This window comes from Numenius arquata, chromosome 27, assembly GCF_964106895.1.
Source record: "Numenius arquata chromosome 27, bNumArq3.hap1.1, whole genome shotgun sequence".
Classification (NCBI taxonomy): Eukaryota; Metazoa; Chordata; class Aves; order Charadriiformes; family Scolopacidae; genus Numenius; species Numenius arquata.
Window position 1 is genome coordinate 229,931 of NC_133602.1, and position 66,108 is coordinate 296,038.

The 66,108-nt window shown below is 56.3% G+C and overlaps 6 protein-coding genes across 8 annotated transcripts in view; all 6 read left to right on the top strand.

Moving 5' to 3' along the window:
• The first annotated feature begins 5,292 nt into the window (after positions 1-5,292).
• LOC141475830 (methanethiol oxidase-like) lies at positions 5,293-17,161 on the top strand. The gene is made up of 12 exons (XM_074164374.1): positions 5,293-5,557; positions 10,429-10,482; positions 11,147-11,259; positions 12,420-12,605; positions 12,898-13,018; positions 13,374-13,556; positions 13,652-13,830; positions 14,537-14,615; positions 15,112-15,233; positions 15,405-15,497; positions 15,666-15,784; positions 16,409-17,161. Exons 1-12 carry the CDS (start codon positions 5,554-5,556, stop codon positions 16,569-16,571), a joined length of 1,416 nt encoding a protein of 471 aa, XP_074020475.1. The 5' UTR covers positions 5,293-5,553; the 3' UTR covers positions 16,572-17,161.
• A 5,448-nt stretch (positions 17,162-22,609) lies between these two features.
• On the top strand, positions 22,610-26,748 carry LOC141475836 (methanethiol oxidase-like). Its single transcript, XM_074164379.1, has 12 exons — positions 22,610-22,613; positions 23,025-23,078; positions 23,398-23,510; positions 24,035-24,223; positions 24,721-24,841; positions 24,930-25,112; positions 25,260-25,438; positions 25,526-25,604; positions 25,726-25,847; positions 25,948-26,040; positions 26,168-26,286; positions 26,586-26,748. The coding sequence occupies exons 1-12, from the start codon at positions 22,610-22,612 to the stop codon at positions 26,746-26,748; spliced, it is 1,419 nt and encodes a 472-aa protein (XP_074020480.1).
• Positions 26,749-29,369: 2,621 nt separating this feature from the next.
• LOC141475837 (methanethiol oxidase-like) lies at positions 29,370-37,488 on the top strand. Its single transcript, XM_074164380.1, has 13 exons — positions 29,370-29,378; positions 31,603-31,684; positions 33,678-33,731; positions 34,138-34,250; positions 34,775-34,963; positions 35,461-35,581; positions 35,670-35,852; positions 36,000-36,178; positions 36,266-36,344; positions 36,466-36,587; positions 36,688-36,780; positions 36,908-37,026; positions 37,326-37,488. Exons 1-13 carry the CDS (start codon positions 29,370-29,372, stop codon positions 37,486-37,488), a joined length of 1,506 nt encoding a protein of 501 aa, XP_074020481.1.
• Positions 37,489-41,392: 3,904 nt separating this feature from the next.
• On the top strand, positions 41,393-47,318 carry LOC141475890 (methanethiol oxidase-like). The gene is made up of 11 exons (XM_074164443.1): positions 41,393-41,438; positions 43,339-43,451; positions 43,789-43,974; positions 44,374-44,494; positions 44,701-44,883; positions 45,448-45,626; positions 46,190-46,268; positions 46,370-46,491; positions 46,603-46,695; positions 46,862-46,980; positions 47,156-47,318. The coding sequence occupies exons 1-11, from the start codon at positions 41,432-41,434 to the stop codon at positions 47,316-47,318; spliced, it is 1,365 nt and encodes a 454-aa protein (XP_074020544.1). The 5' UTR covers positions 41,393-41,431.
• Positions 47,319-49,790: 2,472 nt separating this feature from the next.
• On the top strand, positions 49,791-53,883 carry RFX5 (regulatory factor X5). Its single transcript, XM_074164609.1, has 9 exons — positions 49,791-49,909; positions 50,376-50,409; positions 50,776-50,858; positions 51,002-51,154; positions 51,644-51,760; positions 52,101-52,182; positions 52,402-52,603; positions 52,717-52,811; positions 52,927-53,883. Exons 1-9 carry the CDS (start codon positions 49,791-49,793, stop codon positions 53,881-53,883), a joined length of 1,842 nt encoding a protein of 613 aa, XP_074020710.1.
• Positions 53,884-58,339: 4,456 nt separating this feature from the next.
• PI4KB (phosphatidylinositol 4-kinase beta) overlaps positions 58,340-66,108 on the top strand; it is an 18,572-nt gene continuing 10,803 nt past the window's right edge. The window contains exons 1-2 of one of the 3 annotated variants that reach the window (XM_074164481.1): positions 58,340-58,362; positions 60,733-61,690. In XM_074164481.1, coding sequence (XP_074020582.1) covers positions 58,340-58,362; positions 60,733-61,690 — 981 coding nt within the window. Of the gene's footprint in view, positions 58,363-60,732; positions 61,691-66,108 lie in introns of those variants that run through there. The other 2 variants (XM_074164483.1, XM_074164482.1) reach the window with 2 other exon arrangements.

The following is a 66,108-nucleotide window of genomic DNA, read 5'->3' on the forward strand; positions in this document are numbered from 1 at the left end:
CCTCCCTCCCTCCCTCCCTCCCTCTCTCTCCCTCCTCCCGCCGCCGCCGCCGCCGCTTTGTGTACGCCGCTCTCCGGCCCGGCCGCCCCCCCTCCCCCCCGAGACCCCCCCCTCCACACACACACACACCTTTCCCTTCTCCCTCAGACCCGGGCGGTTCGAGCCGGTTCCAACGGTCACCCTCCCCCCCACATAACGGGCCCGCGCCGCCTCACCTGCCGCCGCTCCGCTCTCCCGCCGCCTCAGCCGCGGCCGCTCGCTCTTAAAGGGCTCTCCCTCCGCCGCTCCCCGGGCGAGGCGACCGGCGCGGGGGGGCAGGTGGCATCGGCCCCCGGGACCCCCGAGCGAGGCGCGGAGGAGGAGGAGGAGGAGGAGGAGGAGGAATTCTCTCTGTTTCTGCTCGCCTCCCTGCGCTCCCGCGGGGGGCGGCGCCGGCTGTGTCTCCCCACGCCCCGGCCCCCCTCCCCCCTCCCGGCTGAAGCGAGGGAAGGAAAAAAAGCGCGCCCGGCGGGCTGATACACGCGCGGCGCCCGCAGACACACACACACACATACACACACTCACACACATACACACACACACACACACAAAAAGGGGACCTGGCCGGCGGAGGGATACGGTGACGTCATTTCCTTCAGGGCCGCGGGACGGCGGGGTGATTGGCGGGCGGCCCGGTGACGTCACCGGGAGGCGGGCGCAGCTGCTTTTCTCCCCCCTCCTTCCACCGGCCCTGCCGGAGCCCGGGCCGAGGCGCAGACGGTGCCGGGCGGAACGGAGGCGGCCGCCCCTTCGTTCCCCCCGCGGCGGGGCTCCGGCACCGAGGGGAGCCCGTGGGTAGCTCCTTGCCGCCGCCGGTGGTGGGGGGGGGGGGACCCGGGCACCGCACGAGGCCTAGCGCGGCCTGCAGGCCGGCGGCCGCCTCAGGCGGGCGCTGAGGGGGCGCGCGCCCCCCCCTCAGGGCCGGGGCCGCCCGGGAGGGAACCGGACCCCAGCGCCGCCGCCGGGCCCCGGGGGCGGTTGGCCTCGGGGGAGGCGGGCTCCGGGCACGGCCGCCCGCCCGCCTGTGTCAGGCCTCGGCCTCACCCCCGTCTCTGGGATTCGCCGCCGGCGGTAGCGTCCGTAGCCTCTGGGAGCCACCGGGCTCCACCGTCCTCTGGTGACAGCCGCCAGGGCGGCTCTACGGCCAGGTTCAATGCTGCCGTTCCAGGTGTAGGGATAATTAGGTTATGGGCATTGTAATTGGCTCCTGATGTCTTCACAGCAGGGTTATTTCGGTGGCTAGCAGGGCTGGCGAGAGTCAAGCCTGTGCCCAGGAGCCTTTGGTTTTCTTGGGGAAGGTGAGGAGAACTGATGGGGGATGGGGCTGAACCCATCATCCATAAAAAGTGACACGTCTGATAACCAGTGACATTCCTGCAGTTCATACACACTTGGTCGGCTCTGTCTCCAATCAGAAGGTACATTTAGTGAGGAAAGAGGCTTCTGAGGTCCAAAAATTGTTGGAGGCCTTTTGGATGAAGCTGTTCCTTTGCACCATGTTTTATATCCCTTCCATGAGACTCAACGGGTCCATCCCTCGGGGGAGAGCATGGGGATTAAATTGCCTTAAACCTCTCCACAGGTTCTGGGGAGGTTTCCTGGAAGCCGAGGGGACACGGCACCACGTCGGGAGCCGTTCACCCCATTGTGAGGGCTTTGCTTCAGCAGATACTTAAGCCTATATCTAACTTTATGTATTTAAACCATCTTTTAAGTGTGTATGGTACAGACCGAATGCTGAAGATAGAATAGTTAAAACAGATAACATTTAACAAAAATATAAATACACATCTTATAACTCTGTTAACGTATCTACAGCATACTTTGAAGTGTTACTTACTTTATTTATCTTAAAACGCTCTTATGAATTAGATAAGTAGTGTGCTTCCCAAACGGACCCCCTCGCTGCGGTACCCATGTGTTGCTAGAATGTGATTTATTATTCTGCGCTTCGTTAAACAAGCACATTAATTTTCTTCTGATGGTCTTCACGAGTTGCCAGTCGTTCTTCCTAGTTTCCACAATGCACCAGGCTCCTTTGCCTCGTGCTGGAGGGAAGTGTTTTCATTTCACTGTCTGTCACCTATAAATCATACGCGTTTGCCATACAAAGGGCCGCGTTCTCTTCTGCGGTTATGCCACTGATAATAATAACAAACATCATTATCACTACTTATGCGTTTGTGTTCCTGATTGCGCTTCACAGCCTCTGCCTTAGATGAAGCTTTATTTAATTATTTGATATAATAATAGCAATTTTCATTTGCTTTTTCAAAAAAAAATAAAAAAATCTAGAAGCAGAAGCTCTGAATAAAAAGTGATTTTTTCCTTAAACGAAGGGGAAAAGAGGCAGCCGCGCTGGCAGTGCTACCGATGGGAAAAATCAAGTTTGTAAATGGGATTCAGATGTCGATAGCGGCAAGGATTTGCCGATGAAGTTCTGTGTTACTGACTGATGACTAATGATTGTGTTTACCGCTGAAAGAATTATCATCTGCTAATCCCAAACTTGATTTCTTCCTTCCTTGCAAATGCAATGTTTCTTAGACTTAAGGTAAAAAGCAAAGTTTAAAAAAAAAAGAAGCCATAAAAATTCACCGGGGTGGTTTTGTCTTTATCCAGTGCCTGTTCTGCAGACACCGAGTTCAAGTGCAGTTAATGCCAGTGAGGATGCAGCTGCTGTAAATCACAACACCGTTGGTGAGTTATTCTTCATTTTTGCCGTGTGGAGGATTTTTTTCAGTGTATTACATTCATTTGTGGCTTTAAGTACAGGACATGCCCCTGTTTCCTTTTGATTACAGAACTGTCTCTCCGTTTCATTTATCCCACTGCATTAATACTTCAGTTTATATTGTTTGTGATAAATTTAACTCAAACTGGTATTTTTTAGATCGTAATAAAACATCCCTGTGTTCTATATTTTAACTCACGTATGAAGTTTTGAACTTTGTTTTTAATTTTTCAAATGAGCATTGAAATAAATGTCTCTAGCTCTTCCTAAAATGCTTTTCCCAACCTACTCATGAAGCAGAAATCAAACGTGTTGTTTCACCTCAAAAGCCTGGATTTGGGGAATCCTCCATTAAATGTTTTTCCTTAATGCTTTGCACAAATGGGTCACTGTGATGCCTGAGGATGCTTATTAATTGGTTCCATGCTCAATTTAATTCTCAAATACGTTGTAACTCATTTACATTTACAAGGTGTAACATAGAATTTTCATTATTTCATAGCTATAAATTACTCCATTCTCTCCAAAATTTCTCGGTGATAACTGTGTAGGAATTCTTTCCCCCTGTCCACCTTAGTGGGTAGTGCAGGGACAGGAGCAGGGGACCAGGAGTTACTGAAGCTGTTCCAAACCACTTGGCTACCAAACGCGCATGCCTCAGTCACCGCTTGTGTCTTTGAAAAGATTGCTAAAAATCATTAAAATCCCCCTACATTTCTATTTTCAGGGTAAAATCCTGCCGAGCTGTTGTAATACGTTGCAGAGAGGTAAGGAGCACGTTTTTGTTGTTGTTGTTTGGTCTCTAAGGAACCTTTTAAGTCTTTTGGTTTTTTAAACTTTTTTGCTTAAATGAGCTTTTCCAGTCTGAGGCCCCAGGGGCTGTGAGGAGCTGTTGGAGCCACACACTTGGAGTTACATCGATAAAGATACTCCCGTTTGGAAAGAAACCACCCCCTGAACAAAGGCTGTCCCTGGAGCTCCCACTGAAGTTTTGCACCCCTTTGGCTAATTACCTGGGCAAATAACCGACCACTGCACAAGACACCTAAGGGAAGTCTTAATAAAAATAGAGTTCGAGGCCTCTAGCCTGCAGGAGTGGGGGATTTGGCCCAGGATCAAGGTATTTCTCTGCAGGAAGCTGTTGTGGCTGCAAAAATGTCTGTCGTTTTAATCATTGGTTTTGTTTGTCTTGTCAAGTCCCAGCTGAGATTTCCCTTTGCAGTTTCTCTAAACATCTGGTTGTTGTCATCTCATTATTGTCAACCTCGAAGTAAAAAGATTGGGCTCTCCAAGATTACGCAAGTTCTTTAAGCATTATGAAATTATTAAAAATAATAAATGTGAGGGATCTCGTACTTGTTTCAGTTTCAAGCTGCGAGCTCTCCGTAAAGATGAGGCTTAGTGTGTTGCCTCTTAAAAGAGAAACTGTGATTCCTTCGGAGATAGCGGGACTGCGGGATTTAGCAGAAATCTCCCTTGTAAGACTTGAGATAAAATTCGAAAGTCGTCAACAGCATCATTTATTATTAGGTGTGTGGAGATCCAACCCTGGTTGCCAGTGGAATTGCCGTGTAGGTGGGGTATTTCGTGTCACAGTTAAAGAACAATAACGTGGTTTGGGGCTATCGGTGAAGTTGGGAGAAGGCTGTCGGCGTTTGTGGTGCAGATGATCACTTGGCCAACTTGACAGCAGTTAACGCCTGGAGACCTCCTCCTGCGCTGCTTTAAGACAAATTCCCACTAGTGCTTTCCAGCCTGCCTCTGATTGCACAAAAGGCTGGGAACAAATATCCGGATAAATAAACTGAGAAAGGAATTCTGAAAACTTTGTCTGAAATGCATTAGGCACTTCTGGCTTCCAGGCTAATTCTGATAGCGATGGTGTTATTTCAGGAAAAACACCCCCCCCACTTCCAAATTTCTCCGTTTTTTGGTAATCCCTTCTCTTTCATAATCCGATAATCCATAACACTTCATACTCCTGCTTTGCTATTGTTTGGATTGTTTTTCTCTAAAAGAAATTCTAGTGTCTTCATTGACTCCAAAATTGCGGATGAGCTGCTTAAACAACAGATTGGGCCAGTAATTGGGTGGTCCCTCGAAAAATAACGGGAAATAATAGACTCATTCTTATTAGGGGCAGTTTAGCAGCATCCCAGACAGCATAAAGAGTGAAATCTGGTTTTCCAACATTCCGGGACAGCTCTCAATCTTGAAAGAATCTTCTTTAAGAGGCAATTCCATGATGTTTTCTGCAGGCAGGTTGTCTGTCCGTGGCTGCCTTGTTTAAGGGGCTGAAGGGCCATGAGAGGTTAAACCCATTGCTCCTGCCAAGGCAGACACAACGGAGAGCCCCCGCTCCTGGAGAATTTGAGGCATTGCCCAAAATCTAGAGCTTTAAAGCAGAACTGTTTCCCCCTTCGCTGGTGGAAAGCACGCGGGCTGTGTCTGTGGGAGGGCGGTTACTTGGGTACAAATACCCAGATAAAGGTATGTGGAGTATGAAGAGGAGCAGGTGGGGAGCGCAGCGGCGGCAGAGGATGGGGCTCAAGCAGCGGCCTGAAAAGCTCCTCCGCTCCCCCGGGACGCAGAGGCGGAATTTCTGTCCCCGTCCTCTGGCGCTGGATCCTCCCCTTGGCAGCGCCTCTCCCCAGCCCTGCCCGCCCCTTCGCTCCTGGATATATCACCCTCCACCAGCAGCTTTTGCTTCGCAAAAATCCAGCCCCGGCAGCTGAACTTCCTCTTGCTCGCCACCGGCAGCCCCGAGCGTCGGATCCAACATGGGTAAGAGATCCAGCCCCGGGATCCGGCCGGGATCCACTGCCCTTGGCTACCGTTCTGCGCTGGGGGGCGTGTAAGCGGGGGGCCACTGGGTTCGTTAGTGGGTGACTGGTGAGGAGAGACGGGGCTGAAGTTCAGCATTTCGTCCGGCTGTTGAAAGGTTTACGTTTTGAAGCTACTGGACCCCCCTGTGGTTTTAAATCAGCAGCTTTAACGCTGTCAGTCAATGCCTTTTACGCTCCCATTAAACGTCTCTCTCGGAACCTCAGCGTTTAGGAACTGGAATAAGCGTTTGGACTTGCTGCTCTGGTTCATTGTGAGGGTGAATGGCGCTGAGGGAGAGTGTCGGGAAACCGAGGAACAGAATTTAACTTTTGGCTTATATTTTTGTGATAGACCATCTAATTTTCATGGACTTTCGTTTTTGGATACATGGACAGGAAACGGAGGCGGGGGACTAGAAGAGATAGAAGGTTTTTTGCATGTTAATGTATTGTTGTGTAATTTGCGAGGTGGACACTGTTACACTGATTTCACAAACCCTGTTAAATTGTAGACCTTAGTAAAAAAAAAGCCCTTATTACACAGAGAAAAATACCAATTCTGACTCAGCAAAAGCGAGTCTGGTTTATCTGCCTGGGGTGAATGTTTATCTCTTTGTGCTTTTCTAAGTACAAAGTAAGCTATGTTTGTTTTGCTTTGCTTTCTGACAGGCTGTAAGTTTCGGTTTGTAGCCCGGGTTAATGAGAGTTTTGTCTCCGAGGTGGTGCGGTCTGTGAGGAGTCGCCAGGCAGTGCATAAAGAGTGAATTAAATACTGCACCTTAAAACTTCAAGCAGCGTGATGGTAAATGATCGGCCACGGGGTTTGGAAAAGTGTGCTCTTGGCAGCGCCGGAGAGCGAGTCTTGGACTGCTCTTCAGAAATGTAACAGATCATTAAAATCCGCTTGCATAATCTGTGACTTGGGAAAAGAGTTGTGTTCCAGAGAGGAGGTGCTGCCTTTGGCTGCGTTGCTGTGTGAGGCCCGTGTCTTCTTGTGTCTATAGCCCAGGGGATACTCCCGTTTCCCTTTCCCCGTGGTGTGGTTACTGCAGCACTTCAGCACAATCCTACCAGAAACCGGACTCGCCCACCTTCGTTTTTAATGTCAGTGTTTAACCCGTGCACACACCGTGACTTTCTCTTCACTCGGGCTCTGCAGAAAACCCCGTTTGGCCCAGATTTATTCCACCTAGCTTCAAGCTCTCAACAGAGGTGCCCGATTTATTGCCGCGTTTCTCCTAAGCTCCCTCTACAGAGTGAAGAGTCTGAGGCACCTCCCCAGGTTGTCTTGCGTGAGCTGAAGAACTCTGCTGTAAAATAGTGCATAGAAAGAGACAAAGCCTTTCCTCCTCCTTTCCTTTGTTTCACGCTGTTAAACCCAAACCATCAAAGGATACCTCTGTGTGTGAATAGGTACTGAATTTACTGTGAGACTGCGCTTTATCAGGTGGGGTGTTTTTTTACAGTGCTATTACCCCTTGTTGTAAATCTATAAACCTCATTATCCAGACTACTGCCGGCTCCGGGTTCAGCTGAGTAGGGTTTGCTCGTGCTGTGGCTTCCTCAGCGGCTTTCCATATCGCTTCACAAGTTTTAACACACTGATTAGGTAAATATAAATGGATTGGCCTTTTATTTAAAAAAAAAACCCAAGCAGCTACGTTCAGAAGTTTTTCATAAAACAATCTTTTAAATCTTGTTTAGTGGTATTCCTTGCCCTTTGGGAGTATCTGTATTTCCCAATATTTCTCTGCCCTGAGGAGCTCAGCATTTCTGAAGCCTTTCCAGCCCTGGAGAAGGCAGAGAGAGGCAGAGCACCCCGGGGGCTCAGCTCCCCCAGGGTCGGATGAACCCAGAGGTGTCTGGGCGCTTCGACAGCTCCAGTCCCCAGTCTGTGACCTCTGGGGAATTTACCTGGCACCGTGGGACAAGTCGGTGCCCCAAAAAAATGAGAGAAATGACAAGTTTTATTCTTCACTGCCACCCAAAAGAGCGCGGTGTCTCGGCCACCATCAGAGAAGCTCTTTTAACATTCATGCCATCGGGAACTGCCTCCTTTTTGTCAAAAACTTCCTGAGTGGATGGAAAGCTGCAGGGAGTCCCTCGTTAAGCTTTATGTGGGGAATCGTGGCCTGTGTATTCTCAGCTGTTGTAAGCGCAGAAAAATAGCCCCAAACCTTGTTGTTGGCTTGCATGGAGTTGCCCAGAGTGGCCCATGGATCACGGCTGGTGGCTCACGAAGGAATGGACAGTTGCCTTGGGTTTACTGTCCCTCCCATTTTGCAAAAACAGGAACAGAACAGGTGGAAAGACATGAAAAAATAGGGAGCAAAATGAAGCTAGACTGGATTCCTCAGTTCCCTTTGCTCTCCCCAAGAGAGTTGCTGCAGACAACGGTAGCAAAAGGAAGAGTGATATTTTTATCAGCTCTTGATGTATATACATAAATAACTGCATAGAATTAAGGAGGAATCGGGCTTATTGTAACTTCATTTGTGAAAAAAAGAGAAAATAGTACAACGAAGCAGTTAAAGCAAAATGCAGATGTTCTTCCTGTTGAATTCACACCTGAGCCAGTGGTGGCAGAGAAACATTCTTTGATTTAGAAAACCAAGGAAGGTGGACTTTGTGGATGGGAACCTACCCACAAGAGAATTTTCAGTCTATCTTACACCTTTATAGGAAAAAAAAACCCATCCTTTTTGTCCTCGCTGGAGTTTGCCAACCCCATGGATGTGATACGGGGTCCCGCTTCCCGGAACCCACCACTTGGGCAGCTGCCAGATCAGTGGGGATCTGGGACGTAACAAGCCATATTTACGTGTTTAGCCCTGGATTGTTAAAGTAGCAATGTAAATATTATTGTTAACGTGTTGCTACAAGATGGTGCACATCGTGGTTTCATGACAAAAACCTTATTTTGTATTCACAAATGAGCTTGGCATCGTGTACCAGGGCAAGGCTTGCGCCATCCGCCGGTACCTTCAGGCGCTGAGATACAATGGCTCAGAATAAAGGAGTTCTTGAACGAGATCAGAGGGAAAGGAGAAAAAATCTGTGGGAGAAGGAGGAAGAGAAAGCGCTCATCATCCTGCTGTATGTTTTCTCTGGAAAACAATTTGGCACAAATACCCTTTTTCTCAAAGTAATCTGCAGAAAACTGCATTTGCAATGCTAATTGCGCTGTGGTCTAATGCGTACTGAGCTCCTGCTAATTTAGGTGATTGAGAAAATTGGAATAAAGTTTAAATTATGGCTTAGACATAAATGGAACAAAGAAAACTTTATAGTTTGTGTTTCCAGATAAAAATATTTCACAAAGAATGTGAAATTAAACCTAAAGTACTAAATTACTCTTTCTGAGAAGATCCAGTTTTTAAGTTATGAGCCTCTGCCAGCAAAGAATGAATTGCTGGGAGCGTTTTGCCTTCAAAGAAAGGCTCATAATGAAATGGGCACCGGAGCTGTCACTGCCTCTGGATTTGAAATCTTAGATCTGGGGCATTCTGAAAGAAACTGTTGCTATAAACTCTTATTAAATATCCAAGAATGGCAAATAATGAGCTGGTTTCCTTATTTTTCTTACAGATACTTGAGGTACAGAGGGAGGCAACTATTCTCTGTTTTTGCTTCATGCCGTATTGAAAAAATACACTGCCATCCTGCTGCACAGTACTTCTGTATTCTGTATCTTCGTGTTTTAAACAGCTGGGTACATACTGGTTCCATTTAGGAACAGAGCAGAAGCTTCTGCATCGTGGCCTGGGTTGAGCAGCTCCCGCAGCTCCTTGACTCTAGAAAAGTGAAGATTTATCTGTGTCAGTTAAGCCCATAAACTTGCAATGTGTTGTAACCGCCCCTTAAAGCAATATTTCAGGGTAATATTGCCTTAATTCTAGCCAACGATTTATTGATGTGATCCTGAGTGTGTAGGTTCTGTTGACTGTTGGTGTAGAAATTGCTGTGTGTGAAGCTGTTTTAATACAGTTTTGAGGGCTTGTGCGTTGAGACACCCAGAGACATCGGTTGGGTTTGACCCTCGGTGCTTCTCCACCTTCTGCCACCACAACAGGACATGTTCCTCCTGACACAGAGCCCAGCCTTGGACCAGAGATGGTCCCTCTGCTTTGGTGGGCTTCCCTTCTCCAGGGGACACTCGGGTTCCCTTTAGCTTTCTAGAAAGTACAATGTCCCCACTAAGTTGCCCGATTCCTGATGTAGTTGCAGAGCTGGGGGGGGAGAACGAGGGTTTGTGGTGGCTGGAAGGGTGGGAGCAGAGGTGGCGACCTGAGTCTGTAATGGAGAGAAGGTGGAATGGTTCGTAATTCTCCTTCCTCTTGTCCTTTCCAGTCACCTGCAGTATCACCTCTTGATCAGGCTGCAAGTCCTTAAAAATAACCATTTATACGCAGAGCAAGACTGGAGGTTTTCCAGTAGTAATAAAATGGGTTGTTCACATTAGGCAATCTGTCTCCTTACTCATCTGGCAGGGATTCAGCAGCTCTCTCTAAAACATTTAACACAGTTTTCTTAAATCCCAGACCCTTGTCATATATGAATGTGCTTTAAAATTGTGTGGCTGAACTCCTTGAAGTGAAGGTCCAAATTTCCCATTATTTATGAGCAAGAAGTATCACATTCTGTATATTTTCAGAACCTCAAGTAACTTCAGCGCTGACTGGAGTCAGTGAGACTTACAGGTGTCTGGCAACGTAAAAAATGGATCTAAGATTTGTCACTCTCTGAATGCAAAGAGATATCCTTGTAGAGATACGCTTTGAAATAATTTGGACATTACAACAACTTTTTTTTTTTTTTTTCTCCAACTAGCAAAATGCGGAGCATGTGGTCCAGGATATGCAACTCCTCTGGATGCCATGAAAGGCAAGTTCCGTTACATCTTTCCTTAAATCCCAGCCATCAGTAAAGGAGCTGTGGGATATTCAGGGTGACATAGTTTAACACAAGCTTCTCGTCCACTGCTGGCTCTACAGAAGTCATGTTCTGGTCTTCTGGCTGATTCCTGAACCTCGCTAATGCCCTTGAGGTGTTTTACTGTAACTTTTAATAGTGTCAGAACTTCACCTTGAGTCCTTTGATATACTTTAACAGCCTCGATTTTATAGACTGTAATAAGTAGGCTGTTGGCACAGGCAGACTGAGACCTGGGCGCTGGCAGCAGGGAGTCACTCTGTGTAGCTGGGGAGAGCGGAGCCTTGGCACAGCCTGGCAGGCAGGAAGGTGGTCTCCAGCACCGACCTTTTGCAGGGAAATAATTGCATCCCCAGAGTCCCTTCCATGAGGAGGGCGAGGGAGCGGAAAGGCCCCACAGCTGAGTGAGCATTTGCTCCTGGTGATTTCTGGCTGCTCAAACTATACACTACCAGGGTTTCTCCATAAAATGGAGATGTTGAGGTCCAGCTTCCTAGGAAGAATCACAATTTACAGACGGAGAGATTAAATCCAGAGAAGGTTCTCTTCAAGTTAACCACAGCTTTTTGTAAAAAGCGTTTCTTTTGATGCATTAAACAAGACTTGTGCCCAAAAGGTCCCCGGGAGGAGATTGTGTACCTGCCCTGCATCTACAGGAACACGGGGATAGAGAAGCCCGACTACCTGGCCACTGTGGACGTCGACCCCAAATCTCCTCACTATTGTCAGGTACCGTTTTCAAGGCTGGTGTATGTTTGGGTTCACATTCGTCATTTCGAGCCTTACTTCCCATCTGGGTCATGACCCTTCCTTCCCTGCTCTGGCTTTGACTTCATCTTTCTTTTTCTTTTCTCATAATCATTTTCAGGCAGATATTTGTGTTGAGAACTAATCAAATCCTCTGCTGCTTTTCTTACGAGGCTACTCAAAGCTAGCATTTATCTTGTTAACGTCTCCAGACACTTTCGGAATGTTTTTGTGCTTAGTATTTTGATTGTTCTTTTCGTAACACTAGTGCTGATTTACACTGAGCAAGAGTATTAAGCTCTAGAAGCTGGTATTTCCTCGGGGTATGTCAGTGGTATAGACAGAGTTTATAACGGAGGAGGTCTGATACCCTGGGAAGTTCTACACGTTAGGCTTTATAAATCTAATCCATTTACTTTATAACTGGAGAGCTGTAGGTAGTTACTACCAATGGACCAGCTCCAAACTGTCAGTAAGACTGTCCTTAGCTCAGTTTGTTACTGCAGGTTGTGTTCCCTAAACTATGTTGAAACGTGCAGCGCTTATCTGACTCGCGTTGCTGAGGTACTTTGGACTGAAGCAGGGAATCTGGTTTGACATCAAAGATTTTCATAATTTGTTCTTCTTTTTAAATAGCTACTGCTCAGGGTTTTATTGTGGAGGAGTGGAGGAAACAAATCTCCTAAAACTTTGACAAACTTTGCTCTAATCTTTCAACTTCCCCTGGTTACGCAGAGGAAGGGTAATCAGAAGCGAGAGTACAATTAACATGTCAGTTTGCCACAGCCAGCCCCAGCTGCAATCGGGTAAATCCTGTAAAGCAGAGACTTGCAGCACATGGACAAGTGATGCTTTTTTCTGTTGGTCTTTCCTGTATCATTATTCCATGTCTCCTTAATTAGATAGAGCCTTTTAAAGATTTGGGTTAATTTAACAAATGCTGTGGAATCACCATGTCCAACTTCCTTCTCCCACTTCACAGCTTCAGCTCTGCAGATCTCAGGCTGAATCTGCTTCCTGAATAACAAATAGCAGTTTCCTTCTGCTCTTTATTAATTTATGCTTTGACATAAAGACCCGTTTCTTTGCCTGGGGGAAAAACTATACCAGCCTGAATCTTAACTCTGTCTCTGGCTTTGCAGGTGATCCACCGCCTGCCCATGCCGAATCTTAAGGACGAGCTCCATCACTCGGGGTGGAATGCCTGCAGCAGCTGCTTTGGGGATGCCACAAAGAGGAGGAATCGTCTGATTCTACCAAGTCTGATCTCTTCTCGCATTTACGTGGTGGATGTGGGCACAGACTCGCGAGCTCCCAGAATCCATAAGGTATATTTAGGTGACTTTAGGTTGGGGTTTTATTTTTTACATTTTGATCAAGAGACAGTGATTTTATGGGTTCCAACTTCGAATTACAATAGGAGAGTTGGAACAGTTACGGAAACTTTTGTCAGGTATTAGAAACTTGTGGGAGTTTTGAAGCTCATACAACTTATTGATAAACTACACACAAAAATCTTGCACTGAAATACGGGTAAATATATTCCTCCCTCGTAGGGGTGGGACTGGGACTGTGTGGTGCTCTCAGAGGTGGCTGAGACTATGTGTGTACTCATTTCAGGTTGTGGAGCCAGTGGAGTTGTTCTGGAAGGGTAACGTGGCGAATCCTCACACCTCGCACTGTCTGGGCACTGGTGAAATCTTAATCAGCTGCTTGGGAGACCCTTCTGGCAATGGAAAAGGTATTCGTCCCCTGCGTTACTCTAGGAAGGTATTTGTGGTACGGTACAGGCTGGAAGCATTGTTCGGAGCTTTCAGTTCTTTGTGCACGTCACCCTTCCAGCAGTTGTTTAAGTTGCTACAGAGTAAATATTTCATTCGTTACGATGTGATGAAGTTCTTTAAAAATCCAGCTTTCATTTGCTTTAATCCACAGAAGCGATGCTAATGGAATCGTAAAATTTTCCTTAAGCACAGGGTTGCATTTTACAGTGTTTAGAAAAAAAACACATTTAAAGATGAATGTATTATTTATCTTATTTAAAGCTGTGAATCTGTGTGAATGTCTTCAGACATTGTTTTCTGTGTTTATATCAGGTGGCTTCATTTTGCTGGATGGAGAGACCTTCGAAGTGAAAGGAAACTGGGAGAATGGGGAGAAGGTACCGCCCCTGGGCTATGACTTCTGGTACCAGCCACGACACAATGTCCTGATGAGCACTGAGTGGGGAGCCCCCAAAGTCTTGGCAGATGGGTTTAACCCAGCCGATGTGGCGAGAGGTGAGGGAGCGTTTGTTCATACTCTCAGAAGTGAAAGTGATTCTTCGTTACAATAATACCTTCTGTGCTTATTCTTGTCCAACCTGATCCGTTAGGGCACTACGGCCGCCGCATTAACGTGTGGGACTGGAGCACCCACACCTACCTTCAGGCAATTGACTTAGGGCAGGGCTCCATTCCTTTGGAAATCCGATTCCTCCACAATCCCAATGCTTCGGAAGGGTTTGTCGGATGTGCCCTCAGCGGCGCCGTTCATCGCTTCTACAAGACGGAGGTGAGCAACAAAAGCCACGGCAAACAGGAAGCTCAAACCGAGGTGTTTCAGAAATCTGCTGATCACTTAGGAAATAGTCACATTCAGATTGTTGATCGGTTTAATCACAGTTAATGAACTGTGAAAGTCTCGGAGGGGGGAAGGTCTTGCCAATGATGGGAACATTAGTGACCACTTGAACATGCTGCAGCGTTAGTCCACGGCCTGCTCTCTGGCCTGCAGGCTGCTCGCCAAACGGGTATCGGCTGGGCAGCTAATCAGAAGGTGTGGAACTTGTCAGCAGTGTCAGTGTGTGCTCCCGCTGCTCAGCTGGTGTTGGGAAGGCCAGGGAAGACCTGAAGGGAGAGGAGGGAGGGAGGGAAAGTGATGGGGTCATGGACGGGGGCATGGGGCTGTTGCCGTTTAGAGGGCGAGCCGCAGACAGAGAGGACACCGAGCTGTAGGAGAGCAGCAGTCTTTAGTTCTGCTGCTGCTACAACAATCTGAGATGTTGTTGCACAGTGTAATCATTAACATCCTCACTGGCAGTGTGGTTACCATCCTCACCCCTTGGTAACACTTATTTGCAGTATCCATATCCCCTCTGTACAGGAGCTGTTAAATAAATAGCACTATTTGCTGCTCCTCCCTCTGTCACGCAGAGCTGAGCCCTCTTGGCTAGCACCGAGCAATGGTAATGCTGTGTTCCCTCCTGTGCCTTCTGCAGAAAGGAGACTGGGCCGCGGAGAAGGTGATTGAAGTGCCCAGCAAGAAGGTGCAAGGATGGCTCCTCCCTGACATGCCTGGTCAGTGTGAGCTTGGTTGGAAAAGAAATGGGGCCTTATCCTCTTCAGTTCCTTGGTACAGTGCAGCTTTTTGCAAAATCCTATCCTTGAGTGCCAGCCACTTCCCTTGTAAAATACTAAATCTCTGTCTGGGTTCTGTGTGTAACACTTCTGCTGTAACCAAATTAGCCTTGCTTATGAGCCACCAAGTAGGAGGTTGTCAGACCGCTGCTCCCACGCTGCTCAGCGCCTGAGCTCAGTTCCTCTAGAAAAATACTTGGAGTTTGGGTCTTTGAGCCTGAGCTCACGGTATTCAGGAATGGAGTGAGTGCTGGGAGAGCCCGAACCTCCTTTAAGTAGGCACTGCCTTTCCAAGGATGATTGATTGTCCAACCCATATCTTAACATAATTTCTGAGGCTGCTACGACTAGAATTTTGAAAGGCAATAGGCTTGTGGTCTTTTTTGTTGCTGGTCCTGTCCGTTTCCTGACTTTGCTACTGAATATTTTCTCGAAGGTCTTATCACCGACATCCTCATCTCGCTGGATGACCGGTTCCTGTACTTCAGCAACTGGCTGCACGGAGACATCCGCCAGTACGACATCTCCAACACGCGCCAGCCCAAGCTGGTGGGGCAGGTGGGGCAGCGTCAGAAAAGCTGTCACGTACCCGGGCAGTACAGGCGTCTTATTTCCTTCTTTTTTAAGAGGAGACAATGACAATTTACTTTTGCTTGAGAATTGTCACGATACTGCTTTCGTGTCCCTTCGATGGCCGACGCCTGCTCTCACACGTCCTCTTGGTTGCAGGTGTTTCTGGGGGGCAGCATCGCTAAAGGTGGGCCTGTGACTGTAGTGGAAGACAAGGAGTTGCAGTGTCAGCCGGAGCCGTTTGTGATCAAAGTAAGTTGTGCCAACGTGCACGGGGGGTTGGTGCTCTCCTATCAAGCATCTGAGAGTGCTGGATGGTCCCTCCGAGTAGCGGAACTGTTTCTCCTGGCTGTTGCATTTCTTTTGCTCAACCTCCGTGGCAGCTGGTCTTGAGCACCTTGTTCTGTGTTATAACTTCAGGGGAAGAGGGTGCCAGGCGGACCTCAGATGATCCAGCTTAGCTTGGATGGGAAGCGACTGTACGTCACCAGCTCTCTCTACAGTGGATGGGACAAGCAGTTCTACCCAGATCTTGTCAAGTAAGAAAACTTTGGTAAACAAACTGTCCGAGCTCATGTTCAAGATTTCTCTCTTAACTAGTGATAGGCACATTCCAGCTGGTGCAGGGAGCAGAGTTCCCACGCAGGGAGACCGAATCCAGTAACATTTATACACAGTCCCCCAGCCTGGGTGTTCCCCCAGAGCACACCCCTCTCAGCAAGCACACACAGACTGGAGTCTGCACACACTCTTTGTTGAAATCGTGGTCTCTTTGGAAGTAGATGAGAACGGGCAGAAAGCGGTGAATGTGACATGGAGTCCGTAGTACCCCCAAGGTGCCTTTGAGTGCATCAGCGGGACTTCGTGGTGTTTGGAATGGAAGGAGGAAGATGATCTCCCAGATGGCCACAGGAGGGCACAGCGCAGCTTGCCTGGTCCTTTCTAAGTAACGACACCTGCTAATTTTCCCTCCTTCATTGCTAACTTGAGGTTGCAGGTTTCACTGAGGTGATGGAACTCGCTTTTGAGACCTGCTGAGCCCCAGTTTCAATCTGGGGCTCTTCCCATTTTATATTGAACGACAGCAAATCCTGCCCAAACGTGGAAAAGAGCGACAAATAGGAATCCTTTTCCCAACATCTGTTTTCTTGTCCCTTTTTCAGGGAAGGCTCTGTTATGCTGCAGATTGATGTGGATACTGAAAGAGGTGGACTGAAAGTGAATAAAAACTTCCTAGTGGATTTTGGGAAGGAACCTGATGGGCCTGTCCTAGCTCATGAGATCCGTTACCCTGGCGGAGACTGTACCTCTGATATCTGGATGTAATCGTTGTATGCAGCTGGTTTCTTGTTTTTCTCTTTCTCCCTCTCTTTCCTCCCTGCCCTCCACTTCTCTTTCACGTGGGTGAATCGGTTCAGCTGGAGCTTCATCTGGCACCAAAATGTAGAATTCCGTTCAGGCGAGCCGCCGAGGCTCCACTTTCTGCTCATTCTGAGGCAGCCAAGCGCATCTCTCTGAAACTCGATAGACATCTCCTTTGCTCTACTCCTCCCTCTCTCACAAGGGCCTGTGTAATCACTAGTGACTGCAGGCGTCAAGGCCGAGGTCACCAGTCTTTTCAGGACTATTTGCCTTGTTTGGTGCCAGTTTGCCCTGCCACTGTTCTGTGGGGGAGAAGCTGTTCCTAGATAACTCTATAAGAGGGGTACATTCCCTGGGCTTGCCCCGGGGCAGGTGTGTCCTGTCCCTGCAGAGCTTGATTTGCTCATAAAATACTCAGTGCTTTACAGCAGACATAAAAATCATGCGTATCTAATCTGAAGCCACATGTTTCCGGAGCTGGGTTATATTTTAACATTTGTGCACCGATGTTATAAAAAAAAATCAACAATAAAATTGTTCTTCAAGTCAGGTGGAACTTCACTTTTTTTTTTTTCTTCTTTTCAGCATTTCACTGTTTCAAGTGAAAGAAAGAACATAGTTCTTTCATAGTTCTTTCTATTTTAAAGAACATAAAACGCAAGATCATTTCAGAAAGTTAACAATGTCATTGGTCTAAAAATTCTTTGGGGAGGAATTTATTTTCGCTGAAACCACCTTTGTTCCCACTATTGCAAGCAAAGATTCTCTTCTGTTTTCTTTCCGCAAAAACCTTTTCTGCAGACTGTGCCGAGCCGGGTGACATTGGCAGCGAGTGTCCTACAGGTGTCTTACGGGTGTCTCTCAGCTGTCCTGCAACTTCTGGAGCAGAGGAGCACTCACAGGTCCACCCTTTCTCCTCTCGCTGGTTCCTCATGCGCTTTCCCCAGGCTGGTTCTTGGCTCTGACTCTCTTTTCTGCCTCCCTCGAGGTGTTGCTTTCCATCTGTGTCCATCGCCAGGCTCTGCTGCGTCCTGCCGAGCTTCAGCATTGCTGGTTCCAGCGCTGGAATCCCGGCAGCGGCGTGTTAATGGGACTTCCCGCTGGAGCCTTTTGAGAGGGCTTTTTTCTGACTTTTACTGTGCTTCCACAGCAAAATCCCCATCCAGCTGACAGCTCTTGCTTTAGAATCAAGACTTCTGTACATCACTCTTTCCTGTCTTGCCTAAAATATTTGGAACCAGGCTTGGAGAGTTCAATTTTGTATTTTTAACATAAAACATCCGCATGGATGCCGTGCTAAAGATGGTAGGTGATCTTCCAGATGACCACAGGAGGGCATAGTGCCGCTTGCCTATGAATAGTCCTTCATAGGAACTATTTCTTAGTTTTCACTCATTCATGGTTAATTTGAGGTTGCAGATTCATTTCCCAGGTCGTCTCCAAGACAAGCAGTTGTGTTTATGCCAGAGAGAGACTCTATTTGTAGTATTTTCAGCAAGTGCAGGAGGACAGTGAGATATATTCTATCCCAGTTATTAGCTGGGAAGGTTTTAGAATGGAGAAAAGCTTCTGCTTAAGTGAAGGCAGAGCAGTTGTGATGAAAGCTGCCATTAAAAAAAAACCTATTTCTGGTCTGTTCCCTTGAGCTCTCCACTCCTCTGGTGCAGACTGACCCCTACTTAGGGGTCTGGGAGTGTAGGGAAGTGCCTTGTTATCTCCAGAGAAGGGTAAATGAGTCCTTGGAGTGGGACCTGAAATGTTCAGGGAAACTGCTCAGTGCACATATCCCTGGTTGGCATTTCCATCTCCATCAGCGGAAGAAGGGCCACCATTGATTCCATGTGTTTTAAGCATGGAGTCTGATGTGCCATGCTTGTTAGGACTTTTGAGGAGCGCTGCTAATGCCTGACTTGAGGCAGAGGCAGGACGAGGAGAAGCAGCAGGTCCTGCCCGTCCGCCCTCCCCAGCCGCGCGGTGCTGCCGACGGAGCCTGTTGTGGGAGGAGGCGGCTGAAGGAGCTGATCCGTCGAGAAACGGCGCTGCCAAAAAGGTGACTCACGGTCCGTCTCCCTGTGGCTGCCCACAGCAGGGCCTTCGGTGGCGGCCTGAAGTCACTGCTCATTACACGGTGTCTGAAATCGCCACCTGAGGATGTGGGTTCTGGAGGGGTTTGTCCGGTTGTAGCTGTGGGCTGTAGCGGGGAGGGGTGATCCCACTGCTGCCCTGCTGCTGGCCAGACCTGTCTGCCCCCTCCCCTGCGACTCCTGCTCCAGCAGCAAAACTGGTTTGGAGGGGAAGGGGCGGCTGGAAGCGTGGTAGAGGAAAGGCAGAGAGGTGTGTGGGGGCAGAAGAAGTGTGGTTGTGCTGTGCTGGTGTTCCCTCCAGCAAACCCGGTTCCCTGCGCATGGGAATGTTTGTTGAAGTGATGTTTTTTGAAGGGAAGAGCATGTACCTGGTGTGAGCCCAGTAGCCCCGTGACATTGGGTTTGTCTCTGCTCAGTGAAGTGATCAAGAGATCCTGGGTGGTGGATCTTTGCTTTGCACAGAGTTCTGAGCACTCTTTTTCTGTCGCACGTGCCTTTGGTGGACTCTTCTCCTCTGCTGCCTCCTGAGCCATTTGTGTCTTCCTGCTCCCCTGGGGATCCCCAGCTGGCGGGGAGGTTGTCTGCCAGGAATCTCACCATCCTTTGGCCCTTCTGCTCCCCCCTCTGCCCTGGCAGGAGGTGAGCTCAGCTGGTTTAGCGCGGTGTTCACCTGCACCATGAACTTACCAGTTTTCTAGCAAAGCTCTGCTTCACAACATCTTCAAGGGTCTGATGGTGTAGGTTTCCTTCTGCTCCTGAAGCAGGGAATGGACTGGAACAGTGAAACCCCTGGGAGATGTGGAGCCTGGAAAGGTCTAGGACAACCTACCTCTGCTGGTGTATTTTGCCGGAACGCTGGCACTGACCACAGGCTTTCCAAACTCTGCCGGTTCTCAGTGCCTGGTGCTCTGAGTGGGGCAGAAGGCTGTAAAGAGAGTGTGGAGGCCAGGAGAAAGTGTAGGAAAGAGGGATTTAAGAATGCAAGAGGATGAGCAACAGTGAGATCCCCTGGGGCACCTCCAGGGTTAAGTGGGCAGGGTGAGGTGGGATGGGAGAAAACAGCCCCTGGAGCTCTGGGGGAAGGTTGGAGACTGGTCCCACAGTCGGGGACTTCTCGCGTGGGTGCTCAGAGCAGACGTGGTGTCCCTGGTGGAGCAAGGTCTTCTCCTGACACTTTTAGTGCGCTGTGCCAGTCGGCAGCAGGTTGTATCACCTGGTCCTGCCCAGTATCAAAATTACAGCAGGTTCTTCCCTATCAGGGCTGGGAGAGACGGTCGGGAGGAGGGGAGTAGCTGCCACCCCAGCGTGGGCTGTCCATGAAGCCCCTGCTGGTGTCCCCGTGTCACGGCTCCCATGTCTGCCTGCCGTGGGGAGCGTTCCTTGGGCCGAGAGCAGCCGGCGCTGATGGTGTTCTCCACTGCCCATCCCTCCCTGGTGTTGCTGAGCCTGCTCTTATCCTTCCTGCTATCGGTTTTAATTAGAAAACTCTACGCCCCACAGCTTGGTTTTGTGAGGGGTGCCAAAGACGTCACCGAGGAAAGCCAAAGAGGATGACCAGCAAACTTTGCTAATGAGTGGAGGACTAATGAGCATTTTAATTAGCAGGTGTGCAGGTGCAAGAAGATGGTGCAGTGAGACATGCACCTGTGACAGCAGAAGCCTGCAAAGAGGCATCAGCCGAGCTCCTGATGTTGTCTCTGATGCTGGTGCGTCCTTGGGCCTGGCTGTGCCTCCTGCCCGCTGGGGAACCAGGATGGCAGCGCCTCAGGGACAAGGCCTGGACCTCTCTCTTGAGTTTGCTGGGGGAAAGATGGAGAGCTGTGCCCAGCTCCACAGGAGAGCACTGGTGAGTCTGGGCAGTCAAGCAGAGAAGAGGCAGAGGCTATTTTGAGCTGCCAGGAGGAGGACACCCAGCAGCTCTGGAGCTGCTCCTGCACCGAGGGCTTCCTTCTGTTACACAGGGAAATGCCACTCAGGCCCTCGTGTCCCCATCATCCCTGCGGGCCTTTCAGCCTCCAGCCCAGCTCATGCTATGTCCTGCTGGGTTCTGCTCTGCCTTTTGCCTTTCTCAGCTGCTGGACTTGCAGTTCCAATTGCTGGAGCAGAGCTTTGGCTGCATCCTCCCGTCAGGCCCCAGTGTCCCTTGGTGGGCAGCATCCTCTGGTCCCCAGTGCCTGGAGCCACGCGTTTGGGAATCCTGCTAGCTCGGATATTGAAATTTCCACTCTTTGTGGAAGGAGTGAGAACAAGCCTGCGTTAAAAGCCATGTTTGCCTTTCTGCTGCCTGAAACAAAGCACTTGGCGAGCTGGGCCCACCTGCCTCTGGGTGGTGCACTAATTATTTGAGAAATTGCTTAAAGCTGGGCACTGGTGCCCTGTGCCGGGCTGGTCCCGCGTCCGCCTGTCGCATGTTTAAAGTGCTGGACTGGAACCAGAGAGCCATTAATTACAGCCCTGGTGAGTCGGGCTATCTCTTCTGATAGAGATCTCCTGAGGGCTGCTTTAATGGCACTGTCAGATGTTTCTGCATTCCCGCGTGGAGCAATTACTTATCCCGTCTAATTTGCCCACCGATTGAGGAGTTCTTCCACAAGATGTGATACTCGTTCTCCTTCCATTGGGTTTGGTGTTTTCTTCCTGCTTTAGTTTGGGAACTGCTGGCAGCCAGGCTCATGGTCATCTCAGGAGGGGACTCTTCTTCCAAAACGCTTCTCTGTGACACCACAACCCCTTAACGGAGGTCCCTGCTGTTCCCCAGGGTGTTTGGGGCGGTTTAGTCCCATTTCAGCCACAGTAGTGCCAGGCACTTTGAGGTGTTGGTGACTGCCCGGGGGGCCTTCGGTGGGAGCTGTGCCGTGTGGTGATGGGCAAGGTGAGAAGGTTCCCTCAGAGCTGCAGTTTGTCCAAGAAGGTGGACATGGGGACATCTCTGTCATTAGTTTTCCATGGCATCGTTCTGCATCAGTGAGGTGGAGGGAGTAAGTGGCGGCTGCTCAGCCCACTGTTTCACGGTGCTGAGTTGCCCCATATCCTAAAGGCTTCTGTTTCCCACACCTGGACTGACTTTCCCATGCGTTGGGATGTCCTGACCGTGCAGGGGCTGCATCAACAAGGGCACAGACTGTATTTCCTGAGGCCCCCGTTTCTCTCCTGACGTCTTTTCCAGCCGTTTGGGAGATGTCAGGAGTCACTGGAGTCTCTTCTGATGCCAGCGCTGATGGAGCCCCCTCCGTCCCCTGAGCGCTGTGTCCCAGGTCACAGTCCGTAGGGGCTCAGAAGATCTTCTTTATGGGCAGGGACACCTCTGGGCCCGGCTTTCTGAGCTGACGCCAGGGATGCCATGTCTTCAGCTCAGCCCTCAGACAGGGACGTGCCTTCTGTCAGGGTCCAGGTTTCAGAGGTGCCTTTGGTTGCTTCCATACGGTCAAAGCTTGTAATTTCCAGGAGATGCTGGTGGGGCCGATTATCTCGCTGGACTTCCCATCCCTGCTGTGGAATTTGCAGCCGCTGCACATTTGTGTGGCAGGAACCTGGGTAGAGGGGATGGCTTTAATTAGGTGAGCCTCGGCTGGGACACGGAGGCTTCCAGAGTGTGGAGAAGTCCATTGGAAAGCAGCAGAGCCCCGGGATCAGATACGGGTGGTTGTGTCTGAGGAAAAGACCTGCACGGAGCAGCAGATTTCTCCCTAGATTGGTGGTTGGCAAGGCGGAAACCAGCCCCGGCGCTGGTCTGGCACCTCCCAAAGGCTTGGGAGCGATGGCTCCTCCCTTGGTTTCTCCCCCACCCTTGGCCGTGGATATAAGGACCCTGGGAGCAGCCTTGGCCAACACAACCCGCTCCAGCGAGGCAGAGAGCGAGCAGCACCTCCAGATCCAGCACCTCTGCTCTTGAGGAGAGTGACCCAGAAGACCTTCAGCATGGGTAAGAGCCTCTGCAGCCTCCCCGCAGCCCCCGGCAGCCCCCAGCCTTGTACCCCCACCCTGGCCCCAGCTCCAGCAGACACCTGGCCTTGAACCCCAGTCCCATCTGGGGACGGGTGGGTTTGATCCTCTGCTGAGCTGCAGGAAGGAGACATTTGGGATGGAACTTTGGCATTTGGTGCCAGAGGTTTCTTTTGTCTCGCTGTTGATCTGCTTCCAGGGGATCTCTTTGCCTTGAGAAGCAAAGTCTGTGATTCCTCAGTGCCGTAACAAGAGCAGATGCTGGTCACAGGGGTCCCCATTGATAGTTGGGGTGGGAGAAGGTCCATGGGGTGGGACAGAATCTTCTCAACAGGCACCTTTTAAGGACATGGACGTTTCTTATTTTATTCTTCTTTTCTTCCCAAAACAGACAGATGCAGAGTTCAGTGCTACGACTACCCCGCCTGCCCAGACGTTGTGAAAGGCAAGTTCTCTTGAGCGTGTTTGGAATGGGGGTATTTGGGAAAGAGCTCCCTGTTAGTGGAGATGACCAGTAATTAACTGTGTGTGCTGAGTCCCTGCCCCCAAAGGGAGAAAACTGTAACGATGTGGAGACCCACTTGTGTTCTTTTGCCTCTGGGTCAGTAATGGATCATTTGGGTTGGAGAGTTGTCAGGAACAAGGAGGAAGGTTGCAGCATCCAGGAAAATGAGTTCAGTCCTATCTGAGAGTCTGTTGAAGCTTTTCTTTTCCTTTCTGTCTGGTTCATGGCATGTTCTAACACAAGCTTTCCACGTACCCAGCTCCTCGAGAGGAGGTTGCCTACGTGACCTGTACCTACAGGGAAACGTGCATCGACCAGCCTGACTTCCTGGCCACCATCGATCTCAACCCCAGATCTCCATATTATTGCCAGGTACCTGTGTCTTGGCTTTTTACTGGGCTGGTGCCTGGCTGCTGGCTCTGTGTGTTGGATCCATGACATTTCCTCCTTCCCACTCCCCTCTGTACGCCTGGCTCTGGTTGAGTCTTCTCTGTCGCTATGTCCTGGGGACAGGTCGCCTCTGACTCACTTCCCAACTCACTTCCAGAGCATCTTGGTGCTGCTGGTGAGCTTTGGAGCACAGGCTCGGAATCACCCTCTCAGGGATTGCTCCGCAGGAGGTTTAGGGACCCGTGTTTCTGTCGCATTGCGATGTCAGGGATGTTCAGTCGGGCACTGTACAGCTTGTCTGCTGTCACCCGGGATGGGACATCGGCTTTTACCTTTCTCTGAAGGCTGCAAGGAGAGGTTGTCTACACCTACAGTCACGTTTAAGTTTTAACATTTCCCCAGATCTCCCTTGGTGCAGGGAGCGGTGTTATCACCTCCAAGCTGCTGGTTGCATTGGGGTCCCCGTTTCCCCCTGCGCTCCCCCTAACTCTGCCTTGGCTGCCTAGGTGATCCACCGCCTGCCCATGCCCAACCTCAAAGACGAGCTGCATTCCTCGGGGTGGAGCACTGGCTGCACCTGCTTTGACAATGTCAGCACCAAAAGGAACAAGCTGATTCTTCCCTGTTTGATTTCTTCCCGCATTTACGTGGTGGATGTGGGGTCCCAGTGCTGCCGGGCTCCCAAGATCTGTAAGGTAGGCCTGAGGTGATTGCAGGACCAGTTTCTGGGAAGGAGTTGGGAACCGGTGCTTCTGGGATAACCCGTGGGGAAGAAGGGTTCTCTCTTCCTCTTCTCTTCCAGCCTGATTTTAGAGACCTGGGTCAGGTTTCCCTCTCCCCTTTTCAGACCGGAGAAGGCTCCGATCATCATTGTGTCCCTTTCCATGTACCCGCTGCATTCAGAGGGTCAAATGAGTGGAAGTCAGGCAGCACCCCCTACTGCCCTCCCCCTAAATAAGTTGGGTGGACAGAGGAGCTGTTATGGGTTGGGTGTTGCTCAGAGGGGAGCTCAGAGGCTTCTCTTCTCCTGCCCGAGGAGGAGCAGGCCCTGGCCAGTGGGTGTTCCTGGGAAGAGAGCTCCTGGAAGCGTCAGGGATTCTCCGAAGTCTGGGGTGGCCGCAGGCTCTGCCGGGGAGGGTGAGATGTGCTGAGCAGAGGGAGGCTGAAGCGTGTCCGTGTCACCCCTTTGCAGATGATTGAGCCAGTGGACGTCTTCTGGAAGTGCAACAAGGGGTACCTCAACGTGCCTCGCAGCCTGCCCAACGGGGACATTCTGATTGCCAACACGGGAGATCCAGCCGGCAACGCCAAAGGTGCTTTGCCCCTTAGTAACTCCTGAAAGAACCCACTGCCTTGGAAGGGGAGTGTGTGATTTGTCACGAAACCCTTCTTGTGTCCCAGGTGGGTTTATTGTGCTGGACGGAGAGACCTTTGAGCTGAAGGGGAACTGGGAAAACGAGTGTGAGGCCCCCCCAAGCGGGTACGACTTCTGGTTCCAGCCGCGCCACAACGTTCTGATCAGCTCTGCCGGAGTGGTCCCCAAACGCGCGGGACGTGGATTTTGTCCCAGCGACCTGAAGAAAGGTGAGGGAATACGGATGCGGGTGCTGAGCCTGAAGTCGCCGGGGCGATGGGAGGGTGCGAGAGGTCCGTGGCTGTCACGTTTGTGGAGGGATGAGTGTCCAAGGGCAGCCCCCTCCCCTCTTCTGACCTGCTTTTCCTTTTCCTCAGGGGTCTACGGGCGCCGCCTGAACGTGTGGAACTTGTCGTGCCGCTCCCTCACGCAGTGCTTTGACCTGGGGGAGGACTCTCTGCCCCTGAGTGTGAAATTCCTCCACAACCCCGAGGCCGCCGAGGGATACGTCAGCTGTGCCCTGAGTGGCGTCGTCTACCGCTTCTACAAGTGTGAGGCAAGTGTTGTGCCAGCAGCGGGGGGACCCGGCCCTGCCTGCGCCGGCAGGAACGCTGACGGCGCGGTGCCTGTGTTTCTTGTGCAGAGGGAGAACTGGGCAGTAGAAGAGGTGATTCGGATTCCGGCCAAGGACGTGACGGGATGGATTATGCCCAAGATGCCAGGTTCGCGTGCCCTGGGGTGGAGACGCAGAGAGTGGCAGGGGGTGATGAGGGCTAGGGTTGACGTGGGGCAGGTTTCCTGCCGATGCCACCTTCTCTAGAGCTCTCTGTTTCTGTGCCGCAGCCTTCACCGTGGACCTCGTCATCTCCATGGATGACAGGTACCTGTATCTGAGCAACTGGCTGCACGGAGACATCCGCCAGTACGAGCTCTCCAAGAACTGCAAGCCCAGGCTGGTGGGACAGGTGAGGCAGGAGCAGAAGGGCTGGTGCTGTCGGGTTCCTTGGCAGGGTCTGGTGGGGGCTGGATGCCAAGGCCTCACGTCTGCTCCTGCCTCGCTCACAGGTGTTTGTGGGAGGCAGCATCCTCAGGGGCGGCCCCGTGACGGTGTGCAGAGACGAAGAGCTGAAGTGCCAGCCGGATCCCTTGGTGGTCAAGGTGAGTTCTGCGGCCTCTTTGCCCCCCGGGGTCCTTTGGTCCTTCTCGGGGGAGGCAGCCGCTCTGCTCCCCTGCCCCTGCTCGTGCTTCCTGGTGCTAACACGAGTGCCGTCTGTTGTGCCTTCAGTGCAAGAGGGTGTACGGCGGCCCCTGCAAACTGCAGCTCAGCCTGGATGGCAAGAGGCTGTACGTCACCAACTCCTTCTACAGCACATGGGACAAGCAGTTCTACCCCAACATGGTCAGGTGAGCACATTTGGGAGGAAGAGGGGGAGTTTTGATGTAGCAGAGATGGTGTGATTTAGCAAAGCAGCCGATGAGCTCCAGCACAAGGCAAGCTGTGGCCACCCTGTCACTCCGTGGCTTTAGTCCCACGGCTTGAGAGTTCAGGATTGAAATGTGAGCGCTGGTGCCTGTCGCTGCTGGAACCTTCTCCCTGTAGAAGCCAAGCTGTGAAGGAGAGAGGAGCCGGAGGTGAAGGGCAGGATCTCTTGAGCAGGACCCTGGTTTCTTGTCTGTAACGGCTGCGCTCTTGTCCCCTCCAGGGAAGGCTCTGTCATGCTGCAGATTGATGTGGACACTGAGAAAGGAGGCCTGACCGTGAACAAGAACTTCCTGGTGGATTTTGGAAAGGAGCCCAATGGGCCTTGCCTTGCCCACGAAATCCACTTTGCCTGTGGGGATTCCACCTCCGATATCCTGGCCTAGGCGCCCGTGAGAGACTCCCTCCTTCTCTCTCTCCTGTAGTGCAGCCGTTAGAAAAGAGCGTAGGGAAATTGGGTTTGGGGGTGCCCGTTCATTGCTGGAGTCTAGATTTCTGCTAACGAGCTACGGAAGCTGGGCCTCGTGCGAGGGTTTGGTTTGGGCAGAGCAGTGAGCAGAGACACACGGCACGTTGTGAGAGCTGGTGTCAGAGCAAAGCCATCCCTGGGTGCGATTCCCAGGGCAGAGCCCGGGGCGAGTGCGGAGATGTGAGGTGTGCAGGACACACAGTGCTTCTCAGCACATACCTGCACCCCCACCGTGCCTCGGTTTGTTGCCACGGGCCTTTGGGACACCTGCCTGGCCCTCCCAAGCCTGTTGGCTATTGCTCTCTAGTCCCGGGGCCAGCAACAAGGTGTGGAACGCTCGGTTATGATTCAGAGATTGTTCACCCTTGAATACTAAGGCAACAGAAAGTGAATGCCCAGTTCGTCTGCGTTGCTGTTCTCCAGCCAGGTCGTTCCTGGATAGTCTTCCCCTGGCTCCCTGGCACATCCCCGGGTCACTCTGCATCACCGCAGAAGGAATATGAAGCGCTTTGTTCTGGAAAGAGGTGCCTGTTTCCTGCCACTGGTTTGCTCTTGTGTTCTGCTTTAAACACGAATAAAATTGTTCTTCGCATCAGCTGCATCTGCACATGTCTTATTTCATCGAAGCCTTTCAGAGTTGTTTCAGGAATAAACAAACACCAGCAGCGGTTAACGATAAGATCAGGGTTTTGGAAATCTCTCAGAGAGGACACCGATTGTGCAAGAGCACCTGCTCGTCTTCCTGGAAGTCTCTGGCAGAAATTGTCTTTGCTTGTTCTTTTGTTGGGTTTTTTTGGCATTCTCGTAGGCACATGTTTTATAGGGAAACTTGGCAACTCTTTGTTCTTTTTCTGCCCCAAACGAACGTTCCTTGTCAAAGCCGATGGAGTGTTGTCACCACCCAAACCAGCCGTTTGCTTTTAGTAGGGCTCGGTTTAAGATCCATGAAGGGCTGGAATAACACATTGAGTAGACCCTTCAGTGCCGTCCCTTGTGTGTGTTCAGTGGGTGGAGTTGGTTTCAGCTTGAGTCTTCCCACGGTCAAGGCAGAGTAAAGTTCGGGTTTTCACCCAAAGTTCCCTCTGTACACTTTATATGATGTTGGCAAAATGACCTTAGTCCCTTCCAAATTCTCCATGGACTGTGCTCTTTCACTCTGAGTTTCTCACACGAGCAAGATGTAGTCTTTGGAGTTGTAGATCTTCCTCCTGACGTCTGAGCCCGTTTGCTGCCCGGGACAGCAGCCGCTGCCCTCCAGCCCTGCTGCGCACCCGCACGTCTTCCCATTCGTCCCTTGAGCGCCTTCACGAGGGTGCAGTTTGCAGCCAGAACCACAATTGGTTTGGAGGTTGCAAAAATTAGGGTATAAAGAGGATCCTTCGAAGTTTTCACCTTTCGTGTGTTTACCTTGGAAGAATACAACTTCACTTCTTCCTTCACGCTTCTCGTGGCCAACCACAGAACTACAGCTCTTGCGCACCCTGGGGTGCTGCTCTTCAGCATCGCCATCGCTTGAGTTGTGGTCCTCCAGAGCTGCCTTGTTTGAGGGACTTCTTGGGGGATGTCCCTGCCGTTGCGGTGGCTTTGGAATGAACCCGGCTCTCGAAGCCCAGGAGCTCAGCCGTGGGGGGCACCTAGCATCTTTGGTGGAGCTCAGCGTGGCCCATAGCACCCGAGCTGTGGTGTTGTGCACTCTGCTGACCGCCCCTTCTCATCAGAGATGGGGAATCACATTTCATCTCCTTTATGAGGCTGCAAATCCCGTTTATCTTCTCAAGCCATGTCTCTTTGAAGAGATTAGTCTGCTCTTAGGATCCGTCTGGCCCATCCTTAGACCAGGAGGGTGGAGGTGGGCCCGTGCATAGCTGCCTGTGTAGCCTTTTTGCCTGTGGAGAGGGAAAACAGCACCCGGGGAGTACGTTCCAAGCCATTCAAGTTGGCCATTTCAGATGGCTCAGATGCGTAACACCCAGAAATATTACCTTCTGATTTATTCTGTCCTGAGGGCTCTTTGCCTAACGTACTTCAAAGCATCATGAACTTTTGAATCCAGTGTTGAGGGCACTGGAAGCGTCCTATCTCTGGCTTCAAAAGGAACATCCCCAGCTCTCATATTTATTTAAGCAACTTCTGTTTAGGTGTTCTTTGGCACAGGGTGTGTAATCCAGTTCCTGAAAGAATGCAGGACTTCAGCTTTGGGCTCTCCACGTGTCTCAGCCGGAGATGTGCTACCAAACAGCAGCAGCGAGCACTGTGTTACCCTCACTTAGTCCCACTGCACCGAGACTTAAGTGCAATAATGTCCCCTTTGCTCTCGGAGAGGGGTAATTCTGCCTTGGACTGGCTGAGTGATCCCCTGCCTGTCCATGCCCCGCCTGAGAGACGAGCGTCACCACTTCAGGATGGGCTGGAGGCATCACGTCTCTTGTAGGTGTGTCATCAAGGAAGAGGAACAGGCTGATTCCTCCCAGTTTTAATTTTCTCCCGATTTTGGGTGGTGGATAGAAGGAACTTCTGAGCTCTCGAGCTGTGTACGCCATGCCTGAGGTGACGTGCCTCTGGAGCTTTTGGAACATGATACAAGGAAGAGGAGTTCTGGATTACCCCTCAGTGCTCGTGTAGACAAATAGGGAACTGGGGCTCATCAGAAGTCACTTCAAATGCAAGTCATTAAAAAGGAGATCTTAGCTTAGATACAGAAAGAATAGTAAAATGTGGGAGACGCTTGTATTAGGGTACAGCTCCTTTGTCCATAACACCAGCTTTCTGGTTCTATTTCAGAGGAGGTCGGTGCCTTTTGGAAGGAACTCAACTGGCTTTGCATGCTCATGGTAGTGACTGGAGACCACGCACCTGATGTCAAGGTGTAGCAGTGCAAGGAAGAACCCAGATTCCTTTCTCTGTTCCCAAAAGTAGTCGTTAGAGGACATAAAGTGACTTTTTTTCACTAGAGACTTTGCCCACAACTGGAATCACCCCGGTTTGGTCCGCGCTGTAGAAGCTCTATCTTATTCCAGTGATGTGATTGAGGAGGAGCAGCTCCTCCGTTGGTCTGTATCTGCATCTCACAGACAAGTGCCGTTGAAGTGACCTCCCATTGTCACCTTCCTTCCCGTCAGCAGGGCAATTGCACATTTCTTAGTTGCTGTGCGTTTTTCCTCACCCACCAGCAGGTTTCCAGTGAGGGTACGTACGAGTCTGCCTGCTGCAAAAAATCATCCCCTTTTCCTCTCTGTTCTACGGTCCCTGCTGAAGGGAGAGTTGGGACCTCTTGGTGCACGCGTTGGCGATGGTTCCTCGGTGCCTGTTGGTGAAATGCCAGACCCGGCAGCAGGTTGCATCACCTGGTCCTGCCCAGTATCAAAATTACAGCAGGTTCTTCCCTATCAGGGCTGGGAGAGACGGTCGGGAGGAGGGGAGTAGCTGCCACCCCAGCGTGGGCTGTCCATGAAGCCCCTGCTGGTGTCCCCGTGTCACGGCTCCCGTGTCTGCCTGCCGTGGGGAGCGTTCCTTGGGCCGAGAGCAGCCGGCGCTGATGGTGTTCTCCACTGCCCATCCCTCCCTGGTGTTGCTGAGCCTGCTCTTATCCTTCCTGCTATCGGTTTTAATTAGAAAACTCTACGCCCCACAGCTTGGTTTTGTGAGGGGTGCCAAAGACGTCACCGAGGAAAGCCAAAGAGGATGACCAGCAAACTTTGCTAATGAGTGGAGGACTAATGAGCATTTTAATTAGCAGGTGTGCAGGTGCAAGAAGATGGTGCAGTGAGACATGCACCTGTGACAGCAGAAGCCTGCAAAGAGGCATCAGCTGAGCTCCTGATGTTGTCTCTGATGCTGGTGTGTTCTTGGGCCTGGCTGTGCCTCCTGCCCGCTGGGGAACCAGGACGGCAGCGCGTCAGGGACAAGGCCTGGACCTCCTCTGAGCAGGACACCCAGCTCTGGCTGTGGAGCTGCTCCTGAACTGAGGGCTTCCTTCTGTTTCTTGAGGTGTGAGGTCTCGAAATCTGCCAAATCTGATGTTCGGGTGCCAGGTTGGTTCCCAACTCTGGCACCTCATTGTGCCCCCAAGACAACTCGCTGCCCTTGGGAGACGTGAAAGGGTTTGCTTCTAAGAACTGGAGATGGAGATGGATTCTCTGCTTCCACTTGTGCACATCTGGCCCCAGACTCATGGCGTGATGTGAACACGTGTGGGTTGGAGTGAGGTGAACCCGAGCCTTGACGGGCTGCAAGGGGCAGGCGCAGGCTGAGAGCCGTCCCAGGCAAACGATACTCAAAGTCTCTGTGCTCTCTTACCAAAAAGGTTGTATCGGCCACTTCCACGTCTCTCTGCAGCCGGAGTTTGCTGTTGGGAGGCTGGGATGTGCACACTCCTGCAAAAGCAGTGCTGCGAGTCCTGCTCAGGACCAAATGGCTATAGAATAAACTCCTTGGAGAATTCCCATAAAAGATGCCTCTTTCTTCCTGCCTCCCTCCCGTCCTTTCCACCTTATGTTTGCTGGTTTTCCTGACATCCAGGAAAGGTTCCTCTGTTGGGGTCTCCCTGGCCCTGGGTGGATTCCATGCTCAGTTAAACGGGCTGCTCTAGTGCTGTGGAAAAGCCACCCAGAAGTGTCTCCTTTACGTGTCTGCTCTGATGTGAGGATGGAATTTCTTTCCTTGGGGTTGCTCTTGCCCAGGATCTCAATAACATAATGCTTTGAGCCACGGCTTTGCGTGCTTGCTCCTTTCGTCCATGGTATTATTTTAACACCTTCTCCTTGCCTTACAGAGAACCTCCGTGTCCCCGGGACGCAGCGTGTCGGTGATAACCACGCACCGGCGGGTGGCCCGGAGTTCTCCGGCTGTGGCAGGTAACGATCCCTCTCCCGGCTGCCTTTGCCCCCTGCACCGAAACTGCTGAGATGGGTTTCTGCTGAACAAACCCCAAGCTCTTCCAGTCGCAGCAGCTTGATGCTCACTCCTCGCTTAGAGAAAAGACCAAGTGTTTGGCTGCTCCTGTGTCCGCCTGTCACATGCTTAAAGTGCTGTTCTGGAAGCCACTTAATTACAGCCCTAATGAGATGGGCCAAGCTGCCCTCTCTTCTGATAGAGATCTCCTGAGGACATTTTAATGGCACTGTCAGATGTTTCTGCATTCCTGCGTGGAGCAATTACTTAATCTGTGTAATTTGCCCACCAATTGAGGAATTCTTCCACAAGATGTGATACTCGTTCTCCTTCCACGGGGCTTGGTGTTTTCTTCCTGCTTTAGTTTGGGAGCTGCTGGCAGCCAGGCTCATGGTCATCTCAGGAGGAGACCCTTCTTTCAAAAATTCTTCTATCCCACACCTCGTTCCCTTTAACAGAGATCTCTGCTGTTCCCGTGGGTGGTTTGTGGCAGTTTAGTCTAGTTTGCATGTAATTCAACAGCACGAGTGCCAGCACTTTGCGGTGTTAGTGCCTGCCATGGCCTTTGGGTGTTTGTTCGTAGACCAGGCTGGTGGGGAGAGGAAGTGGCGGCTGCTCAGCCCACTGTTTCACGGTGCTGAGTTGCCCTGTATCCTAAAGGCTCCCGTTTCCCACACCTGGACTGACTTTCCCATGTGTTGGGATGTCCTGACCGTGCAGGGGCTGCATCAACAAGGGCACAGACTGTATTTCCTGAGGCCCCCGTTTCTCTCCTGACATCTTTTCCAGCCATTTGGGAGATGTCAGGAGTCACTGGAGTCTCTTCTGATGCCAGCGCTGATGGAGCCCCCTCCGTCCCCTGAGCGCTGTGTCCCAGGTCACAGTCCGTAGGGGCTCAGAAGATCTTCTTTATGGGCAGGGACACCTCTGGGCCCGGCTTTCTGAGCTGACGCCAGGGATGCCATGTCTTCAGCTCAGCCCTCAGACAGGGACGTGCCTTCTGTCAGGGTCCAGGTTTCAGAGGTGCCTTTGGTTGCTTCCATACGGTCAAAGCTTGTAATTTCCAGGAGATGCTGGTGGGGCCGATTATCTCGCTGGACTTCCCATCCCTGCTGTGGAATTTGCAGCCGCTGCACATTTGTGTGGCAGGAACCTGGGTAGAGGGGATGGCTTTAATTAGGTGAGCCTCGGCTGGGACACGGAGGCTTCCAGAGTGTGGAGAAGTCCATTGGAAAGCAGCAGAGCCCCGGGATCAGATACGGGTGGTTGTGTCTGAGGAAAAGACCTGCACGGAGCAGCAGATTTCTCCCTAGATTGGTGGTTGGCAAGGCGGAAACCAGCCCCGGCGCTGGTCTGGCACCTCCCAAAGGCTTGGGAGCGATGGCTCCTCCCTTGGTTTCTCCCCCACCCTTGGCCGTGGATATAAGGACCCTGGGAGCAACCTTGGCCAACACAACCCGCTCCAGCGAGGCAGAGAGCGAGCAGCACCTCCAGATCCAGCACCTCTGCTCTTGAGGAGAGTGACCCAGAAGACCTTCAGCATGGGTAAGAGCCTCTGCAGCCTCCCCGCAGCCCCCGGCAGCCCCCAGCCTTGTACCCCCACCCTGGCCCCAGCTCCAGCAGACACCCGGCCTTGAACCCCAGTCCCACCTGGGGACGGGTGGGTTTGATCCTCTGCTGAGCTGCAGGAAGGAGACATTTGGGATGGAACTTTGGCATTTGGTGCCAGAGGTTTCTTTTGTCTCGCTGTTGATCTGCTTCCAGGGGATCTCTTTGCCTTGAGAAGCAAAATCTGTGATTCCTCAGTGCTGTAACAAGAGCAGGTGCTGGTCACAGGGGTCCCCATTGATAGTTGGGGTGGGAGAAGGTCCATGGGGTGGGACAGAATCTTCTCAACAGGCACCTTTTAAGGACATGGACATTTCTAATTTTATTCTTCTTTTCTTCCCAAAACAGACAGATGCAGAGTTCAGTGCTACGACTACCCCGCCTGCTCGGACATTGTGAAAGGCAAGTTCTCTTGAGTGTGTTTGGAATGGGGGTATTTGGGAAAGAGCTCCCTGTTAGTGGAGATGACCAGTAATTAACTGTGTGTGCTGTGTTCCTCTCCTCAAAGGAGAAAACTGTAACGATGTGGAGACCCACTTGTGCTGTTCTCTTGCCTCTGGGTCATGTTAATGGAACCAGGGTTGGAGAGTTGTCAGTGAGCGAGGGGGAATAGGACAGGACAGGACAGAATAGGATAGAATAGTTTCAGCTGGAAGGAACCTACAACAGTCGTCTAGTTCACTGCCTGTAGGAAGGTTGCAGCATCCAGGAAAATGAGTTCAGTCCTATCTGAGAGTCTGTTGAAGCTTTTCTTTTCCTTTCTGTCTGGTTCATGGCATGTTCTAACACAAGCTCTCCACGTACCCAGCTCCTCGAGAGGAGGTTGCCTACGTGACCTGTACCTACAGGGAAACGTGCATCGACCAGCCTGACTTCCTGGCCACCATCGATCTCAACCCCAGATCTCCATATTATTGCCAGGTACCTGTGTCTTGGCTTTTTACTGGGCTGGTGCCTGGCTGCTGGCTCTGTGTGTTGGATCCATGACATTTCCTCCTTCCCACTCCCCTCTGTACGCCTGGCTCTGGTTGAGTCTTCTCTGTCGCTATGTCCTGGGGACAGGTCGCCTCTGACTCACTTCCCAACTCACTTCCAGAGCATCTTGGTGCTGCTGGTGAGCTTTGGAGCACAGGCTCGGAATCACCCTCTCAGGGATTGCTCCGCAGGAGGTTTAGGGACCCGTGTTTCTGTCGCATTGCGATGTCAGGGATGTTCAGTCGGGCACTGTACAGCTTGTCTGCTGTCACCCGGGATGGGACATCGGCTTTTACCTTTCTCTGAAGGCTGCAAGGAGAGGTTGTCTACACCTACAGTCACGTTTAAGTTTTAACATTTCCCCAGATCTCCCTTGGTGCAGGGAGCGGTGTTATCACCTCCAAGCTGCTGGTTGCATTGGGGTCCCCGTTTCCCCCTGCGCTCCCCCTAACTCTGCCTTGGCTGCCTAGGTGATCCACCGCCTGCCCATGCCCAACCTCAAAGACGAGCTGCATTCCTCGGGGTGGAGCACTGGCTGCACCTGCTTTGACAATGTCAGCACCAAAAGGAACAAGCTGATTCTTCCCTGTTTGATTTCTTCCCGCATTTACGTGGTGGATGTGGGGTCCCAGTGCTGCCGGGCTCCCAAGATCTGTAAGGTAGGCCTGAGGTGATTGCAGGACCAGTTTCTGGGAAGGAGTTGGGAACCGGTGCTTCTGGGATAACCCGTGGGGAAGAAGGGTTCTCTCTTCCTCTTCTCTTCCAGCCTGATTTTAGAGACCTGGGTCAGGTTTCCCTCTCCCCTTTTCAGACCGGAGAAGGCTCCGATCATCATTGTGTCCCTTTCCATGTACCCGCTGCATTCAGAGGGTCAAATGAGTGGAAGTCAGGCAGCACCCCCTACTGCCCTCCCCCTAAATAAGTTGGGTGGACAGAGGAGCTGTTATGGGTTGGGTGTTGCTCAGAGGGGAGCTCAGAGGCTTCTCTTCTCCTGCCCGAGGAGGAGCAGGCCCTGGCCAGTGGGTGTTCCTGGGAAGAGAGCTCCTGGAAGCATCAGGGATTCTCCGAAGTCTGGGGTGGCCGCAGGCTCTGCCGGGGAGGGGGAGATGTGCTGAGCAGAGGGAGGCTGAAGCGTGTCCGTGTCACCCCTTTGCAGATGATTGAGCCAGTGGACGTCTTCTGGAAGTGCAACAAGGGGTACCTCAACGTGCCTCGCAGCCTGCCCAACGGGGACATTCTGATTGCCAACACGGGAGATCCAGCCGGCAACGCCAAAGGTGCTTTGCCCCTTAGTAACTCCTGAAAGAACCCACTGCCTTGGAAGGGGAGTGTGTGATTTGTCACGAAACCCTTCTTGTGTCCCAGGTGGGTTTATTGTGCTGGACGGAGAGACCTTTGAGCTGAAGGGGAACTGGGAAAACGAGTGTGAGGCCCCCCCAAGCGGGTACGACTTCTGGTTCCAGCCGCGCCACAACGTTCTGATCAGCTCTGCCGGAGTGGTCCCCAAACGCGCGGGACGTGGATTTTGTCCCAGCGACCTGAAGAAAGGTGAGGGAATACGGATGCGGGTGCTGAGCCTGAAGTCGCCGGGGCGATGGGAGGGTGCGAGAGGTCCGTGGCTGTCACGTTTGTGGAGGGATGAGTGTCCAAGGGCAGCCCCCTCCCCTCTTCTGACCTGCTTTTCCTTTTCCTCAGGGGTCTACGGGCGCCGCCTGAACGTGTGGAACTTGTCGTGCCGCTCCCTCACGCAGTGCTTTGACCTGGGGGAGGACTCTCTGCCCCTGAGTGTGAAATTCCTCCACAACCCCGAGGCCGCCGAGGGATACGTCAGCTGTGCCCTGAGTGGCGTCGTCTACCGCTTCTACAAGTGTGAGGCAAGTGTTGTGCCAGCAGCGGGGGGACCCGGCCCTGCCTGCGCCGGCAGGAACGCTGACGGCGCGGTGCCTGTGTTTCTTGTGCAGAGGGAGAACTGGGCAGTAGAAGAGGTGATTCGGATTCCGGCCAAGGACGTGACGGGATGGATTATGCCCAAGATGCCAGGTTCGCGTGCCCTGGGGTGGAGACAGAGAGAGTGGCAGGGGGTGATGAGGGCTAGGGTTGACGTGGGGCAGGTTTCCTGCCGATGCCACCTTCTCTAGAGCTCTCTGTTTCTGTGCCGCAGCCTTCACCGTGGACCTCGTCATCTCCATGGATGACAGGTACCTGTATCTGAGCAACTGGCTGCACGGAGACATCCGCCAGTACGAGCTCTCCAAGAACTGCAAGCCCAGGCTGGTGGGACAGGTGAGGCAGGAGCAGAAGGGCTGGTGCTGTCGGGTTCCTTGGCAGGGTCTGGTGGGGGCTGGATGCCAAGGCCTCACGTCTGCCCCTGCCTCGCTCACAGGTGTTTGTGGGAGGCAGCATCCTCAGGGGCGGCCCCGTGACGGTGTGCAGAGACGAAGAGCTGAAGTGCCAGCCGGATCCCTTGGTGGTCAAGGTGAGTTCTGCGGCCTCTTTGCCCCCCGGGGTCCTTTGGTCCTTCTGGGGGGAGGCAGCCGCTCTGCTCCCCTGCCCCTGCTCGTGCTTCCTGGTGCTAACACGAGTGCCGTCTGTTGTGCCTTCAGTGCAAGAGGGTGTACGGCGGCCCCTGCAAACTGCAGCTCAGCCTGGATGGCAAGAGGCTGTACGTCACCAACTCCTTCTACAGCACATGGGACAAGCAGTTCTACCCCAACATGGTCAGGTGAGCACATTTGGGAGGAAGAGGGGGAGTTTTGATGTAGCAGAGATGGTGTGATTTAGCAAAGCAGCCGATGAGCTCCAGCACAAGGCAAGCTGTGGCCACCCTGTCACTCCGTGGCTTTAGTCCCACGGCTTGAGAGTTCAGGATTGAAATGTGAGCGCTGGTGCGTGTCACTGCTGGAACCTTCTCCCTGTAGAAGCCAAGCTGTGAAGGAGAGAGGAGCCGGAGGTGAAGGGCAGGATCTCTTGAGCAGGACCCTGGTTTCTTGTCTGTAACGGCTGCGCTCTTGTCCCCTCCAGGGAAGGCTCTGTCATGCTGCAGATTGATGTGGACACTGAGAAAGGAGGCCTGACCGTGAACAAGAACTTCCTGGTGGATTTTGGAAAGGAGCCCAATGGGCCTTGCCTTGCCCACGAAATCCACTTTGCCTGTGGGGATTCCACCTCCGATATCCTGGCCTAGGCGCCCGTGAGAGACTCCCTCCTTCTCTCTCTCCTGTAGTGCAGCCGTTAGAAAAGAGCGTAGGGAAATTGGGTTTGGGGGTGCCCGTTCATTGCTGGAGTCTAGATTTCTGCTAACGAGCTACGGAAGCTGGGCCTCGTGCGAGGGTTTGGTTTGGGCAGAGCAGTGAGCAGAGACACACGGCACGTTGTGAGAGCTGGTGTCAGAGCAAAGCCATCCCTGGGTGCGATTCCCAGGGCAGAGCCCGGGGCGAGTGCGGAGATGTGAGGTGTGCAGGACACACAGTGCCTCTCGGCAGAAAGTGAAGTGCCCAGTTCGTCTGCGTTGCTGTTCTCCAGCCAGGTAGTCCCTGGATAGTCTTCCCCTGGCCCCCGAGCCCTCCTGGCTCCCTGGCACGTCCCCGGGTCGCTCTGCGTCACCGCAGAAGGAATATGAAGTGCTTTGTTCTGAAAAGAGGTGCCTGTTTCCTGCCACTGGTTTGCTCTTGTGTTCTGCTTTAAACACGAATAAAATTGTTCTTCGCATCAGCTGCATCTGCACATGTCTTATTTCATCAAAGCCTTTCTCTGTTGTTTCCAGCAGTGGTTGATGATTAGGTCAGGGGTTTATATATCCCTACAACAGAAATGCTGGCTGCTCCGGAGTGGCTGTTGGTCCTCCTGAAGCCCAGAGGCTGCCAAAATGTGGATATAATGTGAATCCTTGTAATTTTAGCTTTTTACTTATTTACCCTGGAAGAAAAGATCTTCACTTTCTTCCTTCACACTTCCCATGGCCAAACATCTTGCTACAGCTCCCTTGTGCACCATTGACGGTCCCGGGAGAAAAACAATCCCGTCTGGAGAACTGTTCCGTGGCTTCACTGCGGTGGCCAAGGGTTCTGAGAGAAACTGTCCTCTGCGGGGCCTCTTGTCCCCGAGCAGGAGGGTGACATCAGACCAGGTCCTGAGCTTCAGGGGGGAGCTGCTTGAGTGGGACACCCCGTTCTGGTCCTCCAGAGCTGCCTTCTTTGAGCGCCTTTTCGGGGGACGTCCCTGCTGTTGAGGGACCCCACAAAGACCATATCTGGGTAGAGGTGCCTCCTCCTCCCCGCTGGCAGGAGGGACTCTGGCCAGCAGACGTTCCCGTCCCCGGGTCCAGGCGGCTGGAGGTGGCTGTGCTGAGTCCACCCTGGAAACCCCTCTGTGGGACGGGGCCAGGCACCGTCCACCTGAAGGCAGGGAACGGCCGTGTTTGTGGGGTGTCCCTCATGCCATCGACTGACCACCCTCTCTGCCTTGCAGGTGGTGGCCTGGCGAGGCCAGGACCCAGCCCACGCTGGGCCATGAAGATCAGCAGCAGCAAACGTGACCCAGCTCCTTCTTCCACCGTCGGGCCGTGCTCTGCCCAAGTTGGATGGACGTGGACATATTTCTGCTGGTACAAGCAAACTCTTTCACTCCCTCCAAGGCCCGTTCCCAGGTCTTTGGGTCCTGATTTCCATGTTTCAGGGAGCATGGGCTTTTCCTCCTTCCTGAGCACGAGTTCTCTGGAGGTTGGATGCTTTGGCTGTTCCCTCTAGTGGTTATTTGGAAGATCTGCTTCTCTCTGGTGCCAGCCCTTCACAGCCTCCAACGGCTGTCCATGGGGACAGACACTGCTGGCATCACCCCTCTTCCCTATGGGATTTGTCCCCCCTATGGCAATCTTGCCGACCTGCAGCAGGGACATTTCTATGGAGGAGGCTGGAAGGTGCACCTCAAGTCCAGAAGAAGCTGGGCTGCTGCTTATACACGCCTTGACCTTTGCCTTTAACCCCTGGGGCCTCCTGGAGCAGCTTTCCTTGGTGAGAGGCAAGGTGGGACAGTGGGGATGTGCTGACCAGCGTGGTGGGGATCTGCAGTTCCTCCATAGCACGGGGTTGAGCATCGAACACAAAGCAGCGAGCCCACGCCGGGGAGATTGAGCCAAGACCGTCCGTTTTTTTGCCGGCGATCCTCAGGTGCGATGGGCTGGGGGCCCCTGACGGGCTGAGCTTGCTCGAGTCCTCGAGTCCACGCCTGGGGTGGGCACTGGAGGGGACAAAGGCAGCGACGGCGAGCCCCCGCCGTGCAGCCCGAGCCGTCTGTCTGACGCCCGGCTCCGCCGCCAGCAGCAGTAACAGCCTCTGACTAAGTCAGACGTGTCGTGGGGGGAAAGGTAACCCCCCCCCTCCCCACCAGCAAATTAACATCCCGCAGTAAACACTCCTCCTGCAATTAAAAGAAACCCCGCTCCTCGCTTTTCATTTTACAGTTGCGATTAACATCTGCAACCTTGGAAAATCATTCCTGTGGTCGGGAACGCGGCGCTTGCCCATCGCTGGTCGGGGCACCCCCTCAGCCCCGCGGGGAGGCTGGAGAGGCTGCTTCCAGCCAGGAATGAGAGGAGAGGAGGCGCCTGCTTTCCCTGCGTGGAGAAAAGCCCTCATTTCCCCAGCGTGGGAAGGGGTGCAGGGTTCAGAAACAGCCCCGTCCCCTGCCCCTCCGGGAGGGGAGGAGGTTCTGGAAGCACTGAAATTGCTTCCCTGCACGCTCCCAGCGCTGTCGGACGCTGAAGGCTTCCCCGGTGCCTCCCACGGCGCCAGACGTGTGGATCCTCCCCTCGGCGTCCTTTTTCCAAACCCTCCTTCTCCCCGTCCTGCTCCCTATATATTGGAACCCCCGCAGAGCCGCATCCTCTCTCTCGGCTTGGTCCTGGCAGGCAGAATGCAGGCAAGATCGGCTCCTTCTGCTGCCCGTCAGCAGGCGAGGTCCACCCCAGCCTCCAGCGTGGGTAAGAGATCTCTCCGTTGACTCGCTCTCCAAGAGAGCTCGGGGCTGTCGGTGACTCAGTGCCTTCTGGCCCTGGGCTCTGCTCTGGCGTCCTCCTAAACTCCTCCGGAGCCGGGGCTCTTGGGTTTGTTCCTCCGACACCCAGAAAAGCCCAAAGTGAAAAGGAACGTGGGGATGAAGGTGGCGTTTTCTCCGGCCGGGAAAGGGGTTGTTGCAGGGGTGGTGTGAGGAGAAGGGAGAAGCGAGCTGGAGGGGTGGCTTCTCAGTGCTTCCCTGGAGGAGCAGGGACAGGAGTTATAAAAGGAGTAAGAATAGAAAGAAGCTGACGCAGCAGAGCCGAGTCGCACAGTTTGGCTGGGGTTTCCCCCCCTCCCTCGGGTCTGCCTTCCTCAACGGGGAGCAGGGGTCCTTCTGGTGGTGGTTGTTTCCTACCAAGCTCTCGTTCAACTGCACCAACAACAGTTTTCTCAGCAGTTTTGTTGGAGTCCTTTGGAGAAGGAGACGGGCAGGGTTCGCAGTGCCCCGCAGCAGCGTGATGGGGGTTCCCAGGATGGTGCTCGGGGCTGGGGAGGAGGCAGCACCTCGAGCAGTGAACGTTTTGGGTGCAAACAGGGATTTCTGTGTGAAAGTTTTCCATTAATGCCCCAAAGCAAGGCCCGGCGAAGTGCCCTCTCCCCTCTCTCTGCCTCTGGCTCCTGTAGAAGCTCCTCCAGGCAGCAGCCCGGCCATTCTGCATTTCTCCCTCGTTGCCTCTCCTCCTCCTCCTCCTCCTCCTCGCAGGAGAACCCAGAGCTCTCAGTGTCCCCTTGAGCCAGGCGTTGCCCCTGCGTGTATTGAGCGGCCCTTCCTCTCCCCCATCGGGGCAGAGAGACGCGGCTCTGAGCCTGGTACCTTTCTGCACCAGGAATATATCACTTTATCCCTGGCCTTTTGAGACCCAAACCTTCCCGGGCGTCCTCTGGGTGCACGTGGGCATCCTGCTTCGGGTATTGCCATGCAGGGGAGTGTGTGCGGCCACTCCAGAGAGTGGTTCCTTCCAAAAAAGGGGATTAAAAGAAGTCGCTGGGGCCTAATTTCTGTTTGTTTCTGTTCTTCTCAATGCAGAGAAGTGTGGAGCATGCGGTCCTGGCTTCGCCTCGCCGCTGGATGCGATGAAAGGCAAGTCTGAGATCCAGGGCAGAGCCCTGCATTGTCTGTGATTTAGGTGACAATTAAAACACCGCTTTCAATTTCAGGGCGTTATCAATTAACTCCACTCTCTGAGGAGGCTCCCAGCAACCGTTGGGGAAGCAGTGATTTTGCTTCTGGCCCGTCCCAAGGCCAAACACCAATTGCCTAAGGAGGGCTTGGTGTCAGAACAAACCTTTGTAGGTTTCCTGATGGCTGGGGCTGGGTCGCAGCCCGCAGCAAACTCACCTCTGGCTTCCCCCTGCAAAACCAAATGGGATTTTTAAGTTTCTCAGAGGCAGTTGTTTTGCCATCGCCCCGTGACACCGGCGCCAGAGCTAAACCCAGGGAGCGAGAGGGGATTTTTCATTGCACTCTGCTCCCGATGGCCGGGATCACACCATGACCAAACCTCCTTGTATAAAAGCCAGCCTCGTGGGCTGCTTCCTTACGTGTCTGGACGCTGCCAAAACACCGGGGCTCTGATGTGAGGAGACCAACGAATGCATCATCTCCAGCTATCCCTCCCTTAATCCGCTTCTCTAGGGCTTAGCAAACACCTCCCCAGAACCTCAGAGAGCTCTGGAGCTTGCTCACCATCTGAGTCCTACCCATGAAACATCTTTGAACCAAGAGAAAAACAAAGAGGGGAGTCTTTAAAACACCCCCGTGTGCTGGCAGGGTTGGACAGAGATTTAATTTAACAGGAAACAGCACAAATCCCACTGACTCTGCCACCCTGGCAATTCTCTTGGGAATGATCTGGCTGCTTCAGCCGTGCCGAGTAACTCTGGCACCCAAGAGCTCTTCCACGCAGAGGTCTGGCAGGTTGGGCGGCCGAGCCGGTGGCGAGACGCTCCTCGGTGTCCCCTGGATCCCTCGGTGGGTGTGTTAGGATGGGAGCTCTGTGCCTGATCCCATTCCCTGAATTTTGGTGCCACTGAAGCTGTGGGGACGGGATCCCCCAGCCTTTGGCAGCCTCTCTCCATCCCCAGAGTGACTCGGGCACCGCTGTGTGAAGGTTTACAAAGGCACCACGTGGCAGAGCCAGCCATTACCTGTTTGGATCCAATCCAAAGGTCCCACATCACCTCCCTCTCCCTGCTTCCCACCGCCCTCTCTTCCTCAGCACTTTCCTGAACCAGTTCTTCCCCACCAGCCCTCGCTTTGGCAGACCTTTATCCTGACGCAGCGGCGAATGAGCACGACCTCCGTGGTGACAAGGGAGACTCCACGGGGTCTGAGTGCTCCTGCTTGAGGGCTGGGCAGGGCTCAGGTCCCACAGCAAAGCCCTTTCCGGCAGAGCCGATGGCACTCGCTGCCGGGAGCAGGGACCTTTTCCCTTTCCCAGGGGATGCTCTGCGGGAAGGGAGCTCTTGTGCCACTGCATCACGGGAGATTTTCACTGCTTGGAACTGCCCGGGGGCTTGGAGGGCTTCCTGCCCTTGACTTTAGCCTGGCGAGCGTTCTGCCTTAGCACTTCGCGTACTTGTAAGGCTTCTCCCGTGCAGATGTGATGGAAATGAGATGGGAGGTGGTTTGATCTGCGTGACTGATAGGACTGGGGAAGGGCTGGCATGTCCTCGCAGGCACAGGGTGATCCCAAAGCCGTGGGGTTCCTTAGGGACTCTAAGGTCTGGAGATCCCTTCCCAGGGCGAGGGCACCCTCAGACTGAACAAGCCCAAATCCCCACCGGGCAGCCCCCTCCCAGCCAAGCCCAGCCTCGTGCCCATGGGGCGGCAGAGAGATGGGGATCCAGCTGCCCCATAGAGAGGGGGGAACACACCAGCTCCCTGGCAGGGAGACCCAGTCTGGCCAGACTCCTGCAAGGTTTTTATTCCATCAGATGTGGTTTCTGCTGATGCTCACGCAACGTTTCTGTGTCGGAAGGTCCCCGGGAGGAGATTGTGTACGTGCCCTGCATCTACAGGAACACCGGGAGAAAGAAACCCGACTTTCTGGCCACTGTGGACGTTGACCCCAAATCTCCGCGCTATTGCCAGGTACCAAACGCTTTCTCTCGGTACTAAACCACCCTGGGAAACAGCTCAGTCCTTGTCCTTTAGGACAAGTGCCCCCCAAAGCTGCTGCTGATGCCTGTCGGGTTCTCCCCAAGACTCTGAGCCTTCCCGTGCTTAGGAAATTTATGTAAAATTCCCTTGGCACCCCATCCTTGACATCCCCTGGGCATCATCGCTCCCCTCACCCTGTGGGGTGAGGCTTTCTGGGGGCACCCTGACCCTACGGTGGGGTCTGCGAGGGTCTGAGCTCCCTGCTCTGCCCGCGATCCCGCACTGGGCAGGGGAAAGACCGGGGTAAGTGGGTCTGGGGGCTCTGCAGGTGATCCACCGCCTGCCCATGCCCAACCTGGGGGATGAGCTGCACCACTCGGGCTGGAACACCTGCAGCAGCTGCTTCGGGGACACCTCCAAGAAGCGGAACCGCCTCATCCTCCCCAGCTTGATCTCCTCCCGCATCTACGTGGTGGACGTGGGAACCGAGCCGCGAGCTCCCAGGCTTTTCAAGGTACCTGGGAGGCGCTGCCGACACGCGTGAAAGGCTAAAGGTCTGGGATCGTGGCTTCTGACTGGGGGGACAGCTTGGCAAAGAGGCTCTGGGGAACATCTAAGAGCTTTGGCAGGACCCTGACGTCTGGCTGACGGTACGGGAGGGCTGTGGAAGTTGGTTGTTCTCGGGCTGATGTGGAAATATTGAGTTCTCCATCCAGCTCCGTGCAGGAGGGGACCAGAGACCGTGCACACTCTGCCCGGGCTCGCGCTCTCTCGGCCCCTCTGGCTGCTCGGCAAGTCCCATCTCGAGGCCAGGCAGCTCCTGCAGGCCACGGGGTGACACCGGGCTTGTGATCCGGCATCCTGCTGGCCCAGGACAGCCTGGACGTGACAGTGGCTGCCAACTCCCTGGCAGGTTGTCAACCCCGAGGACGTCTTCTGGAAGTGCAACCTGGGCTACCCCCACACCTCCCACTGCCTGGGCAGCGGTGAAATCATGATCAGCACCCTGGGAGACCCGGCCGGCAATGGGAAAGGTAGCCCAGCCCCCCCGGTTCCCCCAGTCCCCCGGGGAGAGGGTGCTGGGACAGGAGGAACAGTCCCCACATCCTGGTGGCTTTGCCTGTTCAGCAGCCTGGTCTGCAACAGGTTGATCTGCCTGTCGCTGCTTGTTTTAGAACACGTAAACTGTTAGTCTGGATGGTTTCCTCGCTACTGGTGTGGTGTGTGGTTTTTGGAACAGGTGGCTTTATTCTGCTGGATGGAGAGACCTTTGAGATCAAAGGGAACTGGGAGAAAGGGGACAAGGTCCCCCCGATGGGTTATGACTTCTGGTACCAGCCACGCCACAACGTCCTGATCAGCACCGAGTGGGGAATCCCCAAATGCCTGGGGTACGGGTTTGACCCCAATGACCTGAAGAAAGGTGAGAAAACAGTTGTTTAAATACTCCGGGCCAGAGATGCTGGGCAGAACCGCAGGAAGGGCGAATTTCAACCCTCTTCTGTTGGCAGCGAGAGCTGACAGCCTGAGCGTAGGTACAATTGTCCGAGACGGTTGGCTTGCAAAATGAATTTCACGCCAATTCCTGGCGATCCCATGGATTTAAAAAAAAGACGAGCCCGGCCCATTCACTGTGAACACCCCTTAGATGAAAGCACCAGGACCTCAACCGGAGACAGCCCGTAACTGCTGCTGCTGAGCTGCGCGTGGGGCTGGATTTTGGCTGTAGGGACGAAGGGTGAAGCCCCATCTCAGCCCAGCCGCCCCTCAAAGGCTAAACTGCCCGGCCCAGCCCTGGCCAAACGAGATGGTCCCCGTTGGATGCTGGCCACCTTCCCATGGCTTTTGCCAAGGTCCAAAGCAACCGGCGTGTGCTGGTGCGGGGGCCACGGGGCTGCCCCTGTGGGGCTCAAAGGGCTGAGGAACCCATGGCACATCTGTTTGAGACCCCGTGACTCACAGCAGCCCCTCTGATCCCCCCTCCCAGGGTGCTACGGACGCCGCCTCAACGTCTGGGACTGGACCACTCACGCCTACGTCCAGGCCATCGACGTGGGCGAGGACGCGGCCCCCCTGGAGATCCGCTTCCTCCACAACCCCGACGCCGCCGAGGGCTTCGTGGGCTGCACCATCAGCAGCGCCATCCACCGCTTCTACAAGACGGAGGTGGGTGCTCCCCTGGGGCTGGTGAAGGTCCCTTGGTGAAGCCCCTTGGCCGAGCTTGGCGCAGCATCCCTCTGCCCGCATCCCCTGCCGTCCTCCCAGCACAGCTCCAGTCCCCACCAGAGCACCCAGAACGGGATCTGGCTCGGGGCAATCTCACCAGAGGACTTGTTCAGACTGGCAGCAGTTTAGGCTGGAATGGCTTCATTTAAAGGAGATTTATTTATGCCTTTGTTGTGGATTTACAACAGCCCAAGCAATATTCCCAGTGTCTGTTGTTACACGTAATGATGAAGTGGGTGAGGAGAGAGAAGACTTTTCACCAAACCAGCTAATCCAGCTGGAAAATTAGACGAGTTTTTGGCCCCCAAAGCCCTTACTCATGTCCCAGAGCCCATATTCCCCGCGGCTCTGCAGAGGTGAGGTTTCCCGCAGTTGAGCTGCAGCCAGAGACAAGAGGTGGTGGATACGTGCACGGAGCATCTGCCCCAGCATCACGTATTCTCCCGCCTCTGTCGCACACGCTGAGCCCCCCGGGGCCACGTTCTGTCCCTCACCTCCCGCAGCAAGGAGACTGGGCGGCCGAGAAGGTGATCCAAGTCCCCAGCAAGAAGGTGGAGGGATGGCTCCTGCCGGAGATGCCAGGTCAGTGTGTCCCTGCGCTGGGGGCCGAGGTGCTCCCCAGGTCCCCTGGGCGCTGCAGGTGCCGTCGGCCCTTTGTCCAGCTCTGCCGTACCCTCCCAAAGGCTTCATCACCGACATCCTCATCTCGCTGGATGACCGGTTCCTGTACTTCAGCAACTGGCTGCACGGAGACATCCGCCAGTACGACATCTCCAACACGCGCCAGCCCAAGCTGGTGGGGCAGGTGAGGCAGCTGCCACCTCCCGGTCACATCCCGGTGCTTTTCCTCCATCTCCTGGGCTGGGATCAGCCCTTCCTCGCTGTCTCGGCCACCCAGACCTTTGGTTTCTTGCAGGTCTTTGTGGGTGGCAGCATCGCCAAGGGAGGACCCGTGACGGTGTGTGGGGACGAAGAGCTGCAGAGCCAGCCAGAGCCCTTCTTCATCAAGGTGAGCTCGGCCACGTCCCCAAAACCCCGGCCTGGGGAGCGGGTCCATGAGGTTCTGCTCCACCCCATCCCACGGGATGGACACGGCATCCCGCGCCGCCGGCCTGGGGGAGGCGGAGGTGTCCCCCCCGGTCCCACAGCACGTCTGCTCCTCCGCCTGCTCCCAGGGGAAGAGGGTGCCGGGGGGACCCCAGATGATCCAGCTGAGCTTGGACGGGAAGCGGCTGTACGTCACCACCTCCCTCTACAGCGCCTGGGACAGGCAGTTCTACCCCGACCTCCCCAGGTAAGGACACCTGGATCAACGAGGATGATGGTGGGAGCTCGTCGGGTGGGAGGTGTGGACCCCGCAGCCCGGGGGCTGAATTTTGGCGGCTCCTTGGGGGCCGGGGGAGGTCCCTGCTCCATGGGGGCATAGGGATACCCAGCTCCCCCCACTGTCCCCGCTGTCACCCCTGCAGGGACGGCTCCGTCATGCTGCAGCTGGACGTGGACACGGAGCAGGGAGGGCTGACGGTCAACAGGAGCTTCCTGGTGGATTTTGGGAAGGAGCCCGAGGGGCCCTGCCTGGCGCACGAGATCCGCTACCCCGGCGGGGACTGCACCTCCGATATTTGGGTCTAGACACCCCCGAAACCCCAGCGCAGGAGGGCTGGGGGGGTTCCACGCGTGCATCCCACGCTTGCTTAAATAAAACCCAGGGGTTGTCATCATCATCCTCCTCCTCCTCCTCTGCTGCAGCTCTCCTCGCCTCAGATCTCGTTTTTAAACTGTTTTCAGGAGCCGGAAAGCGAACGCGTGACCAAACCAGGGACACGACACCACGAACCTTTCCTTAAAGACGGGATTTTCCTTTCCTGGCTCGGCGTTTTCTCCCAAAAAAGCAAAGCTGGGTTTTGTGCCGGGCGTGGGAGCCCCTGGCTTGCACGGACACCTGCACACGTGTGTTGTGTGCACACGCACCTGCCCGTACCGCATGCACACACATGCCACACATGTTCAGTGTGTACACACGTATGTCGGAGGAGCAGCCACCCCCCCGAGCGTTCGCACCCATCCCCAGAGCCCCACATTTGGGGGGGGGGGGGGGTCTCCTGGTGAACACGCTCATTGCTCACGGCGGGGTGTGAACTTTGGCACTAACAGGTTAATTTGGGGACACGCTCGGGGCTGGACTTTGGCCCAGAAGCCGCGTTTTTTGCTATCTTAGGGCTGAGTCAGCACCTGCGCAAGGACACGTAAGACACAGCCCTTCCTTTCACGCCCAACACCAAGGTCGGGCACCTCCCGTGGTGTCTCCTCCGCGGCCCGACCCAAAATTGGTGATAAACCAAAGTTCGGAAACTTTTGGTCTTTAGACCTCACCGCCTCCCGCAGCAGAACCGCAGCCTGGTTTGGGTGGGAAAGACCTTAAAGACCACCCAGTGCCACCCCCTGCCCTGGGCCACCTCCCCACCAGCCCAGGTTGCCCAAAGCCCCCTCCAACCTGGCCTTGAACCCCCCCAGGGCTGGGGCAGCCACAGCTTCTCTGGGCAACCTGGGCCAGGGTGCTCTGGGTGGCCCCGATAAGGGGGGGGGGGGGGGGGGAGACACGACACACGTTGATTAAACTCAATTTAAGCAAAACAACCGCTATCTCTCGCCACACACACACACACTCACTCTACACGTGTGCACACACACACGCGTTGCACGCCCACCGGCTCGTTTACACTCCTCGCTTCCTCCTTCTCCACCACCACCCAATCAGAAGCCTGTTACTAGGCAGACTTCGGCCCTCCCGCCGCCACTCCGGAGAAGGACGCCGCTTGTATCCGGGTAGGAAAGGCAGAGCGGCCAATGGCGTTAAAGGAGAGGGCAGTATCCGGGCAGACCGGAGGGGCGGCGACCAATCAGAAAAAAAAAAAAAAAGAAGCTGCCGGCGCGGGGCCCGCGGGCGCGTCCCGGTGGGAGCAGCACTTTCGGTTCCTGTTGCGCGCGGGGCAGCGGCACGTGGCGGGGACCGGAGGGGACAGGCCCGCACCGCACCGCACCGCACCGGCGTGAGGCGAGGCGGCGTCCCGGCTGCAGCCGCCCGCAGGTGGGTACGGGGAGGGGAGGGATGTCGGTCCGGTCCGGTCCGGTCCGGTGCCACCCCCGCCCCGTCGGGCCCGGCCCCGGAAGCGACTGTCCCCGGCCCCCGGCTCCTCCGCGGCAACCGGCACCGGCCGGGCTGCGCTGTCACGGGGCTCCGGCACTCCTGCCCCCCCCCCCCCCCGTCGGCCTGCCCTTCTGCTGTCCCAGTCTTCGGGGACCTGCCCTCCTGGTGTCCCCGTCCCCCTGCCCTCCTGGTGTCCCTGGCCTTGGGGACCTCTCTGCTCCTGCTGTCCCGTGTCCCCATCTCCCTGGGGACCTCTATCCTCCTGGTGTCCCCGTCCCCGTCTCCCTGGGGACCTGCTCTGCCGGTGTCCCTGTCTGCAAGCTCCTGGGGAGTCTCTGTCCTGCTGGTGTCCCTGTCCCCATCTCCCTGGGGACCTGTCTTCCCGGTGTCCCTGTCCCCAGGCTCTTGGGGACCTCTGTCCTGCTGGTGTCCCTGTCCCCATCTCCCTGGGGACCTGCCATCCTGGTGTCCCTGTCCCCAGGTTCCTGGGGACCTTTCTCCTCCTGGTGTCCCTGTCCCCATCTCCCTGGGGACCCGCCCTCCTGCTGCCCATGTCATCCCTGTTCTCCTGTCCCCCGTGCCCCTGGGGCCTTGCATCCAGGACCCGTGGGACTGTCACGGTCCCCCTCAGCGTCCCCAGCCCTGCGGGGACCTCCTGGGAAAGCTGGTCCAGGGGCTGCTCCCTGATGTCCCCCCCCCAGTCCCCTGCCGGGAACGGGGTACCCGCAGCCGGTCGCAGTCTCTGCTGCCGGAGACGTCCTTCCTGGGAGCGCTGGGGACATTTCCATGTCCTTTGGTGGCCGGAGCTCGTCCATGGGCCAGGAGGGATGGGGGCTGAGGGTGGGCGAGCTCTGGGCTGCGGGGCTCTGAAGGGGGGTTTCTTCCCCTTTTTTTTTTTTTTTTTTTTAATTTTAGTTGAATTGTTGGTTTCCAGCTCCCGGCGGGACCCCGATGTCATGGCTGACGAGGAGCTGAGCGCCCGGGCCACTAAAAAGGGAAGTTTGTCCCCCGGCAGCTCCCGGGGCAGCGCCACCGAGTCGAGCACCCTTCTGCAGGAGCTGAAGAGCACCATCTCGTAAGGGCAGCTCCTCCGGTTCATCCCAGCCTTACCAAATTAGTTTGTGGGTTAATTTAATAAGGTCCATTAATTGGCAGCCCCCGGGGAGCGAAGGGAGGAGGGTTGCAGAGTGGCCCCTGGCCTCCGGCGTCCCCTGCTCGGCCCCGGGCTGGCGACCAGGGCAGCCTGGGCGTAAATCAATTTTGGGTGTGAAAGCAATTCAGGGCTTCACGGTCGCGCAGACGGGTCGGCTCCGACCCCGTGGGACCTGGTTTTATGCCTGCTCTGCTCTCCCGGGGGTTGTGGGTGCACGGGGGGAAGGGGCTGCGGCCGATCCGTGGGTGCCTCCGGCGTCCCCGTCTCGGGGTGCTGGCGTGCGGTGTGGAGGGGATGGGGTCGGGGTGGGGGGGGGCTGTGGGGTGCCCCAGGGGGCTGCGGTACCGTCCCGCTCTGCGCTGACACCTTTCCTCTCTGTCCCACCCAGCAAATCCGTGCAGAACAAGGTCGACTCCATCCTGGTGAGTTCCTCCGAGGGCGCGGGAGCAGCACATCCCCACCTCTCTCCTCTCCAGCTGAGCCGAGCCCGGGGTTTTGCTTCATCCCGTTTCCCATTGGATCGGGATCTGGCTGCAGGGATGCACCCCGAGAAGCCCCCTCGCCCCCCAAACACCCTGCGCAGGGGGGTGGCACCTGCTCCCCCAGCCCTGCTGTTCCCGTGGCTCCCTTTGCCTGGTTCCTTCACCGGGTTCCACAGCTGCTCTGCTGTCAGTGCCCCAGCGGTTCCTGCCCTAACGAGGGTAACGAGGGTGCAGCTCTTCCTTATTTTTAACCTTCCTTTGTCTCTGGTCCCTTCATCTCCCCCCACGTGGACCCTTTGACCGTAGCAAGATGTCCAGAAGTTTTCAGACAGCGACAAGCTCTACCTCTACCTCCAGCTGCCGTCGGGGCCAAGCCTGGGGGAGAAGAGGTGGGTGCCGGGGCCGTGTCGGGGAGAGCAGGGGCTGTCGGGGTGCTGGGTGGGGGGGACACGCAGATGGCGAGAGGCTGGGGGGAGATCACCACGGCTCTGCCTTCTCCTGTCCTGCTTGTGCCGCTTCTCCGCTAATTAAATGTTTCTCCCGGGCTCCCCCGGAGCAGCAGTAGCCTGGACCTGAGCTCGCTGAGCACGGCCGAGTACATGCACGCCTGCAACTGGATCCGGAACCACCTGGAGGAGCACACGGACACCTGCCTGCCCAAGCAGGACGTCTACGATGCCTACAAGTGAGCGCAGGGGCCGGCCTGGTGCGGGGACCCTCTGCCCGGGGCCGGGCTTCTCCAGCGCAGCCGGCTGGGAGGTCGGTCCGGAGGGCAGCGAGAGCCTGGGGGGTTTGGGGAATGGCCCAGCCATCGTAGAATCACAGAATGGTTTGGGTGGGAAGGGACCTGAAAGATCGTCTCATTCCAGCCCCCCTGCCCTGGGCAGGGACACCTCCCACCAGACCAGGTTGCTCCAAGCCCCCTCCAACCTTGGCCTTGAACCCCTCCAGGGATGGGGCAGCCACAGCTTCTCTGGGCAACCTGGGCCAGGCTCTCACCACCCTCAAAATAAAGAAGTTCTTCCTCAGATCTGAGCTCAATCTCCCCTCTTTCAGTGTCAAACCCTTCCCCCTCGTCCTGTGGCTGCACCCCCTTGTAAAGGGTCCCTCTCCAGCTTTCTCCTAGGCCCCCCGAGAAGGGTGGATGGCGTTAACCCGCGGCTCTCCCCGGCAGGCGATACTGCGACAACCTCTGCTGCCGCCCCCTGAGCGCCGCCAATTTCGGCAAGATCATCCGGGAGATCTTCCCCAACATCAAAGCCCGACGGCTGGGAGGCCGAGGCCAGTCGAAATATCCTTCTGGGAGCCCAGGTGGCCGGGGAGCTGCTGGGACTGGTGGCCACCGTGCTGCTTCTCCGTTTTTTCCCATTTATAAACGTGCACGAGGTGTTTTTTTGTGGCTTCTGAGAGGGTTCCTGGTTTTTCGGCTCCTGAAGGTTCAGCTTGGTGGTCCGAGAGGGGCTTGGAGCTGCCCCATGGGCTCGGGGGAGGCTGGGGGCAGGTTGGGGGGTGGCTGCTGTTACCCCCCCCCCCAAGGAATAGCCCATCGTGAGTCCTGTGGTCACCAGGTTTTGAGCTGGGATCCGTCGTGTCCCGGCCGCGTGACGCTGAAACACCTTAACCCTGCAAACGTACTGCTACAGCGGGATCCGGAGGAAGACCATGGTGAGCCTTCCCCCCCTGCCCAGCCTGGACCTCAAAGTGACGGAGACCGTAAGTCCTCTGCCCGTCCCGGGGTAACGAACCTCCTCGCTCGTTAGATGTAACGAAGGTGGAGGGATGCCCTCTCTGGGAGCAGGTTCTGCTCTCTCCCGTCAGCCTCCCCCAGGCTGGACGAGGACCTGCCTGATGGGGGTTGTCAGGATCGGGCCCCCTTTGGATTCGGGGTGTCCTCTCTGGTGGCGGGGGGCTCACGGCTTGTCCCGCCGGCAGCAGTCGGAGCTGACGGAGCTGGTGCAGTCCTACAACAGCGAGGTGATGGAGGCGGCCTGCGCCCTGACCTGCGACTGGGCCGAGAAGATCCTCAAGCGTTCCTTCAACAACATCGTGGAGGTGGCCCAGTTCCTCATCCAGCAGCACATCATCAGCTCCCGCTCGGCCCGCGCAGACCTGGTCATGGCCATGGTGGTCTCAGGTTGGTTTGGAGGGAGCCCCGACCCCGCTCTACCCCATCGGGGACACACACTCCCCCTCCACCCCCCCCGGGATGTGGTGTCCCCCCTTCATCACCCATCTGTGCACCCACAGAGAGCACGGAGAAGATCCACCGCGAGAGTCGGCCCCCGCTGACGGCGAAGAAGAACGGGCTGGACGCCCCCGAGAGCGACAGGAGCCCGGGGCAGGTGAGACCCCGCCAGCGCCAGCGGGGGGAGCCCAGACCCCCGTGTCCCCCACTTGATGTTGGGGGGCACGCTCGGGGAGTCACCCCGGCTCCACCACCCTGTCCCCCTTCCCAACACGGCTCTCTGCCCGCAGCTCAAGAAGGACGGTGGCCCCAAGCCCCCCGGCCCGCCCCGGCCCGAGAAGAAGAAGCCCCCGGAGCCCCCCAAGGCGGCCAGTAGCCCCCAGGTGAACGCCCTGGTCGCCCGCCTGCCCCTGCTCCTGCCCCGTATCCCGCAGGGGGAGCGACCCATGGCGCCCGGTGCCGCCCCCCTCCGCTCCTCCCCTCCTGTCCTGGCCCCCAAAATCACGGCCGCCCCCCTGGGGGGCACCGTCAAGGTGGCCCTGCCGCTGCCGGTGGGCACGGCCTCCCCCTCCCTGCCCCTGGGGCTGGCCCCGGGGGCCAACGGGCCAGCGGGGCTGCTGAGCCAGCCGGCCGCCGTCCCCCTCCTCAACGTGCTGCTGCCCGGCGTGGGGGTCCCCGCGGGGGAGAGCCCCACCAACCCCCGCAGCGCCGGGGGCGGCGAGGGTCCCGGCCCCCAGGACTCGCAGCGCCCCAAGGCCACCAAGCGTTCCCCGGAGCCGGCCGGTGAGGCTGCTGCCGCCGTGCCGAAGCGGAGACGCGGGCGGCCACGGAAGAGGACGGAGGAGGGTGGTGCCGGGGAGGCGGCGGAGCTCCGGCGCGGTGCCGATGGCGCTGGTGGTGCCACCAGCCCCCTGGGGGACAGCCCCCAGCTCGGTGTCCCCCACGACGGCAGGACCGACGCCGAGGTTGCCGATGGCCACCAGCTGGCACCGGAGGAGGAGACGGCGAAGCGGAGCCCAGGCCAGGCCGGGTCCCCCCCGGGTGACGGCGGGGGCTCCTGTCCCCCCCGGGACGGTGGGGACCCCCCCACGGCACCCCATGGACAGACACAGGCGGGGAGCGCTCCCGCCGCTGCCGCCTCCCAGCACTTGGATGTGTCCCCCCGTGTCCCCGTGTCCCGGGGGGGCTCGCCGGGGCGGGCAGGGCTCTGCGCCCACCCTGGCACTTAGGGGTGCCCCCAGCCTGGGACCCCCCGGGTGTGGGGGTGCCCCCCCCTGCCCTGCACCCCACATTAAAACCCAAGCACTCTGTCCCTCTGTCTGTCCTGTCTGTCGGGGGTTGGGGGCTGTGCTGGGGGTCCGGACACCCCGTATGGGTATGGGGGGGGGGTGGGGGGACGACACCCCATGGGGGTGACACCGGTGCCCTCTCCCCTCCTGTGGGGTCTGCCCAGCCCCGGACTGGGGGGGTGAACCCCCGGCACGTGGGGGGGTCAAACGGCCGGGTGATGTGGGGGGGACACGGGGACAGCGGGCGCCGCCTCAGCTTCCCCTGGGAGGGGGGGCGGGGGCGGGGGAGGCGCGGAGATCTCCGGAGCCCCGTTTTAAGGGAATAAACGAAGTTTTTCGGCAGATTCCGCGGGCCGGCCCTTCCCCCGAGGCCACGCCTCCCTCCGGCCAGGCCACGCCTCCCTCCGGCCAGGCCACGCCTCCCTCCGACCAGGCCACGCCCCGCCGCGCGGGTGCCGCCGGGCCGGCAGGGGGCGCTGGCGGGCGGCGCGGCCCCTCAGCCCCGTCAGGCGGCGCCGCGGGCAGCCCCGGCCGCCGGGGCCTGCGCCTCCCCCGCCGCCCCGCTCCGCCGCCCCGGCCCGGCCCGCTCCGCCCCGCCACCGCGCAGGTGAGCGCCGCACCGGCACCGGGAACCCCCCTCCCACCCCTACTCCCCGCCCCGGCCGCCAGGCACCGCGCCCCCCCGCCGCCCCCCGCGGGCCCCAGCGGCCTCCCCCGGCCCGGAACCCCGGCACCCCGGGCAGGAAGGGGGGCTCCGGGGTCGGTTTTGCAGCCGCCCCGGGAGGTCACTCGCCGGCCCCGGCCTCTGCCTCTTCTCGGGGAGCCGCCTCCTCCCGGGCCGGGCCCCCGGGGGCGGCCGGGGCCTCCGCCGCCTCTCCCCGGGCTCTCCCGCACCGGCGGCCGGGGCTTTTCGGGCCGCGCGCGCCTCGTCGCGCAGGAAATTCATCTTTTCCTCCTTTTTTTTTTTTCCTTTTTTTCCTCTCCCTCCCCCCCCCCCCCCCAGCTCCAGCCCGTCGTTCCCGGAGCCCCCCCCCCGGAGCCGCTGCCCAGGATGAGCCGCCTGCGCTGCCCCGTGCCTCGGCACCCCGGAGCGGAGCGGCGGCCGCGCCGGATGGCATCGCCCCAGGTACCGCTGCCCCCCCCCGGCCTCCCGGGGCCGCGGGCGACTCCCCGAAACCCCTGAACCCCCGACTCCCCGAAACCCCTGAACCCCGAAACCCCGAAACCCCCAAACTCCTGAACCCCCGAACCCTCGAAACCCCCGAACCCCCCAAACCCCCCTGCACCCACCTCCCGCCTTCGGGGCCGGCCCCGGAGCGCGTCCCCCCTGCGGGCCGGTGGCGTGGGCCGGCTGGAGACGGATCGCGGGGACCCGTTCCGAGGCTTTTTCAGCTGATTTCCTCCGCGCCGTCAGACCGTCATTCCTGAGGAGGCTTCGCCGGGCCCCCCCGGAGCCATCTGGTGCCCCCCGCGCTCTGTAATTGCCTAAAATACCTAGTTAAGGACGGGGGAGGTTACGTAAGGGGCTGGTGGGCTGAGAGCGGCGGCTCCTGGGGATCCCTCTGTCCCGTGGGGCTCGCCGTGCTTTTTCCCCCCTCGAAACTTCTGCTTCCAGCTGATAGTGACTTTAGGCACGCTAAATAATAATATTTTATCACTCCCTTTGCTCTCCCCAACTTTGACCCGTGATTGATGAGGCTTGGGGGAGCAGCGTGGGGAAGGAACTGGGTGGAAACGCCGGTTTCCAGCTCTTTGACCTCGCGCTGGCTGGGGCAGGGGGGGCTTTTCAGAGCCACCGAGGTCTTGAACTCCCTTTGGGGACTTTGTCGCTCTCTGCGTGAGCCGGTGGCCGTGTCGGAGGCCGCCCGGGAGCGCCGAGGGGTCTGTCTGCTCCTGCAGAGCCAGCCCCAGGCCCGCGGCTCCACCTGCGGCCTCTGCTCGGCGGAGAGAAGAGTCTCTGGCTTCTCGCTTGCAAACCCCAATGGGAGCGGGGTCTGTGCCACGGCCGCGTGCTCGTTAAATCACAGCCGGTCTGTCATCCCGCACTTCAGGGTCCGTGCTCGGATCTCGGGAGTCCGAGCCGGGGACGTGGGCTCCTGCCTTTTCCCTTTCTGTTTTCGGTCCCATCCAGACAGCTCCTTCCCGGTCCCGCCGTAGGGCAGGGCTCAGCCGTGGCTGTGGGTACCGGCAGCGACTTGAAACGCTGCATTTCCATACGCACAAACGAATGTGGGAACGCTGGGGTGCAAAGTGCCTTGTGATCGCGGGGAGGAGGAGGAGGAGGAGGAGGAGGAGGCTTCCCATGGTGGCCGTGCCAGCGCCTTGCACTCCGGCCTTTCGGGGAGCTCGGAAACAGGTCGCTGGGATGGAAGGGTTTGTCCTGGCTCGCTCAGGGGTGGTAATTAGCCGCCGGAGAGGGGCGAGGGAAGGGGACAAAAGGTGGGATGTGCCTGCGTGAGTGACCTGGGGATGAGCCGCCGCTGTGGTATGTGTGGGGTGGGTTCCCGAGGGCTTCCTCCTCGATGAGGCGACGCCTGTTGCGGCAAAACCCGCCGTTCCCAAAGCACTTCTCGGCTGTTCCCAGAGGGGAGAGAGATTTTAGCACTCCCATAATTCTTTTTTTTTTTTTTTTTTTTTTTTTTAAAGGGGGAAGTTAATTTATAAGTAAATCACTGGATTGTAACCCCGTCCCCCGGGGCTGTACCGTTTGTGGAGGAGGAGGGACCGGAGGACGCGCTGGCGGGTCGGGGGGCTGGCAGGTTGTGGCTTTCCCTCCCCTCCGCAGCCGGGGACCGTGGCTCCGTCGCGGGGGAGGCGGAATGACTTCCCAGGACAGATGCCACAGAGACAAACTGGAAATAATTCGCTGTGGATGGACGTTTCGGGGCAGGGAGTTGGTGGCATCTCCCTTGCGGAGCCGAGGAGCGCTGGGAGCCCTTCTCTCGGGTGCTGAGCAGTTTGGTGTTCTCCTGCTGCGGTTCCTGCAGCGTGGCTTTTTATTTTATTCCAAATTCAGGGGCGAGTCGTTGCTCCGCTTGGGCGAGCCCCGGGGTTATTGCTGCTCCGGACACAAATACAGCTGGGGACGGGGATGCGGAGCCCGTGCTGTGCGAGCATCCCCGTGAGGCCGGGTGGGAGCCGAGCATCCTGCCTCCCGTCCCACCAGAGGAGCCGTGATGTCACCAACCCAGGGAGCTCCACTGCGGAGCTGGGGACCGGAGGCTGCTCCGTCCTGGCGCGGGGGGCGGCTGCGTTGGACGGAGGAGCCCGTCCTGCCTGTCCGTGGCACCGGCCATTGCTGGGGCTCCGACTCAGGGCTTCCCCTTGCCTTTTTTTCCTGCAAATTCACATATTTCCTTTCCCTCCGCTGTTTGTTCCACCTCTCCCCGGAGCTGCTGCTCTCTTGGGGAGCAGCCCCAGAGCAGGGGAGGGTTATGGGCAGAGTCTGTCCTTGGGGACAGAGTCACGGCCCCTTCGTGCCTCAGTTTCCCCAACCTTTGGGCTCTCACCCGAGAAGTTGCATCGAGTCGCTCTCTTTGCGGTGGCTCTGGAGGGATGCTCCGAGGAGCAGGGACGCTCCGGGGAGCGGGGACTGTCCCCTGAGTGTAGCGGGGGGCACTGACTGTCCCTCCTCTCCTGGCCCCGGCTGCTGCTGGCGTGTTTTCTGCCCCCATCCCAACTCCTGTGGCCTTCCCGAAGGCACAGCAAGATGTCGAGGGCCGTCGGTGCTGAGCAAAACAAAAAGTAACGCGGTGTAATAGGGACCAGATGTCTTGGTGAGGCTTCAGCCTGTCCTCCTGGGCGGTTGCCAGGGCTAATAGTTCTTATTCGAGTCAGGCAGGAGCCAGGCTTTGCTTTTTTTTTTTGCCTTTTTTTTTTTTTTTCCCCTCCCCTGTAAAGCCCCAGCTCCGTTCCCAAAGATCTCCCTCTGCTTTTGTCCCTTCCTGAAGGGACCGTGCTCTGGAATCGCCGCACCGACACCGCGGCCGCTTCAGCGGTACTTTCTGCGCTAATAAAGGGACTTCCCTTTATTTCATATTTAATCACCGACTTCAGGGCCGTTCCGCCAGAGAGAAACTTGGCCCGTTACGGCTGTGGGTGGAGGATGAACCGCATGAATTCGGCTCAGCCTGTTTTCCAGCCTGGGTTGCTTCATTGTGTGCAGCTGATGGGGTTTTTATCCCTGTTGAGACCAGCGATTTGGAGTAGGGGAGTTCTGCTGAGCCTCCGGAGGCAAATAGCACGTGGTGATGTGTTTAACAAACGGGGATGTGAATCACGGAAAAATGCGGAGAGGTGCAGGAGGCGGGGAGTGAGCTCCCTCGCCGGGATTCTCAGGGAGCTCTAGGAGCGGAGGACGTGTCCTCGGCGGGCTCCCAACGGCCCCGTTGCCGGGATGTCACCGAAGAAGGCGGCTGCGTAAGTGTCGGGGGGTGGTGGTGGTGGTGGGGGCTGAAGAGCGAAATAATAATAATAATAATAAAGATAAAAAAGCCATGCACGGATTTCCAAGCCTGCGCAGAGGTAACCCTGCCGGCCCGTGGGTGGATTTATCTTGCGCAGCTCCTTAATCCAAGTTTAACCCACTCAGCAGTTGTGAGCTCTGGCCGGCTCCTCGCCGGGGAGCGGGTCCCTCGGGGCCTGCCCGCCCGGGGGACGGTGGCCACGGCATCGGGGACTCGGGGCTGGCGGTGACGGTGCCTCGGGACACCTCGCGTGAGTCGGTCAGGTTGGACCCAACCTCTCCCGCGGCCCTGGAGGAGGTTTACCCTCCAGGATTACGCAGCGTGTGCTGTCGCGCCGCCCCGGGGCTGCGGGGAAAGGGGGGTTTAATGGGGGGTTAACGGGATCCCATGCGCTTTTCCTCCCTCTGCAGCCCAGCGAGGAGCGTGTCGACGGCATTTCCCTGCCTGGGATAGACCGGTCGGGGCTGGGAAGGGCCTCCGTGGTACCTCCAGGGAGGTTTGGGGCTCCCACGGATGCCGCCGCTCATTTTTTATTTTTTTTTTTCAATTTTTCATCATTTTGTCACCCCGCTTGTCTTGATGCCAGCGTTTGGAGGCCCCCAGGAGTGCTGGCACCAGCAGAGCTCTGGGCGACCCTTTCTCGGACCCGTCTCCGTTCCTCTCAAACCCCACCTCGCCCGGTTCCGCCGAAGGAGCTCCTTTTTGCCGGCGCGGTGTTAATTTAAAAAAAGAAAAAAAAAAAAACCAACGAGATCCTCTTGGGCTTTCACGGGGCAAGGCCGGGCTCCCTCAGAAGGAAAAACAACTTCCTTCGCCTCGCAGGGTCTTTAGGATCTAATGACCACAAATATTTGAAGCACGCGGGATCCGTAGCGAGGGGAACGGCCGGCACAGAGGAGGACGTTGTGTGCGGCTGCCGCGCGGCCGGGGTGAAAGATGCCATTCAGCTCGGCTCCGAGCTGAACTTTGGTCGGGCTTTTTTCACCTCGGAGTTAGAGCTTAAGTGCTTGGAAAACAAGAGGAGGAAACCGGTCCCGGGGCAGCGGCGCTCGCGCCCGGACGCACCGACCTCCTCCTTCCCCGCTTGGAATATTGAGAAAGAAACGCCGTGGGTTTCCTCGGCCTTTTCTCCCGCGTCGGGAGCTGTAATCCCTTGTAAAAATAAACAGGTCGTTAAATTAACGGGGGAATATCTCCTTGGGGGAACCCGCCAGCGCAGCCTCCGCGGGCGAAACGGGGGCTGCGGTGGAGGGGGGTGGTGGGGGGGGGGGGACGGGGAGCAGAGAGGCAGAAAATGGTTCGGTGAACTTCTTTCCCAAAGACAGGAATTTTTTCCACCGTGCTGGATGTGAAAAGCGGGAGGGAGCTGGCAATCTGCTCGCGGCGCTCGACGTTTGTGGAAGGCGTTGTGCCCTTCTGCTGATCACGAGCCGGCCGTCGTCTCGCAGCGTGTGAGCGATAAAGGGAAGCCGTCGGAGCGGCGGTAACGACGGCAGATCGAGTCGAGCGCCTTACTTTATTTTTAGAGGGCAATTTCGCCTGGCGCTGGCTGCCTTTATTCCCGCTGCTTCCCTGTAGGGATGCGCCGCTGCTCTTTTTATTGAGGGGAGAAACCAGGAAGTGTGTTCAATCGTTTATCTTATTTTTAAACCGTAATTAAGCGCTAATCGGTGGCGAGGAGCCGTAATCCGGTGTCTGGACTTTGAAAACAGGGACCTCGTTGGAACAAACTTGGTTCTTGCTCCGGCTCTTTGCTCGCCCGGCCCCGGTGGGGGATTTCACCGTCGAAGCACCACGACGAGCCGCTGTCACCCTCCATCCCGCAGGGAGGGGAAATGAGCAAAAGCCCCAGCACGGGGGATAAAATTCCCCTGCTCCGGCGGGAAGCAGAGCCACGGGGTCCCCCCAACCTAATCCCGAGCCCTGCAGAATTCCTTTGGGCTGGAGAGCATAAAAAACCCTGCTTATTTCCACACCACCACCACCCCCCCCTTTCTCTTCCTCTTTTTGGCTGGCTCAATTTTTTTTATCGTCATGGTAACAAGGGAAATTTTGTGTAATGGCTGATGGATGCTCACAGCTCTCAGTCAAGGCACCAAGAAGAGCTTTAAACCCCGAGGTGGCCAGCTCGGGGTCCTGCCGGGCCGGCTCGCGCTGCCTGCGTTGGCCCAGAGAACGTCCCTCTGTAGCCCAAGGTCCCAAACCCCAGCTCTCGGTGTCCCTTCAGCTGTCCCCCAGCCGGGATTCCCGTTTGCCCACCTTCGGGTCTCCTCCGCAGACTCTGTCCCTGACTCTTTTCTCTTTTTCTCTGGTTTTCTCCTAGCTCTGAAGCGCGCAGACCCAGCGCTGCGATGGGAGACTCTGCCGCAGACCCGGCCCGAGGGACAGGCGCGGAGCCGGCGCCCCAAGGCAGCGGCGGGACGTCCCTCGGCGTCATCACGGAAGGTGTCGGAGAGCTGGCCGTCATCGACCCCGAGGTGGCCAAGAAAGCCTGCGAAGAGGTCCTGGAGAAGGTCAAGCTGATGCACGGTGTCTCCTCCGATGGCTTGGGGAAACCGGCTGATGGCGGCGAGGCCGAGCGCGCCCCGCGGGCCCCGGCGGATTTGGCCAACGGAGACATCGGGGAGGGCTACGAAATCAAGTGCTTGGACGACCCGCCTGGCACGGCCTCTAAGATCCAGGAGGAGGACGAGACCGTGGCCAACACGGTGAAAACCGCCCGCAAGCGGCAGAAGAACAACTCTGCGAAGCAGTCCTGGCTCCTCCGGCTCTTCGAATCCAAACTCTTTGATATCTCCATGGCCATTTCATACTTGTACAATTCAAAGGAACCTGGGGTGCAGGCTTACATTGGGAATAGGTTGTTCTGCTTTAGGAACGAAGACGTGGACTTCTACCTGCCGCAGCTGCTGAACATGTACATTCACATGGACGAGGACGTGGGGGACGCCATCAAGCCCTACATCGTGCACCGCTGCCGGCAGAGCATCAACTTCTCCCTGCAGTGCGCCCTGCTGCTGGGCGCCTACTCCTCGGACATGCACATCTCCACTCAGCGACACTCCCGCGGGACCAAGCTGCGGAAACTCATCCTCTCGGACGAGTTGAAGCCGGCTTACAAGAAGAGGGAGCTGCCGTCGCTGAGCCCGGCCCCCGACATGGGGCTCTCTCCTTCCAAAAGGACTCACCAGAGGTCCAAGTCGGACGCCACCGTTAGCATCAGCATGAGCAGCAATCTGAAGCGCACAGCCAGCAATCCCAAAGTCGAGAGCGAGGAAGAGGTAATTTGGGGGGCTCTCCGAGGCTCAGCCTGGGAAGGGGACACCCCAACCCCCCCGGGGCCGTGCTCCCGCCGTCGGTTCTCATCCCATAGCTCCTCCCTTCCCACAGAGGGGTTTTTTTCTTTTGTCCCAGTCGCTGCAGATGGTGGAAGTCTTGATTCCTGTGTCTCTAAGCAGACTGAGACACACCGGTGGGTCGCGCTCGGGGGTGCCGGGGCTGCAGAGGGGGGGGAGTTTTCTCGGTGTGAGGGGGAGGGAGGGCACTAAACAGCTTCAAGGTGAGGCAGGGACGCTGGGTCGGGAGGAGCGAGGCACCTCCTGCGCTGCCCAGTTCCCAGGCGCTTTGGGCAACGGCCGCCGTCTCTGTTTTGCAATCGGCAGCCATCCCAGATTTCTGATCTCCTCCTTGTCCCGACTTGTTCGGATTTAGCAACGATGGGGTTGGTTCAGAGGCGGAATAGACCCTGGGCGGCCGGAGCAGGAGGAGAGCGGATAAACCCCTCGGCTCTGCCATCCCTGCCCCCTGGCCAAAACGAGCCCCGGGGCCACGAGCCCTTCTGGCTGTAGGGTCGAGAGCGGCAGCCGTGGGGTTTGTCCGGCTCCGTGGTGGATTTCTGCCTGGTTTTCGCAGCTCCGAGGCGGTGGAAAGCCGGGCTTTCCCTGCTGGAGGGGCCAAGGCTGCGTGGGGAGACGCTTCCCGTTCGCAGGGTTGGGTGCCGGTGGGGTTTAACGCCAAAGCAAATGACCGTTGAAGGGGTTGAACTCGGGCAGAGGCGTGTTGCGCCTCTTCCAAACCCCGAGAGCTCCCCCGGGCTTCGCGGTGTTTATTTTTAAGTGTCGAAAAGTGGTCGGCACGAAGTCGCTGAGCTCCCCTGCCGGTGCGTGCTGCCAGACTCTGTACGCGCTCCCGGAGAAAATGGGGATTATTCAACCCCGCGCATCCGCCGGCACAGGGGCTTGTGGGGCAAAAGGCCGAGCAGCATCCATGGGGCTGGGGACTGGAGGGGAAAAGAGCTGGAAAAGGGGGAATTTTTTTTTTATTTTGCTGCTTTGTTTTGAAGGGCTGAGGGTTTCTAGTGTCAGCCTGGCGTGGTTGAGGCTTCGGCAGCCGTTCGGAGCTGCCGGACTCCACACGGCTCTTTCCCTGGATCATCCCTGCGCCTCGCCTGGACCAGACCCCGGGAGCCGCCGGCCCCACGGCTCCGTCTAGACATTCGGGATCTCGTGACTGTTTTCCTAACGGAGGAGTATTTCTTGGCTTTCCTGCCTTGCCCGAGATTCCCCCTTCCCCTGGGCTCCGCGCTGGGTTATAAATCGTTGGAAGGGGCCACGTGGTCCCTGGCCGTGGGGCTTGGGGACGGCTCCTACGGAGGAGGGTTCGGAGGAGGTTTCGGGGGCGTGAAGCGGCCGCCGTCCGGGCTGGTTCCAGCTTCGAACCACCCCGTCCTGTTCCCTGCGGTTCTCGGGCGAAAACCCAGGTGGGAGCCAGGGCCACGGCGTTTGCTGACGGGGAAATGAATGTTTCGTGCCTCTGCCCGTCAGCCGCTCGGTGGAAAACAACCAGCTGACGGAGAGCGGGACGCGCCGAGGTCGCTCCTGCTCCCACTGGAAGAATGGAAACCCAAGCTTCCCATAAATGATGGATGAAGGCAGCGCCGCCGAGAGTTTCTCTCGGGGGTGGTTGGGATGTGGTTTGATCCGGGGGCCGGGCGAGCGGTTGGGACGGCGCAGGGCCATAGGGATGCTCGGGGCGCCCTAAGAGCTCTCCTGGCCTCGGAACCCCCCTGCACCCGTGGTGTTTAACGCGCTGAACGATGCTGTTTGGAACCGCAGCCCTTGGGGCTGGCATAAATATTCCAGAATTCCAGAATTCCCAGCTTTAAGATACTTAAACCTACAAGTTGCTCAGTCCAGGAAACCCGCAGATGTGCGGATTGTGTTGTGCTGGGACCAGCCCTTAGCTTGTTCCCCAAACTTCCTTAAAACTAGGGATTTTTACTGTGATAAGATCTCGTGTGTGCTCCTCTGGCAGTTCTTTATTCCCTTTATGTTCTCGTGTCTCCGCTGCCACCATCCTCACCGTGGAGCCGCGGGTCTTGGACCCGCTTCTGCTGCGCCTCCCGAGAAACTTGGGTGGAAAAATTTTGTGGGAAAATTGCACAACTGGAATGTAGAAGGGAGAAGTCGTTTGTCGGGACGAGGGGAGGCTGCAGCACCTGAGTCTCCTCACCCAGGGCTCCTGGGGGTCGGGTCTCACCTTGGGCTCACCTGGGGGGGCCAGCTGGGGGCAATTTCCAATCAGAAGGAGAAAAACCCACCCAGGTGGAGCCCAGCCAAGGGTAAAACATGGCATTTCTTCAGCCGTCCTGGGTTGCCCGCGCAGCAGTGAGTGAAGGTGGGTCATTCGGTGGAGTCGGGTCGGTCCCGCAGGAGGAGAGGAGCAGGGGCCGGAGAGGAGGCTTTGGGGGGAAGGTGGCTGTTCCTGACCTGTGACCGGGGGCTGCCGAAGAGCAGGAGAAATGGAATGAGCTCTGGAAGAGCCGTAGGGAGAAGCTGAAGCGTCGGGCTGGTGGGTGAGGATCTGGAATAGAAGCTGTAGGGGACAGGGCTGGAGGGAGAGGGGAAAGGAGGGGTGTGGAGAAGGGCAGGTTTGTCCCATCCGTCCCTGAAGGGCTCTTGTGGAAGTGTCCTGTGATCTCTGCCCGCGCCAGGGGCTCTGCCACAGGGCTTGTGGCCAGGCCTTGTCCCGGGGAGGGTTTCCCATGGCCAGGCTTCATCTCCATTTCACCACCAGGTCCACCAAAGCCACCTTTTAGCTCTACCGAGGAGGTGGTGGCACCGTATTCCCTCCTCTGCAGCGTCCCTGGGTCCGGGTGGGTGGTTTTCCCATCGCTCCTCTCTCCGCTGAACAATTTTGGGGTTATTTTCCCACCTCCCATCGATCTTCTCTCCACCCAACGATTTCGGCCTCTGGTCCGTCTCCCGCCTGGTCTGGAGCTCTGGGGTTTGATTTCTCCCCTGGACCTCTGCCCGTCGCTCCACGTCTTCCCTGGAGCGGGGTGCCAGGTCCTGCCTGTTTCTAGGCTCTTAAAGGTGCCCGTGTCCTTCGGTCCCTGCCGTTCTGGATTAGCTGAGTCAGACCCAAAGCAGGTATTAACGCTGCTTAAGAGGAAGGGGGGGAGGGAAAAGCCCGTGTTGGTTTTAGAAAGTCGGGGGGGGGGGGGGGGGAACACGGCTCTCGGGAAAGTCAGCCCCGGGGTGAGTCCGTCCTTTCCCCCCCACGGCCCCGGCACTTGGTTTCTGGAGAATAATTCTTCCTGCTGAGGTCTTTATGTTCCGCTTGTCCCTTCGTGCTGTGCGACCCCCCCCCAAATAACGGGCAGGAAGGGGGGGGGGGTATTTCAAGCGCCGTGGGGTTTTATTCCTCGCCGCGTTACGTGTCTGTAACACAACGCCGCGATCCGGGTCTAACGGGGTGCATTTATTTTGCATTTATTACTTCTCAATTAATGGAAAGGCAGGCGAAGGGAAAGGCACGAGCTCGGAACTCCTCCCGCCTCGTGTCCCTCGGGATCGGGGTGCTTGGACTCAGCCTTTCTCCCAGCCCTGGTTTCCACAAGGGAGGGGGGGGGCCCAGGGGTGTCCCGTTCCCCCATCTGTTCATGGACAAAGGGTGGATTAAATGCGCGGGAGCCGCTCGGCGTCGAATTTTCCACCTGAGCGATGTGAGAACAGGAGGGGGGGGGACGGGCTGCAACCTGAGGCTGGAGCCGGGGGGAGCCCCAAGACGTGGCCGTCGGAGTCGGTCTGGGACGGGGCGGTTGGGGTGGCTTTGGCCTTGGGGTCCATGGGGACAGCAGGAGAGCGTGGGCAGGATCCCTGTGGTGCAGCCACGGGGGCAGGTCGCCCTCCCAGCGCCGCGCAAAGGGGCTGGTTTTACCTCTTTTTGGCCCATCAGCGTTAATCTCCAGTTGGGGACCCTCCTGCCCGCGGCGGTGCTGCTGGGTCGGTCGCGCTGGGCAGGAACCCGGTGGAGCGGAACCTTGGTGGGGTGGGTGGTCGCTGGCCGGGGGGGGGGGGGGTCATCGTAGCCGGCCCCCCGGGGTTTTGGCGGTGCTGCAGGCACCAACCTGGAAGCCAAAAACTCCCCCAGGGCAGAGCTCAAAAACCCTCAAACTTGGGTAAAAGCCTTGGTGGCTGGGCCAAGGTACCGGGAACGTGGGAGCTGCCCCCGGAGGTACCTCTTGGGGTGAGGAGGGGCTGAACTCGGGGTGCAGAAAGTCATCTCGCTGTGTGAGCCCCCATCGTTTTACCTGGCTCCACAAACCTCCAGCCTTGCTGGCTTTGGGGGGGGGGCAGGGAAGGGGGGGTGTGTTTTTTAGTTGCCGCCTCCTCCGCAAACCCGTCGGGAGCAGCCG

What these genes read in the sequence shown, in the direction of transcription:
- LOC141475837 (XM_074164380.1), top strand. An exon ending in CTGCTCGGACATTGTGAAAG is followed by an intron (nt 33,732 to 34,137) that starts GCAAGTTCTCTT and finishes CCACGTACCCAG; the next exon opens with CTCCTCGAGAGGAGGTTGCC. An exon ending in AGCCCAGGCTGGTGGGACAG is followed by an intron (nt 36,588 to 36,687) that starts GTGAGGCAGGAG and finishes CCTCGCTCACAG; the next exon opens with GTGTTTGTGGGAGGCAGCAT.
- LOC141475836 (XM_074164379.1), top strand. An exon ending in ACCGCTTCTACAAGTGTGAG is followed by an intron (nt 25,439 to 25,525) that starts GCAAGTGTTGTG and finishes TTTCTTGTGCAG; the next exon opens with AGGGAGAACTGGGCAGTAGA. An exon ending in AGCCCAGGCTGGTGGGACAG is followed by an intron (nt 25,848 to 25,947) that starts GTGAGGCAGGAG and finishes CCTCGCTCACAG; the next exon opens with GTGTTTGTGGGAGGCAGCAT.
- LOC141475830 (XM_074164374.1), top strand. An exon ending in GAGCTCCCAGAATCCATAAG is followed by an intron (nt 12,606 to 12,897) that starts GTATATTTAGGT and finishes TACTCATTTCAG; the next exon opens with GTTGTGGAGCCAGTGGAGTT. An exon ending in AGCCCAAGCTGGTGGGGCAG is followed by an intron (nt 15,234 to 15,404) that starts GTGGGGCAGCGT and finishes TCTTGGTTGCAG; the next exon opens with GTGTTTCTGGGGGGCAGCAT.
- RFX5 (XM_074164609.1), top strand. Translation starts at nt 49,791, where the DNA reads ATGGCTGACGAGGAGCTGAGCGCCCGGGCCACTAAAAAGGGAAGTTTG. An exon ending in ACAAGGTCGACTCCATCCTG is followed by an intron (nt 50,410 to 50,775) that starts GTGAGTTCCTCC and finishes CTTTGACCGTAG; the next exon opens with CAAGATGTCCAGAAGTTTTC. An exon ending in CATGGCCATGGTGGTCTCAG is followed by an intron (nt 52,604 to 52,716) that starts GTTGGTTTGGAG and finishes GTGCACCCACAG; the next exon opens with AGAGCACGGAGAAGATCCAC.
- LOC141475890 (XM_074164443.1), top strand. An exon ending in AATCTCCGCGCTATTGCCAG is followed by an intron (nt 43,452 to 43,788) that starts GTACCAAACGCT and finishes GGGGCTCTGCAG; the next exon opens with GTGATCCACCGCCTGCCCAT. An exon ending in CCCGGCCGGCAATGGGAAAG is followed by an intron (nt 44,495 to 44,700) that starts GTAGCCCAGCCC and finishes TTTTTGGAACAG; the next exon opens with GTGGCTTTATTCTGCTGGAT.